Genomic DNA, 72,089 nt, shown 5'->3' on the forward strand with positions numbered 1-72,089 from the left:
TTGTTTGCTTAATATGTTTCAATCAAACTTGTCACTTTTTTGCCCTTACTCACTGAGCTATGGAAGTCCTGTTCAGAAAGCCATTTCCTACATGTTTGTCTTCCAGGGTTTTTGGAATGTTTTCCTGTGCTTCATTCATGTCTCACATTAAAGTGTGTGATCCATTTAGAATTATTTTTGCAAGAAGAATGATGGAGGGGGTAAATTCAAGTATCATGTATTGGAAAAACTTTTGTGAATGTCACCCTGTATCCCCAGTACAACAAAAATATGATTATGAAAAATGAAACAAAAATAGTGATAGAGATCTCTTACAGTCCTCCTTACATAGATATCCAGGTTTCCCAACACCGTTTGCTAAAGAGGTTATCCTTTTTCTGCTGTATGATTTGACATTATTATCAACAATCAGGGAGCTGTAGCTGTATGTACGTATTTTTGGACCATCTATTCTATTCCACTGATCTATGCATCGGTTATTGTTTGAATATCATGCTTTATTTTGTTACAATGCCCCTGTAGTATAATTCAAAGTCAGAATTGTGATACTTCCAGAATTACCTTTTCTGCAAGATATTTTAACTAGTTCAGATGGTTTGTACCTCCATATGAGTTTTATGATTGAATTTTCTCTTTCTGTGAAGCATGTCATTGGAATTTTGGTGGGGATCACTTTGAAATTGTACACCACTTTCAGTAATACAGTCATAGTTATATGATTAATTCTGTCTTTCCATGAATTTGGAAGATCTTTCCATCTTCTGTTGTTTTCAATTTCTTTCTTCAATGTTTCATAGATTTCCTTGTACATGTCTTCCATGTACAATATATTACTAAATATATTTAGCTATTGTGAATGGATTATTTTCCTGTATATTTATGATTGGTACATAAAAATGCTAGTGAAATTTTTGCATGATGACTCATTGATACATTGCTGAAGCTTTTATCAGAACTAAGACATTTATGCTGGAGTTTTTAGAGTCTTTAATATTTTGGAGATTTGAATTAGTGTTTTTCAACCTTCCCTCTAGCAAAATATTTGAAAATAATTTTCCTGAATTATACAACCACAAATTTAACCCAGTATTACTCAGAATGGATAAAATAAACCACTCTGACTGCACTACTGATCAGGCTGGTCGTATATGTGGACTGAGTGCTGGAAAGATCCAGGGTCAGTTGTTAGCTTTAGAGCTGCATTCTGTTTAGAAACTTTTCTTCATTACATACCTGGAGCCACTTCTTGCCCCAATAAACTTTTCCATCCTATGGACTGTATACCCTCCCACTGACTTCAGGGTCTTCAGAGTCTACTGAGACTGCCAAAAATTTTCAGTTGGTCCATGCAATCCTCTTCTTCCCTATGATTACCTCTTGTGACTGTCTTCCATCCAGATGCTAGGTGGGTGTCCTCGGTCTCCCTCTCTTGTGATTTTTTTTTTGTTTTCAGTTGATAGTGTAGCTCAATCTCAAACAGTATATCTTCTATCAAGATGGTACCAGCTATAGCTTTTTGAAATATGAGGAACAAAATGGACTTATTTTATATGCTGGACTGCTGTACAGGAGTCAGTCTAGACCAAATTCCCACATTTTATTTGAGGTTTATGAGAACTGTGTGCTTAGACTGAAGCTATACTTTTCAGTCTATTTTTATCAAGGTTATTTGACTTACCATGTAATTGTGTATTTCAGCCCCCTACCCAGTGAGATGGGGTTGGAGTCACAGACTGTTTCTTACACTTTGCTGTGTAGCTTTGTGTTTCTTCATGACTTCCCCGCTGTTCTGTCACTTTTATGATTTCTGATTCTTTTCTCTCTTTGGAATATAATCAGTTTTTTGTTACTCAAACTCTTCACATTCACCAAGTTCTCATGAGGAAACTTCAAGTCTGCCATCTTTCCTTATCCTTCATTATCGTTTTACAGTTTTTATCTTTAAACATTATTTCACCTAATGTATGTACAGCATCCCTGCTGTGTTCTGTTTTTCATTTGCATGGAAAATATTTTTTCATATTTTCACTTAGGTTACAAATGTCCTTACAGAGATATGAGTCTGTTATAGGAAGTATATAATTTGATTTTTTTTCAATTTTGACTATCTGCCATTTTATTTACAAATATAATGCTTGTATTCAAGAATTTTTTAATTGGTAGTATGTGCTCCTTCCCTTTCTTCATATTCCATTTTAGCCAACTGATTTTTCCACTAGAAGTTTGTTTTATTTCCTTACTTCTAACTTTTGTGTATTTTCTATAGTGTTTAACTTTATAGTTACCGGAGACTTACAATTACTCATCTAATAAGAAGTCATTTTAACTTGTTTAACGAGTTAACATTGATTACAAAATATCATTACATTGTTGAGTTTCTAGTGTACATTAGGAATTTTGATATCAATATTTACATCTTTTATATTCTCTATTCTTTTACAAATTATTGTAATGACTATGATTTTAAGTTTGTTTCTTGGAACCTTGATATTTTAGATGTTAGCATATATCATTACCAGTTGTTCTGAATTTGAGGACTTGTTACCTGATTTTTATATCCTTTCAGATATCTTATTGTAACTCATTATCAATGTTTTTGGTAACTTAAAAGTCTGTTAAGCGTTTTCTGAAGCACAGTTCTAGGAGTGTTGAACTCCTAATTCTTGATTGTCTGTGAAAGTTTTTAAAACGCCTTCATTTATGAAAAATAGTGATTCTTGGTAAAACATTTGTTATTAGTAGTATTTTTGCCTCAATGCATTGATTATAACATCTTATTTTCTGTAGATATGCATAGTGCTGGATATTAACTATGCTTAAATATTACTTACTTATTTGTTGATTTCTGGATCCTTTCTTTGTCTGATCTTTTACAGTATTTTTGGTAATATGCTTTGGGTTAGTCTTATGTAGACACCTTCAGTACACCTTTACATGGATAGTTCTTTCTCCAGGTTTGGATAGGTCTCTGAATTTTTTTCTTTAAATAGAGTTTGTATCTTATTTTCATTCTCTTCTCAATCTTAAGCACCAGTGGCTTGAATGTTACTCATACTGATACTATCTCACAAATATTTAACCTTTCTTAAATCCTTTTTGTTTTTTCCTCTTCTGACTATATATTTTCTGAGAATCTATCTTCAATATCACAGAATTCATCATTGTCTTTGGCAACTCTGCTATTCATGCCTCTAATTCATGTTTTCCTTTGATCATTATAGCTTTTATTGCCAGACATATATCTTTCTGGAATATTTGCATGTATATATATGTGTGTGCATATAAGTATTTGTATGCATATATTAATTGAATCTGTTACATTTTTTCAGTTCTTTTGTTGTTTTTCTCATTTCATTTAATAGATTCTTTGTATTTCCTTTTGTTTAACTGAATTTCCTTAAAATATTTATTTTGTCTTTTTCTCAGTCACTTCATACACTTTCAATATTTCTAGGGTCAGACAAGACACAATACTCTATCTCTTTAATGTTGTTACATTTCCCTGATTGTTATTGGTTCTCACTGTCATTCTTAAATGTCTCCACATTTGAATAAATTGGTGCTTATTGCAGTTCTCATAGACAGGATTTGACTGTTAATGTCTTTAAATTAAGACTGTCCATGGATTCTGAGGAAATTTTCTCGTGTCTCCCTGATGCCTGATACAATTGTGACCAGAGCAGGTTTAGGGGACACACTCAGGCTGAGAACACTTCTGTTAGCAAGGTGACACACTGGAATGGCCTCAAAATGTCACTTATACAGACAGAACTCCCAAAACACATTTCTCTGCCATGTAGATGTTAGGAATGGTGCAACTCACAGAGACATTTACTGAACTTTCGAAGAATACACTCTATACAAAGGAAATACCTTGGGCACTGAACAGATAACACATAAAGATTGATAGTTTAAATTTAAAAACTAAAATCATAGAACTTTTAGAAGAAAGCTGAAGAATATTTCTTTGTTACTGGCTTCTTTAAATGGCACAAAACACATGAGAAAAGAAGAAAAACAGACATTTTGCTCTACATAAAATTAAAAACCTTTATGTATCAAAAGATATTACTAATGAATGGAACAGAATGTATGATTAAACTAATTTAGAAAACAATGGAAAAGATATAGAGTCCATGAATATATTTACAAATTTATTAAGCAATTCATGGTCAATTGATTTTTGTAAAGATTTTAAGATCAAGTGGAGAGGAAAAGAGAGTACATTCAGTAAAAGGTGTTATGCAAGGATATGCAGAGTGTATACCCACTTGCAGAAATAAACTGTATCTTCATCTCTCATCATACAGAAAAAAATCACTAAAATAAATTTAAAAATTAAATTTTACACCAAATACTATATGATTACATAAAAGAAACATGACAAAAACTCTGAGACATTAGTCCAAAAAGTATAGACATATATTCCAAAAAATATAATACATTCCAAAAAGTTTAAACACAAATTCAAAAAGTGTAATATATTCCAAAAAGTATAGACATATATTCAAAAAAGCATAACATATTCCAAAAAGTATAATATATTTCAAAAAGTATAATATATTCCAAGAAGTATAGATGGTGCAGGCAAAAATCAAAAAATAAAATTAATTAAAACTAAACAGCAAAGAAAGGTTCAAAGAGTGAAGAAAGAACTGGCATAATAGAAGGCTGTATTTGTAAATCATACAGTGGAGAAGAGTTCAACATTCAAATATACTGGACAACCATAAAACCAACAATTACATTACTGCAAATCTATTCGAAGGATAAAAAAATAAGTATGGAAAGGTACATCACATGTACATTCCATTTTTATGGTAATATTATTAATAATTGTCAAGTTTCCAATAATTACAAGTGTTTATCATCAGATTGCTAGGTAAACAAATGTGGTATAAAGGCTGGGAAGACACCTGAACATTCATACACGATATGTACATAAAAATTGCCAGGTTAAAGGAAAAAAAACTTTGGTACTACCTTAAAAGGATAAACATTCAATTGCCATAAGAACTATCTGCTCCACCCCCATATTTTTACCTAAATAATTGATAATGACCTAGAGAGTTATTGTTTATAAATGAGGATAGATTCTGATAAATACATTGTTAGAAAATTTTGTCACTGTGTGGCCCTATGGGGTGTATTACATATATTAACATTACCACCACATCACTAGAAAATGTAATGCTATAGAATGACCATCAACATTTACCAAAACATCTAAAATGTAGTGCACAAATATATACCAACAAATGTACTGTTTATTATAGCTAAAAGATGGAAATTACCAAAGTGTCCATCAACAGATGAGTAGATAAACCATTTCTAATAGGCACTTAAAGGGAAATGTTATGGAGACATGGAAAAGAAAACTTAATGTTATCAATAAAAAGCAAATAAGGAGAAGGAAAAGAAGAATAGAGGGGATAAAGGTAGGAAGAAAAGAAGTAAAGAGAAAATGAAAAAGGAAAAATCAGGTATCACAAAGAATGAAGCAACATTTCAAATGATCCTAGGCACTATATTCTGTATTTCACAAAATCATACAAAGAAAAATACTTTCAAATTCAGCTTTCATGTTCAATATCTAACCATTGTCAGAAAATATAGGATAAGAAAGTGAGAAATACCTGTTTGCTGCTGTGTTCCAATTACAATTTATCCTAATCTAATTATATTCCTTGCAGAAGTTATGTTAATATAACAAAATATATCAGAGCGGTCTTTCAGAACAAGGAAAGACAAACATATAAACCAGCAAGTACAGTTGTGATGTGGAAACCATGTTGTTGTGGTAATTTTATTCCTAGTTATTCCAGAGAAAATAAGAATATAACCAAATTAAGCCAAATAATATTATCATTAATCAATATTTGATGAGGAAACCATTTCAGCTAATTATATAATGTTTTTTATCAAGTTATAAATCCAAGAAATGTCTTAAAATTTACCACACTTTGAATTGTACAGACATTGTACAAGGAAAGAAAATTTCAAAGGAACTATTATTAAGTTATTATAAAGAAATAAATACAAAATGTACAAAAGTGAAACAATAGTAAATAAATTAATCAGATCTTAGAAAAGGAAAAATACCTAGTTACTGAAATTCACATTACCCTTATTCTCAGATCACTGATTCATCAAGGACAAGAAGCAACTCTTCCCAGGAGTCTCTCCAGGGCTCCCTTCACATCCTTGTTCCTTAGGCTATAGATGAAGGGGTTCAGCATGGGGGTGACCACAGTGTACATTATGGATGTGATTGTGTTTCTCTGGGAAGAATGGGTCACAGCAGAGCTGAGGTGAACCACAAATCCGGTTCCATAGAACAAGGAGACAACACAGAAGTGAGACCCACAGGTGGAAAATGCTTTATACTTGCTCACAGTGGAAGACATCCTCAATAAAGATATTATGTGAAAGTAAGAGAAGATTATCCCAGTGACAGGAAATAAACCCAGCATGGCAGTAATAACATACACAAAAATATTATTGATGAGTGTTTCAGAGCCTGCCACTCTGAAAAGCTCAGTCAGTTCAGAGAAGAAATGTGGGATTTCAGAGCCTATAAAAAAGGTCAGTTGTTTCATCAGTAGAAGATGAATCAGGGAGACTGAGAGCATGATTATCCAAGAAATTAGGACCAGGAGGCCACAGAACCGGGGATTCATAATGACAGTCTAGTTCAGGGGGTGGCAGATAGCTACAAAGAGATCTTATGCCATCACTTTTAGAAGAAAATTATCCATTCCAAGAGAAATATAAAAAAATACACCTGAATAAGGCACTGTATGTAAGAGATGACTTTGCTCCAGGCAAGAATATTTATCAACATTTTGGGGACTGTAGTAGAGGTTAAGTAAATGTCAACAAAGGACAAGTTGCAGAGAAAGAAGTACAAAGGTGTGTGGAGATGGGATTCTGTGCTGGTAGCCAGAATGATGAGCAGGTTCCCAAGCACAGTAATGAGGTTCATGGACAGGAATATTCCAAAGAGCAGGAGCTGCTGTTTAAGATCATCTGAGAGGCCAAGGAGTAGGAATTGTGGTACACCTGTATGATTCTCTGCATCCATGTATCTGATGTGTCTTCTGGAGAGGAAACACAATGTGCAATGAACAGACAGTTGAAAGCTCCATTAGTTTTCTCCTTGAGTACATTTTTTTTGCCTGGTACTGAAGTTTGAACTCCAGATTTCAGACTTTCTATGCAGGTGCTTCACCACTTTAGCCAGGATGCCAGTGAAATGGAAGTTTTTCATTCTGTATACATGAATACCAATGACTTTTCTCAGTGAAATTGCAGCCTATTTATTCTCAACTGTGTAATCATTCACATTTGTTGAATAACCAGAATTCTCTCTTTTTTAATCAACTCAAGACTTATAATATTTTGTAGGTAGAAGAATGGAAGCTAAGTTTTTCTTTGATGACTCATACAAAAGATTTGAAAGCATTCATCCCTTTTCCTTGGTGTTCTTCATATTTCTTTATCCTAGAGCTCTCTGATAACTATTATATACTTTATAGAAGCAAAATATATTCTGTGATGTGACATTTTACTCTGATGTGATAGTTGTCCTGCAGTACATTGTTCTTTCTTCCAAACAATATTGTAATTGCTAACCCTATTTGTGAGGTTTAAAATGCCTTTGTAATGTGTAGGTGTCTTAGTAGGTAATAGCTGTCTTTATTTTTTTTGGCTGTACTGGTGTTTGAACTCAGTGTCTCACACCTGCTGGCCTGGTACTCTACAACTTTAGCCATGCCTCCTCCCTTTTGCTTTAGCTACTTTTTAAACAGATTCTCACTTCCATACAAGCTTTCCTGAATTGTGATCTGCATAGTTGTGCTTCCCACATAGTTGCCATGATAGGTGCATTACATCATGCCCAGTTTTGTCACTACCTGAGATGTAGTCTCACAATCTTCACACCTAAGCTGGCCTTGCACTGGTATCCTACCAGTCTCTACCTCTTGAGTTACCTAGGATTGCAGCCTTGAGCCACTAAACCCAGCCATTATTATTCTTAATATTATTCAGAAACTTCTTCTTTTTGATATTTGGAAGTATAACTCTGTTTACAGATATTATAGAGCTGTGATTTTAAACTGAGGTTCTTGAGTCAAACTTCCTGGCGTAGAGGTTGACACTAGCATAATATGATGCTTGTGATCTTGAAAAAGTTATTTAAATCTCATGTGCTGCAGGGGGTTTACCTCACATCTATAGTAGGGATAGTATTTCTGAATACTTAATGAAGAGCAAAACAAGGTCACACAGTGCAATATTTCTACTGTAGTTTCTGTGACATATAATGGGCTTTTCAAAATCATGTATTTCTGTTCTTAACATCTCAATAAATGTGTCTTACATGGATGTCATTTAGCAATATTAATTTTAAACTAGAATGTCTATCATGGTTGTAATTCTAATCATTATAAATATAATAGTTTGGTTACAGCTTTTGACTGCTACACAGCAGTTTTCCTTAATGAATATCCTTATTGTCCTTTTTTTTTTTTACAGAATATCTTCTTCCTAGAAGAAGAAAAAGCATGTGGACTATATGAATAAAAGGAAGGAAAAACACACAACCAATAAACTCACCTAGGCAAGTGTTCCTATATGTGCTCATGTGTCTGTGCCCCATACTGAAGTTGTATTGTATTAAAATAAGCAAATTAAATGGATAGATCCTATTAAAAAGAGGAGAGGTAAGTTCAATACTGGTCAGTACAATGATTGCTTATGGAATAGACAATAATTAAGGATACAAAACAGGAATTACTATGAAATACTTTGTCTATGAACATGAGTAGAAGGGTCTACTCTGAAACATAAATGTTTGTGTTCAAAAGAAAAGGATGGATTATTGTTAATCAGTAAAGAAAGAAGAAATATTCTGATGAAGAAAATGGAATGGGTGGTAACCCTATCAGATGCTAAGCTCGTAGAAGTGGAAAGTTGAGATGCTAGTGTGATAGATAGCAGAGGAAGAGGAGTAGTAGGGATGAAGTGTGTAAATAAATAATAAATAGAAATTCTCATAATCTGCATTTTTGTCACTTAAACACTGATAAATTTGTATTTGCTCACTGTTCTGAAGTTGTGACACTTTTGTATCATAATTTGTCTTTTCAGAAAATTAGGTGGAACCAGTTACATTGTCAGTACTGAAAAAAACTACAAATGGTGGAAATACAATAAATACCAAGACTAAAATGTCTACAAGAGAAATATTTCAACTTATCATATGACTGAGGATAGACACAGAAATGAACAGTCAAAACACCAAAATACATTGTGTCTATGTATGAAGGTGGCACAAGGCATCTTACTGAAAGCTGTTAAAAAATTGGTGGGACACAGGAGGAAAAAAGAGAGAATAACAGAAGGGATCCATCTGAGCAATGTACAATATATGCATGTGTGAAAAGCCATGGTATAACACTTTATACAATTAATACACACTAATAAAATGCATATTTTCTAAAAGAACTGAACACTTTAATTAAATAAAATGTATTCACATCTCATTTTAAAGAACAATATTTAGTGAGTAACTAATGCCAATTATAGGAATAGAAGAACTTTTAAGAGTGCAAGGCCCAAACAGAACACCTGCCTAGCAAGCAGGAAAACCTGCATTCAAACACCAGTACCACAAAAAAGAGAAGAGAGTTTAAGATAAAAGTTTTTTTAACAGAATTCACCATAAACCTAACTCAATGAAGTAAAATCATGATAAAAAACCAATATGTGAAATGTGTTTGAGAAAAATTTGACAGCCATTTCTGTGGTTAGTTCCCAAGGCTGACACTGTCAGTAAATGAAGAAACTGAGGAAAATTTTTAATCCAATAAAGAATGGTTGTTTTAGGACCACATCCAATAGGATGTATTACATTAAAACCCTGCATTTATTGCCTAAAATTCATAAACATGCCGATACAGCCTTTTCTGATTCCAATCATTTAATGTTTGCCTAAATATTTAAAGGTATTGGCAACAATAGAATTAATAATTGTATTAATAGCACAAACATTTTGGATTTTAAGACATTATGGTGTCTACAAAAATGTGCCAATGACTGAGAGCTATCAACAAATTGAAATGCCAGTAAAATAACATATATAAAATAACCCAATATAATCTGGAAAAGTATACTGTACCTCATGAATAATAGATCTTTGATGAGTGGTCTCAAGTAGATAATCATATGCAGGGATTCAGAAACTAGTCTACATTTTATCAGAGAGAGAGAGAGAAGACAAAGTGGAACTTCTTCAGAAAATAATTCCTGAATATATTCCAGATTCTGAGGAGTGAAAGAAAACAAAATAGCTGGAAGAGACAAGTGCCAATGGGGCAAAAAATGCCCTTGAAATTACAGAACTCCACTTTTGTAGACTAAAGATATATAGGATTTTCTTATCATCATCACTGTTGAGGTGAATCCCACACCCACATTTTCTCCTCTTTTCCTTCTTATTCTACCTGCCCTCACTGGGACAGAACAAATTTTTTCAATGGTTGTCAGGAAATGTTGACTTCTCTATGATCTGTTCCTGAAGAATCCTATATGGGTTTCACAAAGTCTGAGATAAGAGTGTATAGGAAAAGTGCATTATTAAGGATTCTACAGAATCTCTGAATTCTCAGAGCTCCTCATTAAACAAATTGGTCTATTTTCTTCCTACTTTCCAAATAATTTAGGTCCCATGGGGCACAAAGAAGACACTGTTGTGAAATTATTAAGTCAATTTTATACCTATGTTATAAGTGACAAGGGGAGATATGTTTACTTCCATTAAAAACATTATATTCCCTCATTTTACTTGGTTTCACTTAAAAGTCATAAGTTTCCACAAAGGAAAAGAGTAACATCTACAAGGATCCAATTCTAGCTACTCTTATAAACAGTCTTTGGATATTTTTAGGAATAATTTTGAATCAAAATTTTATAGAAGAAAAGAAGCCCATTATTTTTAATTTTCTTTAGCAATTTTATTTTTAAAATTCAGTTATTTATGTGTTTATTTGTCCAAATTGAGAAACAAAGTTGTACTTAAGTATTGAATGCAATGTGATGTTCAGAAGTATTTCACACATTGTAATGTTTAAATCTTTAAAAAAATTAATTAATTCAATGTATCACTGGTTATCACTTTATGGCAAAAATATCTTACATTTTCAGATCAAAATTTTTTGGAACACAGGCAGGCAGGCATATCTAAGGCCTGGTAGAACTGGGTGCTGATGGAGGCCCTAGGGCGGAAGGGGAAGCAGCCATGGCTGTGGCAGGAACATGAAGGTGTAAATGCAGTTCTCTGCAGAGTTTTTGGCTTGGCCAAGGTGGTTTAGGTGGCAACATGTGCGGCATGGAGGAGGAGGAAAAGAGGCTGGAGCAGGAGCACTTTTCGAAGATCATTAATGCCTTCCACTAGTATGGCACCAGTATGCAAGCGTGAGTGAACTGAACAGAAAGACAGTTGTAATAACTTCCAGATAATCAACAGAAACTACTTCCTCAGTTTCCTCTTCACTTGTACAAGATCTGGAAATGCATTGATCATAAAAAAGAAATACTACAGACTGTTGTAAATGATTGCATACATATGTTTGAAAATAATGAATATGGAAAAAATGGGAATGCAAAATTATGCCAGCTTGTACATTTGACATGGATAAGTTAAAATCCATATGGAAACAATTTGTGAGAGACTGGAGTGAAACTAGGAAAGCAGAGAGGGATGCCTTCTACCAGAAAATTATTAAAGAATTTTTTTTAATTCAAAAGAGAGATGGGATCCTTCTAAAGTAAATATTCTGGTACCTGGTCCTAGACTAGTAAGGTTGGCCTGGGGAATAGCTATGCTAAGTTATGCTTGTCAAGGAAGTGAATGGATATTTTATGTTCTTCTCTTCCAACTTTGTACTCAACAGATGTTCTGAAATTGATTAATGTAAACTTTATCCTTGGATCCATCAGTTTACCAACAACCAGAGATCAGCTGATCAGATTTCACACATCTTTCTACCTGATGTTCATCCCCACAGACTCCCTCGTGGCTCCAACTTTTCTATATTATATCCTAAAGAACCCAGAACTCCTAAACACCCTGAACAGCTACAGCAAGGTGGCAGGATACAAAATTAACTTACAAAAATCATTAGCTCTTATATACACTAACAACAAACACATTGAGAAAGATTATATAAAAACAATTCCATTTACAATAGCCTCAAAAAAAGCAAATAACTAAGAGTAAACTTAACAAAGAATGTGAATGAGCTCCACAGGGAGAACTAAAAACCTCTGAAGAAAGAGACTGGGGAAGACTACAGAAGGTGGAAAGATCTTCTGTACTCAGGACTGGTAGAATCAACATAGTAAAAATGGCTATATTACCAAAAGCAATCTACATGTTCAGTGCAATTCCCATCAAAATCCCAATGACATTCACCACAGAGATTGAAAACTCTACCTTAAGTTCATTTGGAAACACAAGAGACTGCAAATAGCCAAGGCAATACTCAGCAAAAAAAATACAGCAATGCTGGAGGTTTCACATGGCGCTGGCACAAAAACATGTATGAAAACCAATGGAACAGAATAGAACACCCAGGTATTAATCCAAACAGCTATGCCCGCCTAATTTTTCACAAAGTCACCAAAGACATGAGATGGAGAAAAGACAGCCTCTTCAACAAATATTGCTGGGAAAAGTGGTTATCTGACTGCATATAACTGAAACTAGATCCATGTTTATCAACCTGTGCCAGTATCAACTCAAAATGGATCAAGCACCTTAATATGTGACCCAAAATCCTGAAGCTAGTACAGAAAAGAGCAGGGAACACTCTGGAAGCAATAGGTATAGGCCAGGACTTCCTCAATAGATCCCCAACAGCTCAGTAACTAAGAGAAAGAATGTACAAATGAGACTACATAAAATTAAAAATCTTCTGCACAACAAAAGAAATGGTCTATAAACTAAAGCGATCACCCACAGAGTGGTAGAAAGTATTTGCTGTTATACATCAAAGCACTGATAACCAGACTATACAGGGAGCTCAAAAAACTAAACTTCTCCCAAATCAATGAACCAATAAAGAAATGGACAACTGAACTAAACAGAACTTTTTCCAAAGAACAAATTCAAATGGCCAAAAAAACACATGAAAAAATGCTCACAATCTCTGACCATAAAGGAAATGAAAATCAAAACCACACTAAGATACCACTTTACCCCTGGTAGAATAGCTATCATCAAAAACACTATGAACAAAAATGTTGATGAGGATGTGGGGAAAAGGGAGACCTCATACAATGCTGGTAGGAATGCAAGCTAGTACAACCACTCTAGAAAACAATATGGAGGCTTCTTCAAAAACTAAACATAGATCTGCCATATGATCCAGTAATCCCACTCCTAGGGGTATACCCAAATGAATATAACTCAGGATACTCCAGAGGCACTTACACAACCATATTTATTGCAGCACTATTCACAATAGCCAAGTTATGGAAACAGCCAAGGTGCCCCACCACTGATGAATGAATTAAATAAATGTGGTATCTGTACATAATGGAATTTTACTCAGCCATGAAGAAGTATGAAATCTTATCATTTGCAGGTAAATAGATTGAACTGAAGAACATAATCTTTAGTAATGCTAGTGAGGCTCAGAAAGTCAAAAATCATATGTTTTCCCTCATATGTGGACTTTAGACCTAAAAGAAATGCAATAATATTATTATATGTGGGTCACACACTAAGGAAAGGACACATACAGGAGGAATAGGGAAAGGTAAGAAACCAAAAACTTGAAAGTGTTTTTTGTGCCCACAGCAAAAGAGCTAAGATAAGTACAGTAAAATGACAGAGGTCCCTATGAGAAGTTGACCAGGAAGTAGTGAAGAGGTCAGGTAGAAATGAATCAATTTGGATTGTAATACACATATGCATGGAAGCAATGCTAGGACATTGTTTGTATAGCTGTCCTTATCTCAAACTTGCAAAAACACTATGTCTTTCTTATTATTGCTTATGTCTTCACTTCAACAAAATTGGAGAAGAGGGCAGAACAGGTTCTGCCTGGAAGCAAGGCGGGGGAAGAAAGGGGGTAGGAGGTATGGGGAGAAATGGCCCAAACAATGTTTACACATATGAATAAAGAAATAAAAGAACAATGTGCTTTCTCTTAAATGTTTTAGACTAGAAATATCAGATTATGTCTACTCTTACTTTATTGCACTGATGAAAAGATTTTACTGCATGTAATTTTAAAAGTAAAAGGAAATACAATAAAATATCCAATAATAAAGGATAACCAGAAATGCAGTCAATATCCAGTAAAATTCACAACAGAGACATCCACATCAAAATCCATATTAAAGGCTGTTGAATCTATTTGGTAAGAATATGGCTCAAAGTCTAAGTTCTGAGTTTGAATCCTACTTTTTCTATTTGGTCCCAGTGTAACTTTCGAAACATGTTCTGTTTTGTGAAGTGTGTGTGTGTGTATGTGTGTGTGTCTGTATGTGTGCACATATGATTCACGTTAGAGTCTCGATTTCCTCACCTCTGATGATAATAATTGTCACTAGGAAGATACATAATAACATAACACAATATAACATAATATAATGTAATAAATTATATAACATGGCATATTAGCATCTGATAAATACATAACACACACTAAAATGTGAATGCTGTTTTAATATGCATTTAAAACATATTTTATCCATTCTTACAAAGATAATAATGGTATACAAACACATATATAAAGAATACAAATCCACATGCTGCCATAAGGGTAGTCTCTGGGAAATGCTATTAAGAGAATTCTCAGGTTCTTACATTACACATAGAAAGAATCCAAGCATGACATGGAAATGTAGTAGTTTATTAAAAGTGAATTCACGTTATCACAGAGAAAGCAGTGATGGCCCTGACCAGGTGGGTTAGAAATGTGTGTCTTTATTTATAAGGCTTTTTATAAATTAAAAGGAGAAATGGCTGGAAGAAACTGGGCTGTCCATGTGGTACATGATAGGGTAATTGACAGGTTTGATTCACTCTGTGCATGCACTTGAGGTAGCTATTAGGTATTTAATTACATGCCTGAGATGCAATCAATATTCATGACTTAAGTAGAAGGCTTTTAGGTTACTGTGGGCAGGTAGGTATTGACACAAGGCTTTTTGTCTTACAATCATTATCATTTATAATTGCAAAAGATAATAATTGACTGAGGAAAGTGGTTTAGAATGAAATTTGTTTGGAAAAGCCAGGTCAAATGGTGCTGGGCAGGTCAAAGTCCCAAACGACTATTGTTAGCCTGCCTTACTTTAAGGGCACTCCATATACAACACAAATTCCTCCAACAAGGCACCATGTTCTAAAATCTCCACCTCTTGCTAACAGTGTCACAAGACATAGACCAAGTTTTCAACACATGAATTTTTTGGAGATATGCATAATGCAAACTATACAATGAAAATTACTGACAAAGTGGGACAGAGGGGCCAAGAAAGAGGAATAGGTGGTAATTTAATCACATATCTTATATGTGTATTGAAATACCACACTGATACCCCTTTGCACAATTAATATATACTTATAATGAATGAATGACTGAATGAATGATTCTCACAATGTACAAATATATCATTTTTGAATTCACCTCCTCCACTGCTCTTTCATCCTCCCTCTCCTGATTACTAGAACAGTTTCAACAGGTATCCTTTTTGCATTTACATACATTTCTATAAATTATTTGCATGATAGTTATCCTCCTACCTAAGATCAGTGCCAATACCCCATCTCCAGGCAGAACATATTCAACCCTCCTGTTCTCCAATTTTGTAGAAGACAAAAACATAAAATAATAAGAGAAATATGGCAGCTTTGGTAGTTTGAGAAAAAGATAGGTACACAGCGATATTACTTGTGTTGTTTCTATGCATGTATGTATTACAGCCCCATTTTGTTCATCTCTACCATTCCTCTTCATTCCTCCCTAGTCTCCTTCCCATTGTGGCCCTGGTCAGTTTAAGATTTCTAAATTTATCCCTGTACAGTGAGCACATCAACCACATCCAAGTGTTTTGTTTCCATATCTTGCCCTATTCTTCACATCATGGCTCCCATCAGTGTGACCCATATCCCATAATATTGCTGCATTTGTTTTAAGTCTATAATCTGCATATGAGGGAGACCATGAGACTTTTGGCCATCTGAGACTGACTAACTTCACTTAAGATGATGGTCTCTAGTTCCATCTATTTACCTGTGAATGACTAAATTTCATTCTTTGTGACTGACAACAATCCCAATGTGTAAAAATACCACATTTTCTTAATCTGTTTATCAGCAATAGGGCACCTTGGCCATATCCATAGCTTAGCTCTTGTGAATAGTGCTGCAATAAACATGTATGTGCAGGTACGTTTGTTGTTACCTGATTCATATTCCTTTGGATATATCCCTAGGAGTGGTAGTGCTGGATTGTATGACAGATCTAGTTTTAGTTTTTTAAAGATCATCCATATTAGTTTCTTTAGTAGTCATACTAGCTTACATTCCCATCAGCAGTGTATCAGGATTCCTTTCTCCCAACATCCTCACCAACATTTATGGCTGGTGGTGCACTTCAGGTAGCTATTCAAATTGGAGTGAGGTAGAATCTTAATGTGGTTTTGATTTGCATTTCCTTTATGGCCATGGATGGTGAGCATTATTTCATGTGTTTTATAGTCCATTTTTATTGGGTCATTGAATTTTGGAGAGTTTAATGTTTTGTTCTCCTTGTATATTCTGGTTACCTTTCCCTTGTCTGAAGAATAAGTAGCAAAGATTTTGTCCCATTCTGTGGGTGGTCTCTTCAATTTAGAAACCATTTCTTTTGTTGTACAGAAGCCTTTTAATTTCATGTAGTGCCTTTTGTCAATCCTGTCTATGGACTGCTTGAGTTCTACTGAAGAGATCCTTTCCTATGCCTATTGCTTCCAGTGTATTCCATGATCTTTATTGTACTAGCATCAAATCTTCATGTCTTACATTAAGGTCCTTAATATATTTGAGTTGATACATGTAACAGAGCAACAGGCATGGATCTAGTTTCAGTTTGCTGGAGGCAGATATCCAGTTTTCCAAGCAACATTTGTTGAAGAGGCTGTCTTTTTCCATCATACATTTTTGGAAATTTTGTCAAAATTAGGACACTCTATCTGGATACTATTCTGTTCCACTGGTCTTCATATCAGTAGTTTGCAAATATCATGCTGTTTTTATTGCTATGGTTCTGGGGTATAGTTTGAAGTCTGAAACCCCCAGCATTACTCTTTTTTGCTCAGTCCTGCCTTGGCTATTCCTGGTCTTTTGTGTTTCCAAATGAACTTTAGGGTTGATTTTTCAATCTTTGCAATGAATGTAATTGGGCTCTGAGGGAAATTGCATTGAACATGTAGATTGTTTTGGTAGAATAGCCATTTTTACTATGTTGTTTCTTCCCATCCATGAATATGGGAGATCTTTCCATCTTTTGTTATATTCTTTGATTTCTTTCTTCAGTGCTTTGTAGTTTTCCTCATTGAAGTCATTTACCACCTTTGTTAAGTTTATTCCTACAAATTCGATTTTTCTTTTAGGTTTTGTAAATGGAATTGTTGTCCTAAATCCTTTTTAATATGTGACTGATTTCTGTATGTTTATTTTGAATCCTGCTGTTGTGCTGACATTTTTTATATTGTGTAGACATTTTGGGGTGGAGCGTTTCAGGTCTGTTAGGTATGAGATGATGTCATCTATGAATAGGGATAGTTTAACTACTTCTTTACATATTTGTATTCCTTTATTAGTTCTTGCCTTACTGCACTGGCTAGAAATAGGAGTGGGGAGAGTGGGCACCATTGTCTCATTCCTGACATGAGGGAAAATGGTTTCAGTTTTTTCATGTTTAAGTACGATGTTAGCTATAGGTTAGCCTTTATTATGTTGAAGTATATTCCTTCTATTCTAGTTTCATCAGAGCTTTTATCATGAAATGATGTTGAATATTATTGAAGGCTTTTTCTGCTTCTGTTGAAATGATCAAGTGGTTTTCCTCTTTGCTTCTGTTAATGTGCTGTATTATATTTAATGATTTGTGTGTTTTGAACCATCCCTGCATCCCTGTGATAAAGCCAACTTGGGGATGGTGTATGATTTTTCCAATATGTTGTTAGATTTGATTTGCCATTATTTTATTGATTTTTGAATCAATGTTCATAAAGGAGATTGGCCTGTAGTTTTCCTTTTGTATGTGACCTTCACCAGTTTTGTGGTGAGTATATTCCTCACTTTATAAAATGAATTAGGCAGTGTTCCTTTTCTTTCTGTCTTTATTTCATATGTCTAAACTATAGCAGTGCCAAATACAAAAATGCTTAGACATGATACATCAAAAGGAATAAAATCTATTGGAACTAAAAAATTAATGGGATGAAAGAGGCATGATTTACAATTCTACATCATTGATTTCACAGTATATTCTATTAAAGAGACCAAAACATGTGGCCCAGCTCCTGATGTTGGCCTGTATTGGAGAGGACCTTCCAAAGTACATTCTTTTTCTCCCCATTCCTCAAACTGTAGACAAAGGGGTTCAGCATGGGTGGACCCATGTTGTACATCACTGAGGCTACCGTAACATTCCTATTAGCATGTGAGACAAGTGAACTGAAGTATGCTCCAAAGGCTGTTCCATAAATCACACATACAACTGACAAGTGAGAACCACAGATAGAGAAAGCTTTGTATTTCCCACATGATAATGGGACTCTCAGAATAAAGGAAATTATTATTATATAAGAATAAAGAATCCTGAGACTGGAACACCACCAAAGATTTCACCTATAAAATAGATCAATATGTTATTAATAGAGATATAGTCACAGGCAATTTTAAGGAGTTGAGGTGGGTCACAATTGAAATTAGAGATTTCAGTAACTGGGCAGAAGGTAACTTGTGATACTATTAAGCAGTGCAGCTGGGAGTCCAAAGGACTGATGGAAAACAAAACCAGGACCAACAAGCCACACAGGCAGGGGTTCATGGTGACTGGGTATTGTAAAGAGTAACAAATAGCCACCAAGCAATCATAGGACATTACAGAGAGCAGTAGACTGTCCAAACATTGAAAACGGAAAAAAAACCCAGAACACCTGAGTTAGGCAGCCTGCATAAGTGATGGATTTGTTATGTTTCTGGATGTTCACCAGCACATTGGGGATTGTACAACTGCTGAATCCAATGTCAGTCAAGGACAGGTTGTAGCAAAAGAAGTAGCTGGGGTCGTGCAGGTGTGAGTCAGAGCTGATAACCAAGATGTTGAGCAGATTGCTGAGCACTGAGACCAAATACATAATCAGAAATAGCACAAAGAAGAGGTGCTGCTGTTCTGGATCATCAGAGAATCTCAAGTATTGCAATTCCAAGATACCTGTTAAATTTTTTGGTTCCATGTACCAAAACACCTTTAGAAAAAAGAAGAGAAAGTTAAAATAAATGAAGCAGCCTAGAGGCAACCATCTCTGTGTCTTTATTTTGGATTCAAGCACCTCAAATAAGTTATCATAATTGAGCATTTCAATGGTTTGAACAGGGTTTAAATATGTCCTGAAAAGGTTTTTGTGTTGGGGGCTTTATCTTCTTTCTGATGGTGTAAATTGTTTACAAAATGAAGTCTATGTCTGAGGTATAGCTCAGTGGAAGGTAACTTATCTAACATGCCTGAGGCCCTGGGTTCTGTCCACAGGACTTTCAGCAGGAAGGAAGGGAGGGAGAAAGAGAGGAAGGAAGACTATGGCTCTCTCTCTAGATGGATCCCTCTGTGCTTCTGATAGCATCTTGTAGAACTTCAATGAAGGCAAACTCCTTTATACACGAGATGGTGGGGATATTATCAGCAGTCTGTGTGTGAGCCCCAACCACTACTAGCTCCATGCTGCCACAGGCCCCAGCATCATGATCTGGTGATCTGGGACTTGGAGGGAGAGTTCATTGTAGATGAACTGAAGCAAGAAGTCAGCACTACCAGCAAGGCAGGGCCACACAAATGCACCTCTGTGGCTTGATCTGCTGATGACCAAACTCATAGCTATGCAGGCAACCTGGTGAGAATGTGGCAGATTACAGTTGGCACTATTGATCCACTTGGTTCATTCTCCTGAGTTGCTGATGTGAGAGGCATGGGTTACTTCACTTGGCATGAATCACTATTGATGTTACAAGTTTATTGATGAACTTCAATCACAAGAATGGCTTAATGTACTTTTTTTTACTATGACTCTTTTGCTTTCCCTCCTAGCTCAAGTTCCAAAGAAAAGTTTCACTTTTACAAAAACGTTCAATATATTAATGTATATATGATTCTATTTGTTTTTGTATACATTTATCTTTGGGAGAAATCTCTTGCAATTGATTTAAGTGGGGCAGGGATGGGTTAAGTTGGTAAGGTAATAGGGGTAATGTAAGGAATATATGTTCTAAGCCCATTTAGAATTGTCACAACGAACATCCTTGTACAATGAATGAAAATGAAAAAAAGGAATGTTTAATGATCATTCATTCTTTTACACCACAGGAAAAAAAAAGAAAAACAATCATACGACAGGGATCTTCTTCGTGGAGTGACTGAAAATCATATACTATGTGTGTGACCATGTACCCCCACCCAGAACAAAACTGAAAAGTAAATAAATAAATAAAATATGGTGAGATCCTGCAGCAAGATTTATTTCACTTTCTCATTTTGTCACTCTTTTAAACTTTTATGGCTATCAGCATGATTTTTATTTTTGAATGTTATAAATTCTATTAAGTGGAAAATGACATATCCCATGGAACATCTGTGTTGTATATAGGAAGTAGTTCTAGGAACACAGCTGAAAGGAATAAAAACACAGCTATATCAATATCAATAATAATATCATATTGCATACACTCTGTTTCTTCAATCCAAGGAAAATCCTACTCAATATTTTGCTTAATTTTTCTGTTTCTTTCTTTTTTTTTTGTTAAAGTCATAATTAGTAACCAGGTTCTGGCCTGAAACTCATTATATAGCTCAAGCTGCTCTCAGCTTGCCATCTACCTGCCTCAATACAATTAATACCAATTAATTAATTAATTAATTAATTATGCCAATTAATACAATAACAGGCATAACCCACCACACTCAGTTAGCTCATACATGGTGTGTCTTATAGCTTCCAGTGATCCAAGCAAGGTACAAGATCTGGGAATCAAAAATTAAATAAACAGATTATTTACCTGCAGGCACTGAGAAAATACATCTAAGCTGAGTGTGGAAAATACATCTAAGCTGAGTGTGGAAGTGCAGACCACAATTCCAGCACTTGGAAAGGTGTTTCAGGATGATCAGGTGTTCAAAGACAGCCTAGGTTACATAACAGAACTGAAAATTAAAAACAAAGAGTACTTTTAATCACGTGTTGTGGTACATGGCTAGAATTCCAGTACTTAAGAAGATGAGGAAAGATGATTGTGAGTTCAAGGCCAATCTGGGCTACATAATGAGACGGTCTCAAAACACAAATAAAATGAAGAAACAATTAGCAACAAAAGAATATAATTCAGTAAGGACAATAATAATGTTGTCTGAGATGGGAATGCAGCTAGAGGTAGAGGTCTTGCCTAGAAATTATGCAGATGTAAGTTTGTTCTCCAACACTTCAAATAATAACAATCTTGATAATCATCACAATAAAATTAAATGGACTTTCAGTAACCTGGGGAAACTTAAAGCTTCAGATGATAGGATATTTTAGTTGAAGGATGTGGTACTTAGTCTTTTTAATATTATAAGGACAATAATGCCTAAAACTTACCTTCTCCCCTTGTAGAAATCTATCACCTGTTCAGTCATAAATTCCATGCCATGATTTTCAGTTTATCTGTGATAGAGTTTTATCAACTGGAGACAATTCAGGTGGCAACACAAGGCTCCCTCATACTAAGAACTTTCCCAGTGCCACACAGGTAAATAAGAGCACATGAGAATCAGAATTAAAATTTCAGTCTCTAAGGTCCAGGCAGGAACATGTTTATTGCGTTCCCTCATTTCATAAGATTGAAGTGGAATAGTAAATATTTATTTCAAATATGCTAAGGCATGTCTTTGACAATTTTTCTGTTCACAGGATAGCAATTGAACTCAACACCATGCATTTATGTCCTCCTTAGATGTAGAGAAGGGATAAATTACAAGGATAGAGGTGTCAGTAGGCAGCAGAGGCAAAATCCCATAACATGGCCAGAGTCAGATGTGCCTGGAATTATCATGTGTCAACACCTTCTATTACAACTCCCATAATTTCAACTTTTTTTTGCTGTAGCTGATGCAGTAAGACCACCTACTGCTCTGTACTGTGGTCTGTCAGAAACATAAAGAGAAGAGCACACTGGTCAGGAGCCACTATCTGGGGTAAAATGAAAGAGAAATGTGAAGTTCGGTTGGCAGGAGAGAAAACAGGTGCCCTGTGTATAGAGTCTCACTGTCGAGATTCAAACCTCTGTTTATCCCATTATATGTCAGGATATAGGAAAAATTACATTGAAATTCTCACATCATTACCATCATCACCATAATATTCATGAATACTTAGGAGACAGGATAAAAGCAACAATTTCTTGCTAGTGTGGAAGAGATGCCTACAAAACCTTGAGGCAGTCTAGGAAGAAAACTAATAGTACATCATCAACATAACAAAAACCATCAGTGTCATACACCTCTGAGCTAAAACTTTGCATTCTTGTTTCCTCCTATATGACTTCCCAACTGTCCTGTTCTTCATCATGATGAAGTTGCGTCCTCAAGTCCCTCCTGCATCCTGTGTCCCTCTTAGCCTTACTGGATGAAGTGTATCATTGCTGGGACATGACCAATGGTGAGTGAGCTGATTTCCTTCTCCTGCTTCATAGACGACGATGGCCCCACATTCTGTACCCAGAACTGGCAGGAACAAAGAATCAGAAATGAGCCTCCTCATGCAATTAATTCATTTCGGAAACAGAGATACAGATAAACTCCACCTGGCTGGATCTGGCAAACTGTTGCAGGAATGGTACAGAAAGCATGACTGACTAGCAAGAATAAGACTCAAACCTAGGTGGTTGGAGGAAAGGAAGGTTTATTATGCTAGTGGGCCAGCATCTGGTTTAGGTTTTTATACTGAAAAAAGCAGCAGCAAGCAAACAGGGAGTGCAAAAGCAGACTTAGCAGTTAGCTGTTCAAGGTTACAATATATCATGTCAGCACAGCTGTGGATGAAGGCCATCAGCAGTTTCTAATGAGATAGCTGGATGCAGGGGCCCCATCTAAGGGGAAGGGCTTTACTCATCTTTGACATTTTTTTCCCAGCTTTGATCTTTCTCTGGGTTTCCTTATCATTCCCTCCTCTTCTCCATCATAATCCCTTATGACCCTTTTGTGGAAGTTATTTAGGGGAAGTCTTTAGTACTGTCTCACTAGCTGTAATTATTATTATTATTATTAATTTATTCACATGTGCATACATTGTTTGAGTCACTTCTCCCCCTGCCCCCATCTCCAATCCTCCTCCCCTCAATTCCAGGTGGAACCTGTTCTACCCTTATCTCTAATTTTGTTGAAGAGAAGACATAAGCATAATAAGGAAGACAAAGTGTTTTTGCTAGCTGAGTTAAGGATAGTTATACAGAGAGATTCTTAGTATTTTGTTCACTAATTTTAATTTAACAACATTTATTCAGTTATGAATGAACCTGGCAAGGAGGTTTATCATATAAGGCCCTAGAAGCAGTGGTAAAAGTTACACAGTGAGTGGGCTTGTTAAGGGGGTTAGCAATGGGGCCCAGTTTTATCCTGTGAAAGACTGTCTAGAATCTCCTCAAAGGAGTGGAGAGGTTCCCCCTCCTCTTCTAACAAATACGTATCACCAGGTTACTTTGGGAAAGTTGGCATGAGGCATTGCCATTTGAAAAGGGAACTCAGGATAGAAACAACCAAAAACAATATCACATCCTGTTAGTAGGAGAGAAAGATTGTCAGAAAAAGCCTCTTGATTTAGGCTCTGTCCTGTAGGGGCAGTTACTGTTATTGTTATTGACAAAAACAAGGTTATAATACCAAAAGAGAAATAGGTAATGGATGGCAGAAGTTAAACATTGCCATAGAAAATTGTCCATGAGAAACAACCATCTATTAACTGTATGTCCAGTTGACTCCTCAAGCTTTTGTTGTGTGTAGACTAGTCAGTTTCTGGCTTGTGACTATGGCAAGGTTGAAGGTCTCCTCAAGTTCAGTTTGAGTAGATGCTGGGGTCCTGTTTTGGGGCAGAGTCCCTATTTGAGGTTGTGTTGGGTGCAGCACTGGCAAGCCTTGTTAGCCAACTGAGTTAGAGTCATCAATTGAGGAATAATCATATATGTTTGTAACAGTTCTTGTAGATTGGTTTTGTGTAAATGGGTGATGTCCTGTCATCACTCCTGTTTTCTATGGTGTTGAGGTCATTGGACTCAGTTTTAAGGGGCTCTCTCTCCAGCCCCTCCTTTTTGGATTTTTCTGTCATGGTGACCAGGGCCAAGAACTCTCAGGGACTATTTCCTTTACCCAGGTTCTCCTGGGTGGCCTAATTCCTAATGAGCTCCATGGTAGCAGCCTGAAGTGCGGCTACCAAGACAGAGGCCTCTGGTCTTTGTCCATGGTCAGGTCCTCTGCATGGATCTCTTCAATCATGGTACTGAAGCCATTATCTGAAGAGTCCTCAGACTCGCACATCATAGGCTGTACTCCCTGGCTCCTCTTTTTGTATTTTTGGGTCACCCTATGGCCTCTGGCTCTGTGGTTGTCTCCCTTCCTGGCTTTTTGTCCTGGCCCCTGGACCTGGCTTTTTGTGTTTTCAGAGGCCTGGCTGAACCTTTTATTTAGCAGCAGTTTCCTCAGCTGCTTTAGGAACTTTGTGTCCTGTGTTCCGTCTCACACAGAACCCTCCATATTCCATCCTTGCCCAGGATCTCCTTGGGGATGTCTGCCAGATCCACGTCCTACACAAAGTCTACAGGGTGGGCTTGGCCTTTTTTTGCTCATGGCACTCACCACCAGAAGCCTGAATTAACCCAGTGGCAGCAAGGTTGGCTCTAGGATGGCTTCAATATCCACTGGTTTTAGGTCCTCCAGGATTCCATTGACCAGCTCACTGAGCAGGGGCAATGAACCAGGTTGGAAGAGCTCCACGGAGAAAGCATCCAGGCAATTGCCGGTGAGGCTGAGGCCCTGTAGGCTCAGACCCGGTCCTAACGCGTTGCACCGCAGCATGAGGCTATGCAGCTGCAGCAGGCCCTATGCCAAGCCAGGCTACCGTTGTGGGCAAGCTGCCAGAGAAAGTCTCAAGTGGCAGACTTGGAGCCTGATGGAGGGGGCATGGCGGTGCTGTTGGGGCCTCTACTTTTTACTTGTCAGCCTCTCAGAAATTGGTGACCATCTTAATGGTTTATCTCTTTTTTTTTTGGGATTGTTGGAGGCAAAGAGGGGTATGATGAGGGAACTGTTGGATGACATGGCTAAGGGGTCTATGTCCAATATTTTATTTTTCCTATTGGAGTCCCCTGTATTGGACTCAGATCTCTGGGAGGACAGAGTGGCCTGGTGTGGGTGATAATAGCCAAGTCTAGAGTGCCCTCTGCTGGCCATCCTGCATTAAAAGTGGGCCATTTCAATTTACAGAATCTCAGAACCTTGGCTAGTTTTATTTTAAGCTCATGGTCACCAGAAAAGCCTTTCCTAAAGTTAGCAAGAGCAGTCTGTAGCACCTTCAGGTGCTTTGACCATGAGGAGCCCATTTGTTAATACACCCCTGTATTATGAGAGAATTTAATTCCAGATTTTATTTATGACAGAATGAAATATGCAAAGGCCTTTTTTAATTACCTAAATTTTAACATATCTGTTGCAGGCTGTGGCTCCCCCCCTTTTATTCCTCTTTTTTTCTCTGGTCTGAGCTGGAGTGTTAATCCTTGAATGTCTGTATCCTAGTGAGACCTGATTGAAATATATTTGAAAACCTGTTTTCTTAAAAAGAGGCGGCAGAACTAAGCAATAATTATTACATTGACTCTATAATAAGAACTGTTCTCAATATGTTCACATAATCAGGTGTAAGAAGCCCAAACACTTTATAATGGAGATCTTTAAAATAAATACCCTGTTTTTTTTTTACCTTGAGTATCATATTAACCTTACAGCAGCATTTTAAGAACCATTTTGAAGATGTTTACATATACACATACATTGTGAGCACACCATTAGATGGATACGTAATCTGACCAGCCATTAGCAAGAGAAACATAAGCATCTCATGACTCTCTCAATAACAGACCAAGCTTACTATATCAACCTTTTGGAACAGTTTTTTTAACCAGCAACAGTCAAAGTTGCTTTTTTCTTTTTACCTCTTTTTTATATTTGTAACAGTTCTGTAATATTCTTTTTTTAAGTCAGACCAGATCTTATGTATCAGTGTAAGTCCATCCTTTATGTATTAATTTTTGTAAGAGCTCAGTTAGTGCTGAGCCTCAGTCCTCTTTTAGGATGTTTACTTTATATGTGCCTGATAATTGTCAATGTTGCAAGACAGACAAAGGAGGGGGTGCTTCTCAGTGAGGCCATACAGATGCTTGCCTGCTCATAACCCCAGACCATGAGGTCAAGTGTGACTAAGCCAGAGTGGGCTCAACCCAACAGGGTGACTTATGATTGGATGCTAGTCCAATCCCACCATAGACCATATGTCAATCACCATGACTCAGATCAATCCCACTCAGACTCCATATCCTTCAGGGAACCTTAAGGGTGCCCAGCTGTGGAGCCACAGATTCAAGCTTGAAACGCAAGCGTGTCAAACTGCACATTCACACACCATTCACTCAGAGTTTAAAACAATATGTTCCTATTTATTTCCCCTAAAATCCTGGCTAGACTTTAACCTAGTTGGCCAGAAGTCAGAATCACATCAGCCCCTAAACCAGTTGGCTAGAATCACATTGGCCCCAGATGACCGGAATCACATTGGTCCCAGAGGAAGGGGACACTACACCCTGGAATTACATCAGGGCTCAGCTGGTCCCCTGCAGGGATCAGTTCATGCCGGCTCCTATACTGACTCCCCGGGGAGTCCTAACTGGTCCAGACATTTGTTGCAGGTCTCCATTTCACTCCACCAGTTTGAGGGCCCGCTCTTTGGCTCCACAGCCTCCTTCAGTTGTCTGGAAGGAGACCCTGGAATCACATCGTAGGTGCACATTTTCCTGTTCCAGAAACCTCTCAGGCTACAGGGCCAGGGAGCAGGGACCTGCTGCCCAATGGGGTGTGCTAGTCTAATCTCCCTGGGGCCTCCAAAATGCTGCAGGAACTATACAGAAAGTATGACTGACCAGTGAGAGTAAGACTGAAACCCAGGTGGCTGGAAGAAAGGAAGGTTTATTATGCTAGCGGGCCAGCACCTGGATATTTCCAAAATGGCACAGGCCCTGAGCTCAGGGTGGTTGAGTTTTTTATACTGAGAAAAGTAGCAGCAAGCAAGCAGGGAGTGCAGAATAAAGCTGTTCAAGGTTGCAATATATCATGTCAGCACAGCTGTGGATGAAGGCCATCTGCAGTTTCTAAGGAGATAGCTGGATGCAGGGGACCCAGCTAAGGGGAAGGGCTTTACTTGTCTTTGATTTTTTTCACAACTTTGATCTTTCTCTGGGTTTCCTTATCAAAACCATATGTCAGGGAGACAAAATGAGTGTTGCAAAGAGATAATAATTATTCAAATTGGTTCATGATATCTTAATCTCTAAGAACTTGCAAATTGTAACAAAAAAAGAAAAGGAGAAAAGTAAATTACTAGAAGGGTCTGGCACTCCTTATGTCAGGAGAATATTCTAATGTAGTTTTTTGACTTCTAAGTTGGAGTATCTTATGAAATTAAACTCTTCTTTTTTTTTCAATTAAGAAAGCAATATGTCTCTGGAGTCATGACTCAAGAGGTAGAGTGATTGCCTAGAAAGAGAAAAGCCTTGAGTTCAAGCCCCAGTACCCTGAAAAACGAAAGCAATAGCTGAATTGGATATCAATAACTCCAATGAATTTTTCATGTAATTTGTAGAGAACTGGTTCTTCTATTCAAAGAATCTGATAGAATTTCCTCTTTCTCAGTTATGATGTATGTCTCTGAGTTTAGAAAACATGGCATAGCAAAACCTAAGATACATATACTTGTGAGTGAGTTGTATTGTACTTTCTCCAGTTTCTCCACCCTTTGTGATCATCCTCTTTTTGTTGGAATTGGGGGGTCATAGCACTGGGGTTTGAATCTAAGGACAAACATTTGCAAGGCAGGTTCTCTACCTCTTGAGCCATGTCTCCATCCTTTTCACTGTGGATATTTTAGACACAGGGTCTTGATTTTTGCCCAGTTCAGCCTGGACCATAACAGATGCAGAACACCATGCTCAGCTTTTGCTGTTCATACAGGTTCTCAACAATCATTTTATCCAAATTCACTTCAAACTGCTATTCTCCAGATCTTGATCTCTCAAATAGCTAGCATTATAGGTGTAAGCTACAGGTGCCTAGCTCTGTAGTGAGTATACTTGAAGAAATCAGAAAGATCAACATCATCTCCTATTTGCTTACTTGATAGTCAAATGTGAAATTTCTTATGATTTTACACCCTTGATATTTGTAAATTGTTTAAGCACACCCATTTCCTGCAACCTGTAATCTTGCACAAAATGTTAAGCAGACATGAGTCTATACAATTTAACATTCATGTTAATGGAAATAAACAATTTTTCTCTTAGGAGTTTTTAGGACATTCTATGGAAGGGCTAGTGGACAAAAAATATAGGTATATAGATTATTTTTTATATTTCTAGTATAGCTGTAAATAATTTATTAAATATCATGCCAAAGTGAAGAAGATTCAGGGGTCTGCCATTCAGATTGCTTATAAGGGTTAATGTTTCAATATATAATTATTCATCTTGATGACATTGCAGTGGCAATCTGTGTTCATCACACATTTTCAATTTTGAATTTTGTTATTTTTCCCAAACTAACAATATGTTCTACAAGATTCTCTTTAGTAGCTGAGCAGTGACAGTGAAGAGCAGCTTCCAGTTATCCATTTGAACACAAAGTAAAATATCAATATTCTTTAGTTTACTAGTGAACTGTGTTGCCAAGCTGTGATGTTCAGTAGATTAGACACATTAAATACATTTCTGAGTAACAATATTCCCTCAGGTTGAGTTCACCATGATATAAGGCTATTGTAAGTCAAAGATAATCTGTTAGACAAAGATGTTAAGTTCGTGCTCTGAACTTGTTCAAGATCTGATTTACTAAGGTTAATTTTCAATGTCTTCTCTCAGACATGCAGTTTAATGCCAATGCTGAGTATTAAAATTCATTGTCAAAGAAATTGGTTGGTGATTTAGCTGAAGTCATGCAAGACTGAGTAAATCAAAGTAGTTATTGGCCATCTTTTCAAAGAGCCCAGAATACTACCTCAGAACCGATATGCACAGGATTTGTGCTTGGTTGCAAGATAGAGATCAAAGAAAGACTGATTTTGAAAGCACAAAGGAAGTGTGGTTACACAGTGAAATCCTAACAAGACTGTTATGACAAAAAAGGAAGAAGTACCCTTACTGGATGTTGTGGCCCTTAGCAGTTCTTGCAAAATTAAAAAGAAGATAATGCAAAAATTGTAAATAATAAATTGGGAAACTTTATCTGTAGGGAAATTATAGCCACATAGTAACTAGAAATAGAATACACTAACATAAACCTCATGGTACTTCAACCAATAAGTATCAGTACAACCCTCTTTCTTATATGAGAATACTTAGAAATCTTCCTGTTGCAGAATCTAATGAAAAAAAAACCTGTATTTCTCATGTGACCATTTAGCACACTATGAATCATGAGAAAAAACCATACAGGTACACATAAAATGATATTTTAATATAAGTAATTGGATGAATAGCTTTCAAAAGATGACAGACATAACCAAAAAAATACAGTAGTGTAAAATCATAACTGCAAGAAGTAGCAACACCACCATTGATTTAGTGGCATATGTAAAATGGTACTTATTAGAGGATAGTTAGCTTCACTGTTCACGACTGGAAGAATTGAAAAAAAAGTCTAATAGAAAAGATTCCTCTCCACTGCCTCAAAAGCACCAATCACTTTATGTAAGGATATTTGGAGAAGAGCAAGAATTAATTAAGCATCATAAATGACCAGGTATAAAATGAGAAGGGAGAAGATGAATGGAGAACTACAGCTAGGAATACAAAGAAAAGTCACATTGCCATATGCTGGAACCTATTGCTAGCTCTTTCACAAAATCTGCTGCTTTATGAGCTCTGATCATGCTAAGATCTTCAGCACCTGATTATGAACCAAAATAACTCAAGATGTAGTAGACTTCTTTGAATGAAAAATGTAACAAGAATCAACATTTTTCTTGTGATGCTCTGAGTTCAATCCTGAGATTGATTTTTAAAAATAAATGAAACTTCACAATGACTGCATGGCAGACCCACCTAGGGTACTTTTAATACATTCATGCCCTGAAAATCCCTGATGAACTAAACTAACCCTGAATCTCTGGTATTGGGGTCTGGCATGGGGATTCTTAAAACTCCCTGGATGCTTCCAACATGAGGCCACTTTTGGAAAACAGTGACATTCAGTGTCTCATATTACCTGCATTGATACATTTGATCATTGCACAAATTTTATGGATAGAACATATGGACTGTGAGAATTCAATGCATATTTCAAGGAGATGTGTGAATGTTTCCAGGATGACTTGGTCATCAATGACAGACACAGAAGAGATGGTAGGCAGCTCTTGATAGATGTAGAATCCCAGAATTTCTCCATATTTCATTAAAGGTTTTCCTCATTAGAATTCCACAAATGTGAAAAAATGCCTGAGATAATTAAATTAAAAGGTGAAAATTTTTATTTCCATCACTAGTGTTAGAAGTTTAAATCCATAGACACTTTGCCTAGTTATTTGGGTCCTGTCATGGCAGTGTACATCAATTACAGGGAATATGTGGCAGAGAAAGCCTGTGCACCTCATGACGGCTAAAAATCAAAGAGGGAGATACTTAGTTCTAGCAATTCGCTTTCAGGGAACTCTGACAATAACCCAAATCCTCCAACAGGGCCCCAATTTCTAAGGGATAAACTACTTCCTAATAGTGCCACAGAACATAGACCAAGCCTTAAACATATGGGTATTGTGGATATTGACTGTCCAAATTATATAAAGACACATGTCAAAATTGTTTTAAAACATAGGAGATGGATAAGAAACAGTAACAGAGGAAGTGAACTTGATCAAAATACATTGGGTTCTTGATAGAAATACCACAATATCACATTTGTGTACAACTAAAAATGTTCTAAACTATACCATATCTAAATAGAGCAGTATTCATGTATACAATATAAAATGGAATAAAATATATGAGAGCTAATTAATTACATGGGCAAGTGGGAAAATTTTCAAATTCTAGATCTTTGGTTTTCCAATTTTACTGCAAACACCAAAAAAAAATATAGCCAAGTTAATGATGTTAGGCTGCTCTGCTGAAAGCCCTCCAAAGGGCCCTCTTGATGTCCCTGTTCCTCGAACTGTAGACAAAGGGGTTCAGCATGGGTGTGACCATGGTGTACATCACTGAGGCCACCATAACCTTCCCAGGGGCATGTGAGACAACTGAGCTGAAGTACGCTCCAAAGGCTGTGCCATAAAATACACACACAAGTGACAGGTGAGAACCACAGGTAGAGAAGGCTTTGCATTTCCCACTGATCGATGGTAGGCTCAGAACAGAGGATATAATTCTTATATAAGAGTAAAGAATCCCTGACACTGGAACACCTCCAAAGATAGCACCAATAAGATAGATCACTATGTTATTTGTTGTGATATAATCACAGGAAATCTTAAGGAGTTGAGGAGGGTCACAGAAGGAATGGGGGATTTCTACATCTGTACAGAAAGTAAGTTGTGATATCATTAAGCAGTGTACCAGGGAGTCCAAAACACTAATTGAAAATGATACCAGTATTAACAAGCCACACTTGCAGGGGCTCATGATGATGGGGCAGTGTCAAGGCTAACAAATGGCCACCAGTCAGTCATAGGACATTAAAGACAAGAGTAGACAGTCCAAACATCCAAAAAGGAAAAAAAAGGACACCTGAATTAAGCAGCCTGTATAGGTGATGGATTTTCTGTGTGTCTGGAGGTTCATCAGCATTTGGGGAATTGTAGTACTACTGAAGCCAATATCAGCCAAAGACAGGTTAGAGATAAAGAAGTACATGGGAGTATGGAGGTGTGAATGTGAGCTGACTGCTGGAATGATGAGCAGATTCCCAAGCACTGTGATCACATACACTGTCAAGAATAGCCCAAAAAAGGGGCTGCAGTTCTCAATCATCAGAGAATCCCAGAAGTTGAAATTCCAAGATGCCTGTTAAATTCTGTGGTTTCATGTAGCTAGGACACCTTTTGTTGGAATAAATGCAACAGCATAGAAGCAAACAGCTAAGTGTTTCAATTTTGGACTCAAGCACCTCAAATATAGTATCAGACTTGAGTATTACAATGGTTTGGATGACGTTTAAATATGTCCTCCAAAGAGACATTTGGGTGCTGCACAGTCAGTTCAAAAGAATGGATAGTTTTAGTAATCGAATACTGGCTGAGGTGTAGCTCAGTGGAAAATCAGTAGATACCCAATGCCCTCTGTTCCGTCCTCAGTACTTCAAGCAAGAAAATAAAGGCACAGACAGGGGTTGGAAGGAAGGGAAAAAGAAAGTAAGGAAGGGAGGAAGAAAGATGTCATTTCTTTCCTACTGCCATCTATCATGTGTCCCTCATTGGAGCCAGTGATATACTGTTTCAAGTTGAAGACCTCAAAGTGGAGAACTAAGTAAACTTTTTTTAAATAGAACTTGTCTGAATCAGGTATTTCATTATAGTAACAATGAACATAATTTTGTGAGGATCATGTGCTTTTCAACATATCTCAGTGGTGTCAAACTCTTCTCATTCTTTCTTCATGGGATTCTATGCCATTTACTTGTTTCTGCATCCATCCATTCTAAAATGTCTATGTCAAGGAATAGTAGAGGATCAAAGATGGTTTGATATAGTAAATTCATAAACACAGTAAATTCATAAACACAGTAAAATATATATTCTCTACTCTTAAAGGAAACATGAAATTATATTTGCTTTTCATCTCTTCTGAAGAAAAAAAATCATTCTTATTTAAGAACAAGAATCAAGAAGTTTCCTGGACTTGCATTGTGAATTCCTACCTTAAAAGAGCTGCAGTAGTTGGATTCTGAATTTATGGCAAATATTGATAATCAAATACTATTCTTATATTCTAAATATTTCACAAATTTTCTCCATGTATTGTATGGCAGACCATCTTTATGAAGCATAGTGAAAAATCCAGTAAATGTCTTTTCATAAGTAACAGAAACATATATTTGATGATCATGGGTTCCAAACTTGGATAAATATGTACATTTTAGTTAAATGCCAAAGAAATCATAGAATACCACTCATCTGAAGTTAGTACTAACTTACAAGGCACCAGTGTTTAAGCAACAATTATCTTTTAATGGTTCACTCCACTTATTTTTCTTTTTTACACTTTTTTCTTTTCTTTTTTTTTTTTTTGCTTTTTGGTCATGCTGGAGATGTAACCCTGGGACTTGGCAGTGCTAGGCAAGCACTCAATCATTCAGCTCTGTCCCCAACCCTGCAGTGATATTTTTGATAGATGCTACAGAATCTCAAGGAAACATTGGAGGGTGAGTTCATGTCTTGTTTTTCTACTGTTGTTGTTTGCAGTGAATGATAAAAACTACCTAAATGCATCATTTATCCCAAACATTTGTGGAGGGTTGGTTTTACATCAAGTGCAACTTTCTTGTGTACACTTGAATAATGCAGATTTAGTGTCTCCAAAGCCAGTGCCAGTTCTGCAATCTTCATTTGACCTTTCTATGAGAGCTTCAGATCTTTTAAAACAATCCTTTCTTATTGGAGAATTACATTACCAGGAAGTCAGTTACTGAGGCATTTCAAATCACCATTTTTCTTATAAAGGAAAATATAATGTCATATTTTTATTTTCATAATACATATTTTTCATTAATATGTAATATTAATAATTATAATTTTAAAAGTTCACTTGAGTTAGAGAAGAATGCAAAAGAAAGAAACAGAATAATGCTGCAAACACATGAGTAGTTTGCTCATTTTTAAAATGGGTATGTTGATTGAAGTTACTGAAGAGTAACAGAATATGTCAGCCTAAAATATGTCCATTGACATAAAGAATAATTATACTAAATGCAGTTAAGAAGAAACAGATATAAAAAAATTTCTACAATCCCGCTATTTGTCTTAATGCAGACACAAACTTGTAAAGGTTTGGTTCTCATATTTCTATCTGGAATACTGGAAGACTAAATGCCTGTAGATAAATCTGGACATTTTTCTTTCAAACAATTCATCAGGGAGATCTATACTGTGAGCCATGTTTTGATCAGTCGTTAAGGACTCAGTCCTCAGTCTCCACATAGATTATTCTTCCCTGAATTTGCCAACACTGCTAAAAGCCTAAAGATATTTGCTATAGTCACTTTTAATTTTTTCATTTTTTATTAAAATGTTTTGTTTTTCTCCTGGTATTTTTGAGAGAGGGTCTCACAGTGGAGCTGGCCTAAAACTTATAATCTTCCTACCAAGTGATGGCATTACAAGTGTGAACCACCAAGCTGGTTGCAATCCTAAATTTCAATTTGACTTAATTGTTACTGAGTGTTTGTGTGAATATGTGTGAAGAAAAAACCCTATTTTTACAGTATTAGTGTATGAATTCAGAGTCTCACGTTTGTCAAGTCCCCCAGAACCAAAATTAAATAATCTTCTATTACTTTTGTATATGGATTTTATTTTTGTCAATCTAATTTTCATAGCCCCATCTGAAAAACCTGTATGGTTAAAGGGAAAATTTTTCCATTGGTACCTAATCATATAGGGATGCTATAACAGATTAAATGAAATAATAACAACAAAGTGCTTACACAGTGGTGGTCAACAGTAGTTTATCATTATAGCCACCTGTTAATCTTTTTAAACTTGCTGATGTATTGCACACATCCTACAACCAATTAAGTTAGAACTGTTACACATAAGTTGTAAAGACATACTAACATAGAGTCAGGGTAGAGAAACAGAGTCAAGAATTTTGAATTGAATGCTCTATGATTGTATTAACATTAATATCCACTAATATATGAAATGTATGATTATGTAATAATACGTCCTCCACAACTTTTTTGAGGCAGAGTCTTAAAATGTATCCCAAGCTGGCCTCAAACTTGTGATACTCCTGACTTAGCCACCTGAGTGCTGAAATTACAGATGTGTGCTGCCATGCCAATGTCAGAATTCCTACTTAATGTGTATAAATATTTTGCATCTTTTTGCTATCTCTGCATGATCCCTTTCCTCTGAAATTTAGCTTCTCAAAGACAAACACTCTTAAGAATTTAGTGGGAGAGGGATTTTTGGTAATCTTTTCAACCATTAGAATTAATTAATAACCATGAAGAATTTTTATACAAAAATTACCAAATATTTCATCTGCAAATATTATTGCCTGAGAAGCCTTATTTGCACATATTGTATTCTACACCTTTCTGTGAGTTGTATATGACTATGGTAAACACTTTGAATGATGCATAGTATTACCTAAAGAATAACTTTTATTCTATTTTTTCAATTTATGACAATGCTCCTAAGAAAATTTTTCTTCCACTCTAGTATTCACAAGTAAGAATCTCTATAAGGTATACTCATGAGACACGGTTTTCAGATTTAAAAGTTGGTACACTGCATTCTATTATTAATTATATACATCTATTTCCCAAAAGAAAACACTTACATAATCAAAATTTGAAGGTATTTTCAAAGTATACAATCAATAATATCCCTGAGTTCTGTCAAACAATGGGCTTTCCATAAGGTCTTTGTAAAATTTCCCATGTATAGAGAATGGGAAATTCCCAGCATAGAGAATACAGCAATATTCTCAGAGAGAACCATAGGATTGACAATACTCATGTTCAATGAGTATGTATGGGATATAGTTGAGGTTTCACACTTACCACATATTTTCACAGATGTTTTCAGATTGTGTTTTTTTATGTATCACAGGTGAGCCATGAATTTGGAATCCTGTCACATCAGTTTTCCAAGTACAGTGATCACAGGCATGGACTACTACCACAACTAGCATTTGCAATGTTTTGAAAAGCTGAATCATTATTTTTTTTGAGATGAGGTCTTGCTATGTTGCCAAGTCTGGTTTTACTTCTCGGGCTCAATTGGTCATCCATCTTCAGTGTCTCCTGAGTCACTGACAACAGAGAAATGTGTCAACTCACCCCCCCATCACAGTAGAATTTACAGGTGTGTTGATGAAATACAATAAAATATATGAAAATCTTTCATTCCATTACATCACAGAGAAATAGAAAATCATCATGTTGCAGACCTACTTTATATCAAGAGTAAAAATCCTAAAATGTGTGAAAGACCATGCAATATGATGTATTCCTTTTTGCCTTCTGTCTCTCTCTTTTGAAAAATTTTGATTATTACCACAATTTTTATACATGAAAATTGTAGGTTGGACTTGTATCACAAGAAAAAGGGAGAGCACATACAGGAGATACAGGAATAGGTAGAAAACCCAAAACATGAAAGTGTTTGATGTCCCCACTCCAGAAGAGCTAATACAGAAACCTTAAAGTGACAGATTATCATGAGCAGGGGATCAGGAACCAATGTAAAGATCAGTTAGAGTTGAATCAACATAGGTCATAATACATGGGTACATGAAAGTAATAGTATGAATCCTTCTGTATAGCTATCCTTAACTCAACTATCAAAAATGCTTTGTCTTCCTTATTATGAATATGTCTTTTCTTCAACAAAATCAGTGATAAAGGAAGAACGGGACCTGCCTGAATCTGAGGTGGGGGGAAATGGGGGAGGAAGCAGGGTGGAGAAATGACCCAAACAATGTATGCACATGTGAATAAATGAACAAAAAATAAATAAACAAAAAAAGGACAATGGTGATTCCCATGAGAAATCTGTGCTATAGGTACTAGTTGGTTTGAGCTACAGAGCTAGAAGGAGTGAAAGCACAGTTGAGAAAAATCTCAGTATATGAATGCCATATTTCATACAATCTGTTTCTTTGAATCAAGAAAGTATCTAGTCAATATTTTGGTTGGTGTTTGTTCTTTTTTCCTTTTTTTCTGAGATAATCCCAATCTGTAACCACAATCTGTAGGCTGGCCTTAACTCATTATGTACCCATCCTGGTCTCAAACTTGCCATCTTTCTACCTTAGCTACTGAGTGCTGGGGTAATGATATATGCCACCACATTGGGCTCCTCCTAAATATCTCATAGATGTTAATGCTCTTATAGCCTCCATTAAACCAAGCAAAGTATAGGTTCTGGGACATCAGGAATAAGTGAAAGCCAATTATTGACCTCCAGGTATTAAGAAAACACATCTATGCCTGGTGCTGATGGCTCACAGCTGTAATCCTAGCTACTCAGGAAGCAGAGATCAGGAGGATTGAAGTTCTTAGCCAGCCTGGGTGAAAGACCCATCACAAAAAGTGTTAGCAGAGTAGCTCAAGGTGAAGGACCTGAATTCATGCTCCAGTACCATGAAAAAAGAAAATAAATCTAGACTTGGTGTAGTGTGTTATGCCTACAATCCCAGTTTTTCATATGCCAAATAAGGAGGTTTACATTTTCAAGACCAGCCTGCACTACATAGTAAGACATAGTCTCAAAAAAAATAGGAAAAGGAAAAAACCTCTACTTCTGCCTGGGTGCGGTGGTGCATGAGTATTATCCTAGCATTTGGAGGCTCAGGAAATGGGTTGGGAGTTCCAGGTAGCCTACATTGCACAATTAGGCCCTGTCACAAAAAAAGCAACAACAAAATAATCTGTTTCTATAAAAACAAAAATAATACAATCTGGGCTAGGGGTGTAGCTCAGTGGTAGACCTCTTGCCTAGCATGGAAGCAAATGAAGGCTTGATGACCAACACTTCAAATACTAATAAAAGTCCTAATAATCAAAATAATAAAATTAAATGGTCTTTGTGCAATCTGGGTAAACTTAATGCTTCTGATGCAGAATATTTTAGTTGAAGGATATGGTACACAGTCTTGTTAACATACTAATGATAGTAATTCCTAAAATTTACTTTCTCATTCAAAATAAATCTACCACATGTTAAATCATATGTTCAATAAAACAATATTTAATTCTTCCTCAAGGCAACTGTGTCAACCAGAGACAATCCACATTCAGACTCTAACAGGTTAAAAGTGCTTGTAGGATCACACAAGTATCATAGAACACATACATTCAAAGTTAAACTATTGGTCTCAGGTTCAAGCAAAGAAACACACTGTTTTCCTATACTTAGGAGGGTTTAATCAAAACACTATGGATGGATTAGAAATTTCTAAAGCTGCTTCCTTGACTGTTTTCTTCCCAGACAAGAACAGAATCCAACACCATAACTCTTTGTCCATCTAAGTTACAGATAGGGTATAAAGTAAATGAGTGAAAGAGTCAGTGGTCAGCAGAGGCAAATTCAAGGATTTTGATTCCCCATTATAATTTCAACTATTTTTCCTATAGCTGACACAATAGGAGCATGTATTGCTCTCTGCTGTGATCTACCAGAAATGTAAAGAGAACAGAACAGTAATCAGGAGACACTGTGTACAGGAAAAAATTGCAATTGGGTTAATAGGAAAGAACACAGTTAGGTTCAGTAAGGACGGGGTCTCATTGTATAGATTCAAACCTGAATTCATTCCACTGCAAGCCAACACATAGGAAAAATTACATTAAATGCTCTGCTTTTATCCACATATGTAATATAATGGTAATGCATGCCATTACTTTTTTCTTTTTGACAGAGGAGAGAGTTTAGTTATACAGACAATAGCTAACACATTGCATTATAAAAACTAAGGTTAGAGACTGGCATTTGGAAGCCCAAATCAAAAGCTCTAATTCCTGGTTCTATATTATTACTGTCATCACAACCTTCATGATCCTTTTAATGCTTAGGGGAAACGTTAGAGACACCTATTTCCTACTCTGGTAGGAGAGATGTCTACATAACTCAAAAGTCTTATGTGAAGAAAATTAGCTAATTTTCTCCTGCTAATTCCAGGAGAATTCTCATACCTTCACCATAGTTAAGATCATAAACATTCATAGGCTTCTGAGCAAAAACATTGCATTCCACCACTCTCATTTCTAGCTTCCTCAAATATCCTGCTACTCCAGTGGATGAAGAAGTAATGTTCCCGAGTCTTTCCTGCATCCAGCCTCTTCATTTGTACTTACTGGGCTGCACTGCTTCTTTGCTGGGACATAATCAAAGGGAACTTAGCTGTTTTTCTTCCCCCACTTCATGTGTGGTGGTGGTACAGGTTCTACACCAGTACTGGCAGGAAGACAAAGACAGACACGAGCCGCTTCATGCAGTTGATGAACCTTGGAAGAAGGGATACAGATAGAGGGTCCACTATGCTGGAGCTGGCAAAGTATATAGTAGGGAGACAGAGTATTTATTATTCTGACCTTGTATCTCAACACACAGAATTAATAATTAGTCAAATTTGTTAGTGTTTTCCAAATCTCTATGGGATTCTTAGTCATAATTGAGAAAGAAAATGAGCAAAGTCAGTATTACAGGTAAGGCCTGATCCTTCCTCTCCCAGGAGGAGGTTCAATTGTACTCTTCTGACTTCCAAGATGTAGTGATCTTATGAAATCAGACAATTTTTTCAATTAAAGAGAACAACATACGATGTGCTTACATGTGAGTCCTCTGAATAGTTCATGAAGTTTATAGAGAATTGGGTCTTCTATATGAAGACTCTGATTCAATTTCCAAGAGCACCTGCCTTGCAATTATGAGGCCTTGAGTTCAAACCTAAGAACTGCCAAAAACCAATTTTGACTGGCAAAATATAGGCCATGTCTGCAGTGGTCTTCAGGCCTGAGTAGTAGGTGATCCAATTACAAGCTAACTCATAGGAGTATTGGTAGGAACCAGTTCCCTAGGAGCATAAGATTCTGTCACTATGCTTGATAAAAGCTTCTCCATCAGGTGACTGACAACATGACAGATGGCTTCCATCATAGCAATAAGGTAGGGAACAGGAGAGGGCTGAAAATAAGCAATCTGAGTAATCTACCATATCAATGTTGGAAAAGACATTCCAATAGTATGTCTAGAATTTTTCTAAATTCTATTCATTTGAAGGAAGTCACCAGATTCAACACACACAGCAAGATTGTGATATACCAGACATGAACACAGGAGGTAAGAATCACAGGATGATCTTTTAAGCTGTTCAAAATTCTGCTCAGATCTCAATCTCCATCAGAACATTTTCATCTAAGATAAACAAGATTTAAGAGTTGTCCCTCTTCTTAGAATAGCAAAGTAAGAGAAAGAAAGAAAAGGGATAAAAAAAAGAAAGGAATTCAAACTATTGCTGCTTGCAAATGGTACCATAATATAATTGAAAAATCCTAAAGAACCAACTAAAGGATTCTCAGATCTGATATACACTTTCAACAAAAAGGAAAAATCCAAAATCAACATATGAAATTCAATACATTTTCTATATACCAATGAATTAACTGAAAAAGAAGTCAGGAACAGGCACCAGTGACTCATGCCTGTAATTCTGGTTACTTGGGAGACTGAGGTCAGGAGGATCAGGAAAATGGTTCATGAGACTTCCATCTCCAAAATAATCATAGCAAAGCATGGTTCCATCGGTAGAGTGTATGTTTTGCAAGTGCTAAGACATGAGTTCAAACCCCATCCAACCAAAAACAAAGTTCAGGAAAGCAATCCTGTTCATAATACCCTCAAAAATAGCTTGGTATAAATCTAGTCAAAGATGTTAAAGTTCTTTACAATGAAAACTATAAAACACTGGAGAAAAAAATTGTACAAGACATTAGAAGATGGAAAGACCTCCCATTTTCATTGACTGATGGAATAACTTTATTTAAATGGCCATATTATCAAAATTCATTTAAAAATTCAATGTAATAACCTTCAAAATTTCAGTGACCATCTTCACAGATACAGAAATATCAATCCTAAAATACATATAGAATCAAAATGGCTCCTGAATAGCCTATGGAATCTTGAGCAAAAAGAGTGAAAGATTCACAAAATATTAACTCAAGCCATACTACAGAGCTATAGTTTAAAAAAATGGTATTGCTACAAAAAATGTAGACCAATGGAATAGGAAACCCATAAACAAACCCAGAAAACTACAATAACAAGCATGCCAAATCCATGCAGTGGAGAAAAGACAGCATCTAAAAAATGATTCTGAGAAAACTGGACAGACACATGTAAATGACTGAAGCTAGATGACTGTCTCTCACTTTGTACAAACATCAATTGGAAATTGATTGAAGACTTTATGTAAGTTATGTAAACTTTGAAAATGCTGGTTGAAGAATAGGGGAAATGATTTAAAATGCAAATTTGATAATGTATCCTGAATAGGACTCAATTTGCTTACAGAATAAGTTAATGAATTCACGAATGGGACTGTATCAAATTTTAAAATTTCCAAACACCAAAAGAAAAAATCAGTGTAGAAATAGCCTACAGAATGTGACAGAATCATTGTAAGATATTCACCTGGCACAGGTGAATTTTTATTTTTTATTAAAAAATTCAAAAAAGTAAACAAAAAGCAAGTAATTTAATCCATAAATGGGCAATAGAACTGAAAATTTTTCAAATGAAAAGTACAAATCATCAATAAATATATTAAAATTGTTCAATATGCTCAGCCAGCAATGAAATGAAAGTCAAAATTATAATAATATTCCACCTTATCACAGTAAAAATGGCTGTTACAAAGAAAACAAACAAAGGGAGATTCCATGATGGCATATTGAAGAATGAAAACAGAAATCCTGAGCTCCACAATTTCAGAAACATTCTAGAAATTGTAACTATATTTGTGTAATTCTGATTCTTTTAGCTAACTAAATTATTGCCAACACATAGGGTTCAACCACTGAACCTTAAATATACTTTTAATTGCACATTAACAGCTAGGGAAGATCCAGCTCAGCACCAGCACCGTTGCTGGACAGACTGCCTCTGAAAAAGTCACTGGCTGTTTTTACCTCCTTTAAAAAAATTTTCAGAAAAATAAGAGGAATGTGGATCAAACTGAATTGGACTCTGTGACATACCAGACCTATTTCACACAAACACAACCCAGTTATACCCTGCTGGCAAGGAACCAACTCCAGTGGAATAAATCTGCAACCCCAAGCACCACACACCACTTGCCCTCCAGGGAACATAATCCAGCACAGCTGGTGGGCTGATTGCACAATCCCCCTGAACAAAACTGAACACCATAGAAATAGAACATAATTCACTACTGCCTGAAGGGAGAAGGGCAGAACAAGGAACTGACCACTCAGAGTGGGGTATGAGGTATGAGTGAGGAGCCAAACACCCAAAGTGGGAACAGGGCAAGATGCCAACATCCAAGAGTGAGGGTGTGTTGGATCTATTAGCTTATAACCTGTAACTGTGGGTGGGGCACAACACTGAGTTGCCCTATCTTCTTTGAGGAGGAGCTGGCTAGCCAGAACCAAAGCTGCTGTGGAGCAACTCAACTGCTGCCTGATGTAAACAGAAACATATCTGACCACCTTGGTGAAGCTGGTAGTGAGCAACTACAGAGCTCAATAGCAGCCTGCCCTGTGGGCAGAAGGCACCAATGACTGCCCACAACCCAATATTCTGCTGAGACAACTTCAGAGATGCTTCCTGTACCAGACAGTTCATGAGACCAAGGAAACAGAGAGCTCAAAACCCTGAGTCAACTCCCCCTTAAACTGTTCGACACAGTGGAGCAGCAGCCATTGACACATACCAACTTTGAGAAGGAACAGAGACATTGAGAAAACACCAAGAAAAAGTGCCAATAACTGGACTTGATGCCAAAGGAATAAGTCCAGAGCTTTCAACAAACTGATTATTTTCTCTTTTCTTTTTTCCCCTTTTTTAATTTAGTATTTTCAATTTCATTACTGCTACTTTCCTATCTTTATTCTTATTCTCTTCACTTTCTTTCCTTTCTTTAGCTACAATCTACTGTTATTTAGCTCCCACTTCTTTTCTGTCCAAATATCAACCTGCTTAGCCCTCTCATGCCCCACTTTCTCTTCTCTGCCAAAACGATTATTTCTGCCCTTTCTTTCCTCTCTCTCCTGTCTTCACCCTCCCCTCCTCTCATCCCCCTACCTGTCACCCACTGGACCTACCTCCTCCACATTCACCACTTGCTGACTAGTCAACAGTACCAACCCAACATATTACTCCTATATGTCCATCACTCTGCAATACCTGACATAAGCTGTCTACACCCTAACAACTATATGACACCCTAAAACACACAAGGTCCCTAATATCCTGTAGCCACCACATCTCACACCACTGTTCCCCTTACCTCATTTCCCTATTTGTGATGTCCCCAGCATTATTTACCTAAGTATCTAACTCTACCCAAACAAACGTTACTCCCTAGTTCGACTCCTTATAGGTGATATCAACAAGGGGTTCTCCATATATTATGTAAATAACTTGTCTGGTATTAAATCTGTGAATTTGATATTGTAAATTAAACCTCCAGATCAGGGAACAGAAATAGCACATCAACCTAGCTAGCAACTATGCCAGTCACAGCACAGTAACTAATTCAAGGGAAAGATAACAGGTGATTATAAGTTTCAACTGTCAAATCAATAACATAGGAACACAGCACAGGATAGAATAGTGTGAAGAAGGCAGAAAAATACAACTCCTCACAGGACTAACAGTTCAACAGAGGATTTAGTAGAAAAAGAAGGAAGTGAATACCTTGTAGCTGACCCTAGTAGAATGATGATAAGTATATCTACTTATCTCAGTGAAACCCATAATGTGATGCTCAAAAAGAAGCTCATAAAGGAGCTCACAGAGATTCTCATTATGGAGTTCTGAGAGAAGCTGGCAGAGAATATACAAAACCAACTCAAAGAATATTAAGACAACAAAAATTTAAAAACTAACAAGACACAGAAACAAATAAATTAACTCAAGAGAGGACTTCAACAAATTCCCAAAGGAGACTACAAAAAAATGATATTTGGAATACAGAAGACAGCACAAGGAAGAAAAAGAGGAGTTCAACAAAGATATGTAAACCTATGAAAAAAGAGCCACACAGAAAACCTGCAAATTAAAAGTTCCTTAATTCAAAAAGTAGTAAAAAGCCACTCTGGCAGACTAGAACAAATGGAAGACAGAATTTCAAAATTAAAAGATGAAATACCTATCAAAGAATAAACAGAAGAATTCATAGACAAAAGACTGAAGAGCTGTGAGAGAAACATGTAAGAACTCAGTTAATCCATTAAAAGACTAAACCTGGAAATCATGGGCATTGAAGAAGGAGAAAGGTGCCATCCAAAGGCATATATAATATACTCAGCAAAATAATAGGAGAAAATTTCCCAAATATCTAGAAAGAAATGACAATTCAGGTACAAGAAGCCTTCAGGACACCAAAAAGATTGACCAAAATAGAAATTCTCCAGGACATCTTATTAAAACAACTAGCAAAAAGTGAAAGGAAAGAATAAAGAAGGTTGTAAGACAGAAAAATGAAATAACATATAAAGGTAAACCCACAAAAATGATAGCCGCTATCTCAACAGAAAGCTTAAAAGTAAGAAAGGCATGGAGTGAGGTATTTCAAGCACTGAAGGAAAATAATTTCAGACCTAGGATAGTCTACCCAGCAAAGCTATCATTCAAAATTGATGGTTAAATAGAAATCTTCCATGATAACCAGAAACTAAAACAGTGTATGAACACCATACCAGCACTACAGAACATTCTGAAAAAAATCCTAGACCCAGAAGATGAAGAAAATATAATCCTGAAAGGACAGGAAGTATTAAACTTCCTAGAAGAACAGACAAGAACTCATAGAGAAGCACTGAATCTGCTGCACACACTCACATCCTTAAACATCAAACACAACTAAATGGCAGGAATTACCACATGCCTCTTAATAGTAACACTGAATGTTAGTGGACTCAACTCCACCATCAAAAGGTGGATTAAAAAAGAACACCTGACAATCTGTTGTTTACAAGAAACCAACTTTATTAACAGAAACAAACACTGTCTTAGAGTGAAAGAGCAGAGGGTAATTGCCTGTGAAAACAGTCAGAAGTAGCAGTGCTTATATCAGGTAAAGTGCACTTCAGACTTATATTAATCAGAAGAGACAAAGAATGTCACTTCATATTAATAAAAAAAGCAATGCATCAAGATAAAATAACAATTACCATTGTATATTTGCCCAATGCCTATGCACATAACATCAATGAACATACAGTAATGGAATTAAAATCACAGACTGACTCCAACACAGAGGTAGTGGTGATTTTAACACTCTTCCATCAACAACATCCAGATAAAAAAACAACAAAGAAATTTTATAATTGAGTGATACCATAGATCTAATGGACCTGATAGATGTCTACAGAGTATTTTATCATGCAACAGCACAATATACATTCTTTTCAGCAGCCCATGGAAATTTCTCCAAAATAGACCCTATCTTAGGACATAAAGAAACTCTCAACAAATATAAGAAATTTTAAATAACCCCTGTATACTGTCTGACCACAACACAATGAAACTAGAACTCAACAACAAAAGAAGCAGCAAAAACAAGGAAGGAAATAAAAAAAACTTCCTGGAATTTAATGAAAATGAAAACACAACCTATCAGAACCTATGGGACACAGAAAATACAGTTCTAAGGTGAAAGTTTATAGTCAAGAGTGTGTATTTTAAAAACACAGGAAGGTCACAAACAAATAATATAATGCTGCATCTCAAACTCCTAGAGAAACAAGAACAACCTAAGCCAAAAGAAGCAGATGCAGAGAAATAATAAAAATATGGGTTGAAATCAATGATATACAATAGAATCAATAAAACAAAAAGCTTGTTCTTTGAAAAAATAAACAAGATTGACAAATCCCCAGTAAATCTGACTATAAGCAGCAAGGAAAATAACAAAACTAATAAAACCAGATACAAAAAGGAGGAGATAATAACAAAAGCCAAGGAAATCCAGGGAATTATCAGAGACTAATTTGAGAATCTATGTTCCATTAAATTGGAAAATCTTGAAAAAATGGACAAATTTGTACATACTTTGACTACCCAAAAGTAAACCAAGAGGATATTACCCACCTAAAAACATCTATTACATGTAATGAAATTGAAGAAATAGTACAGTCTCCCAAAAACAGGAAGTTCAGACCTGACAAATACTCTACTGACTTCTACCAGACCTTTAAAGAACTAGTACCAATACTCCTTAAACATTTCTGCTAAACACAAAGGGAAGGAAAGCTGACAAACTCATTTGATGAAGCCAGTATTACACTCATACCAAAACCAGACAATGACAAACCAACAAAAACAGAGAACTGCTGACCAGTGTTTTTAAAAACATAGATGCAAAAAATCTCCATAAGCCGGGCACTAGCCACACAATTCTGCAATCTTAGCTACTCAGAAGGCAGAGATCAGGAAGATTGTGGTTCAAAGCCAGGCCAGGAAAGTAGTTCCTGTGACCCTATCTTGAAAATACTCATCACAAAATGGGCTGTCAGAGTAGCTCAAGGTGAAGACCCTGAGTTCATGCCCCAGTACCACCAAATAAACCTCAATATAATAATGTAAAACTGAATTCAACAACGTGTAAGAAAAGATGATACACCCTAACCAACTCAGCTTCTTCCCATGGATGCACAGATGATTCCACACATGCAAGTCATTAACTGTAATACATCATAGTAACAGAAGCAAAGAAGAAAACCACTTGATCATCTCAATAGATGCAGAAAATGCCTTTGATAAAATTCAACACCCTTTCATGACAAAAACTCTGATCAAACTAAGAACAGAAAGAATGTACCTCAACATAATAAAGGTTATATATGGCAAACATTTAACTAACATCATACTTAATAGGTAAAAACTGAAAACATTTCCCCTGAAGTCAGGAATGAGAAAAGGGTGCCCACTCTCTTCGCTTCTATCCAAAATAATCTTGCAATTATTAGCCAAAGCTGTAAGACAGGAATAAAAAATAAAAGGAATACAAATAGGTAAGGAAGAAGTCAATGTATCCCTTTGTACAAGTGACAAGTTCCTATACTCGAAAGACTCAAAAAACTCCACCCAAAAAAGCTTTTAGACATCATAAACAGCTTCATGAAAGTAGCAGGATACAAAACCAATTTACAAAAATCAACAGCCCTTCTATACATCAACAATGAACAGATTGAGAAAGAATACAGGAAAATATTTCCACTTATAATAACCTCAAAAATAGTAATACAATCTCTAGGGATAAACTTAATGAAGGACATAAATGACTTTTACAAGGAAAACAGCAAACAATTGAAGACTGGCTACATTACAAAAAGCAATCTACATGTTCAACACAATTCCCACCAAAATCCTAATATTATTCATCACAGAGATTGAGAAATCACCCTAAGGTTCATTTGGAAGCACAAAAGGCTAGGAACAGTCAAGGCAATACTGAGCAAAAAGAGCAATACTGGAGGTATCACAATACCCAACTTCAAACCATGCTACAGAGCCATGGTAATAAAAACATCATGGTACTGACACAAAAAGAGATATAAAGACCAGTGGAACAGAAGTCCCAGATATGAATCCATGTTGCTATGCCCACCTAATTTTTGACAAAAGTACCAAAAACATATGATGGAGAAAAGACAGCCTCTACAATAAATGTTGTTCAGAAAGCTGGATATCTGCTTGCAGAAAACTGAAACTAGGTCCATGTCTTTCACTTCATACAAGTATCCACTTGAACTGGATTAAGGGCTTTGATATTAGAGCTGAAACCTTGAAGCTAGTACAGAAAAGAGCAGGGAATACCCGAGAACCAAAAGGTATAGCCAATGAATTACTCAGCAGAAATCAATTGGCTCAGCAACTAAGAGAACGTATCAACAAATGGGACTATATGACATTATAAAAGCTTCTACACAATAAAAAATGGTTTCTAAATGGAACAGGCCCACAGAATGGTAGAAAATCTTTACCAGCTACATATCAGATGAGGGACTGATAACAAAATATACAGGGAGCTCAAAAAACTAAACTCAGAAAAAGCAATGACCCAGTGAAGAAATGGGCAAATGAAATGAACAGAGCCTTTTCAAAGGAAGTATCTCATGGAGAAAATCACCTTAAGTGAAGTTAGCCAAGCTCAGAAAGCCACAACCACGTTCTCCCACATATGTGCATTGTAAACCAAAAACAAATGCAGCAATATTAAGGGACATGGGTCAAAATAAAGAAAGTCTTCACATGGGAGGGATATGACAAAGGAAGGAAACCAAAAACTTTAATGTGTTTGATGTGCTCATGGTATAGGAGTAATATAGAAATCTTAAACTGAGAGGGGCCACCATAGAAAGTGCACCAGGGAGGAGTGTAAAGGACTAGTAAAGATCAACAAATTGGGGTCGTAATACATATATGCATGGAAACAATGCAAGGACACTACCTGTGTAGCCATGTTTCTCTTTTTATCTTTAATTACTTTCTTCTACAAAATCAGAGAACAGGAGGGCAGAACACTTTCTGCCCAGGGTGTGGGGGATGGAACTGTGGGAGGCAGGAGGTGGTGGGAGGATAACTATGGTGTAAATAATATATATACATATAAGTAAATGAAAAAATGATATCTGTTGAAACTGTTCCAGGAATGGGGGGTAGTTGAAAGAGAGCAGTAGAGTTGGTGAATTCAAGTATGACATATTTGATACATTGTAAGAACCATGGTAAATTCTTTAATGTACCCATACTCAGCACAACAATAACAATATATTAATAGAAAGACAAAGGAAGAAGTTCAAATGGCTAAAAAAAAAAGAAAAGAAAAATGCTCACCATCCCATGTTATAAAGGAAATGCAAATCAAATCCACATTAAGATTGCACCTGACCCTTTTTAGAATGGTTGCCATCAAGAACACAAACAACAACAAATTTTTGCAATAACTGTGGGAAAAAGGAACTCTCATACACTGCAAATGGGAATATAATCTAGTACAAACACTATGGAAAAGAGTATGGGAGCTCCTTATAAAACTAAAAACAGATCTGTCATGCTACCCAACAACATCACTCCTAGGGATATATCCAAATGAGTTTGAGTCAGGGTAAAAGAAAAGCAGATGCATATCCATGTTTACTGCAACACTATTTATTTATTTATTATTCATATGTGCATACAAGGCTTGGTTCATTTCTCCCCCCTGCCCCCACCCCCTCCCTTACCACCCACTCCGCCCCCTCCTTCTCTCCCCACCCCCTCAATACCCAGCAGAAACTATTTTGCCCTTATTTCTAATTTTGTTGTAGAGAGAGTATAAGCAAAAATAGGAAGGAACTAGGGTTTTAAGGTTGAGATAAGGATAGCTACACAGGGCATTGATGCCCATTGATTTCCTGTGTATGTGTGTTACCTTCTAGGTTAATTCTTTTTGATCTAACCTTTTCTCTAGTTCCTGGCCCCCTTTTCCTATTGGTCTCAGTTGCTTTTAAGGTATCTGCTTTAGTTTCTCTGCGTTAAGGGCAACAAATACTAGCTAGTTTATTAGGTTTCTTACCTATCCTCACCCCTCCCTTGTGTGCTAAAGCTTTTATCATGTGCTCAAAGTCCAACCCCATTGTTGTGTTTGTCCTTGATCTAATGTCCACATATGAGGGAGAACATATGATTTTTGGTCTTTTGGGCCAGGCTAACCTCACTCAGAATGATGTTCTCCAATTCCATCCATTTACCAGTGAATGATAACATTTCATTCTTCTTCATGGCTGCATAAATTGCATTGTGTATAGATACCACATTTTCTTAATCCATTCGTCTGTGGTGGAGCATCTTGGCTGTTTCCATAACTTGGCTATTGTGAATAGTGCCGCAATAAACATGGGTGTGCAGGTGCCTCTGGAGTAACCTGTGTCACAGTCTTTTGGGTATATCCCTAAGAGTGGTATTGCTGGATCAAATGGTAGATCAATGTCTAGCTTTTTAAGAAGCCTCCAAATTTTTTTCCAGAGTGGTGTAATAGTATACATTCCCACCAACAGTGTAAGAGGTAAGAGGGTTCCTTTTTCCCTGCATCCTCACGAACACCTGTTGTTGGTGGTGTGCAACACTATTTATGATAGTAAGCTATTGAAACAGCCAGATGGCCCACTAGTTATGAATGGATTAAGAAAATGTGGTAATTATACACAATGGTATTTTACTCAACCACAAAGAAGCATAAAATTTTGTCATTTGCAGGTAAATGGTTGAAACTATCAACTTAAATGAAGTTATCCAGACACAGAAGACCAAAAACCACAAGTTCTCTCTCACATGTGGAATATAGTTCTAACCAAATAATTCAATGTCATGACAAACTAGACACACTAACGGCAAATCATGCTTGCTTGGGGAAGTTTGGTTAAAAGAAGGAAACTAAGAACTTGAATATGTGTGATATACTCTCTATATAAGAATTGATATAGAAATCTTAAATTAGCTGAAAGCACCATAAAAAAGGGACTAAAATAGGATGTAGATAATTAGTGGATAAAAAACAGTCGGGGAAATAACACATATATTAATAGAAATATCAGAAGCAAACTCTCTGTGTAGCTGTCCTTATTTCAAACAAGCAAAAAGATGTCATTAAAAAATATTTTCTCTTTCTTTTCTGCAAAATCAGAGAACAGGAGGGTGGAACAGGTTTTGCCCAGGGGGGTGGGTTCCACTAGTGGGGAAAGGGTGTAGAGGAGTGAATATATTGTAAAAATGTATACACATGTATGTAAATGTAAAAATGATACCTGTTGAATCTGTTCCATGAATCAGGAGAGGGGGATAAAACGTAGAGTAGGAAGGACTGAGTTCAACTATGACACAGTTGATATATTTTAAGAGCCTTTCTAAATGCCACTCTGTACCCCACCCAGCACAATAATAAAGGAAAAAAGAAACCAAATGATAATAAATGCTGGTAAGCATGAATACAGACAGAAACACTTACACATTGCTAGTCAGAATATGAACTAGTCTAACAACTATAGAAATCAGAATGGAGATACCTCAAAATTTAGAAATAAAATTATCACATTTTTCAGCCATGTGATATTAGGGAATATACCCCAAACAACTGACCGAAGTCTGCTAATTACAGAGATGCCTGTACACCTATACTTAAGAAGGAGAGGTGTATGTGGGCATGTCTCAAGTGGTAAAGCACCTGCCTAGCAAGGGTGAGGAGGCACTGAGTTTAAACACAACTACTAAAGTAAAAGAAAAAAGAGAAAGAGAGAGATCATGAAAAATATAAGGGACTAAAAATGAAATAGAGATCAAAGAAACTATTCAAAGAATCAACCAACCAAAAATTTGTTTCTTTGGAAAAATAAAAAAATATTGATAAATCCTCAGTGGATCTGATAAAGGAGAAAGGAAAAGTCCAAATTAATAAAACTAAATTTAAAGAAAAAATGATACCAACACTTCTCAAACTTTTCCATGAAATAGAAAAGGAAAGAACACACAACTATGAAGCACTTTACACTCATCCCCAGACCAGACAAGGACACAATCAAAAAAGAGAATAATACGTAAATTTCTTCAATGAACACAAATGAAAACATCCAATAAAATGCTGGCAAACAGAATTCAACAGTCCAAAAAATCATATGTCATGATCCAGTTGATTTTATTACAGAGGTATTGGGATAATTCAAAATATGAAAAGGAATAAATATAATCCAGCCCATAAACAGAAAGGGCAAAAATCACATGATCATCTCAATAGATGCAGAAAAATTCTTTGCAAAATTCAACATTGAGAAGGTTCAAAATTTTGTTTGCAGGTAAATGCATGGAACTGGAGAACATCGTGTTAAGTGAAATTAGCCAGGTTCAGAAAGACAAAGATCATATTTTTGCTCATATGTGGAAGATAGATCCAAATGTGAATACAAAAGTTACCATATATACATATACATACACATACACATATACTTATATATACACAAAAAACACGTCTCCAAAAGTGAGACTCTTAGAACAGACTAAGGGAGAAGGAAAAGAAGAAATGAATGATAGAAAGTGAATAATACTGAACTATATCACAACTATGTAGGGATAAAACACATTGAAATTCAGTGAAAACTAGTGAACAATTATGCAAGGGTAGAGGAAAAGGATAAGGAAGAATAATAGAGGGTTTGACTTACTAAAGTTCAATATATTTACAGACAAAATATTAAGGCAAAATCCCAGTGAACAATGAACAGACCCTAAAATAATGAAGGATAGGAATTTAAAAGCAGGTAATGTTATGGCGAGGGTAATAGTGGCAAGAGGAGGATGAATGAAGAGAGTAAAGGAGGGTGAATGTGGTTGGTACTGTCTATGCATGCATGAGTATGGAGCATTGAAACCTTTTCAAGTCAATTCAAGAAGGGGATTGGTGAAGAAGGAGATTAATGTAGGGGATGAATAAAACTGTGATACCATATATATAACTGTGACCCCTGTATAATGATCATATATACAAAAAATTTATTTTGGAACCAATGAATGTGCCATCAATGATGAATGAATATAGATAATGTGGTCTGTATACACAGTGAAGTTTTACTCAACCATAAAAAGAATGAAATAATATCATTTTCTAGAAATAGTTGAAGTGATGACCATCATGGTATATTAAATAAGTCAGTCTCATAAAGATCCATATCGCTTGGTGTCTTTCATTTCTGAAAGTTAAGGGAAATAAAAAACAATGTCATGAAATAAAAGGTTGACTAATGGGTAGGTGGAAGAAATAACACAAAGGGGGAAGGTGAAAGGAAATAAGAATGAGTAGTAGATGGTGGGATCTTGATCAAAATACATTTTATGCATGTGGGGAAATATCATAAGGAAATCCCTTACTTTGTTTAATAAATATTCAATATGTCAATAAAAAATTGAAAGAGATGGCCTTCTGTTTTCCGGCAATCTCTCACCCTACACAGCACCATCTGCAAACAATCTTCACTGGAGGGGAAATGGCATATGGTATAATCTGTTCAGTTCTGGGTATGTCTCCTGGACATGCTATCAGAAGTTTCCCTGGTGTCTCTTCCATGAGCAGATTTCCTTCATTATTGTCAGGACAAGCCAAGATCACTGAATGCTGGAATTCAACAAATGTGCCTGGAGGCTTCTGAATCCTGTTCATCCATAAGAGTTCATTTCTCATCAAAAATACTGTAAATATAATCTTTACACTTTCAACATTTCATGTCTTTAATAAAATATGCCTTTTACAATGGTATAAAAAAGAGTTGGGGGTGTAATGTGTTTTATTGAATCTGTACATATTTTTGCAGGACTTTTGACTTGGAGTTCTCTGTATGAAGAACTCACAGATTGATTTCTTATTCACAAATGGAGAAAACTAGGATACCAATGGATTGAAAATGGAAGAAAGAAAGCTGAAAATATATCTGTGCATAAATAGCAGAGAGAAATTTAGGCATATGAAACAACCAAATGACAATAATACAGAAAAAGATTAGAAAGGGAGAGGTGAGATTTGTCACATTTTAAAATGATAGGACAGTATGACATTTTAGAATGCTTGAGAAATGTAACAAAACCATTCATGATGAGAAGAGGGGATCCTATAGTATGCTACTGCCAGGCTGAGATTAGACAAAATGGCATAGGAAACCCCAAGATAGATATGTTTGTGAGTGATACATTTTTACTTTCTCCAGTACCTCCTCCCATGGTGAGTATTCTTGAAGATATCAGAAAGATAAATATCTTTTGCTACTTCCTTTTAGATGTTCTATTTTGAAATTTCTAATGTTTTTATCTCTTTGACATTTGTAGAACTTATAACACCGCTCATTATTCTGTGACTTTTAGTTTTGCATATTCTATTAAGGGGACACAAATCCAATCTATTGAACATTTACATTAATAGAAGCAAACTGAATATTAGTAGTTTTTAGGACATTCTTTACATCATTTAGTGGTCCAAGAAGAAAGACAAATAAAGCTTGGGTGCCAATGGTTCTTGTCTGTAATCCTAGTTTTTTGGGAGGCTGAGATCAGGAAGATTGCTGTTTGAGGCCAACCTGTGAAAATAGTTTGTGAGACCCCCATCCCCAAAACCACCAGAGCAAAATGGACTGGTGATGTGGCTCATGTAGTAAAGTGACTGGTTTGCAAGCACTAAGCCCTGAATTCAAACCCCATTCCCACCAAGAAAAGAAAAAAAGGAGAACTAAAGAGAGACAATGGGAATATTGATTAAACGTTTTCACATTTCTAGTAAGATGGTGAATAATGTATTCAACATTGCACAAAAATAAATGTGTGCCTTGGCTCTGCCTTGTGTTGTGCTATATATTAAGTATACAGATGGTTCCTAACTCTTGACGTTTCAACCTAAGAAATGTTGACCTAACTAATTTACAGATGTAATATGCATTCAGCAGAAACTACACTTTGAATTATATTCTTTTTCTGAGCTAGCAATATTCATACAACCCTCTCATTAGATGCTGATCAAGGGCTGTGAGAAGCAGCTCCCAGTCAGTCATCTGATCACAGGTTAAACAATCAATACCTACAGTGTTTTGTGTTGTTAAGCCTTGATGCTCAGTAGGTTAGGTATATTAATTGCTGCATTAGTATCAACTTATGTGGATATTTTTATTAAGATATATTTGTTTTACATGGGGAATTCATTGTGACAATTCTGAATAGACTTTTATTGTACTTTGGTTAGATAGTCTCCATAATCTCTCCCTTCCACTCCTCTCCCACTGCACTTAAGGCAATTGAAAGAGATTTCATTATTTTAACTTGTATAAGTATATGAAGACCATAAACCACATTCCTTCACCTTAATCTCCTTTGTTCATCCACCAGCCTCGAACAAGTACCCCCCCACACTCAACCTATTTTATATTCATGCCTTTTGTTGATTTTGTCAAGATATATCCTTACTGCAAATCAAGAAACTTTTGAATAAATGAAATTTTTGAATAAATGAATGTTTCATTTATTAAGATCAACAGTATTTTGCAGCAGTTTCTAATTATTGTCAGTAACATTTTATGGTCAAGGTCATCTTGCCATAATTAGCCAATCATTTCCTGACACCAATTAGTCAGTGGTGTTCTGGCTGCAGTTATGAATGTATGTTACCATATCTTTTTGATTAAAACATTCAACTTTCAACAATTACTTATCCAATTAGCTATATGATAATATATCTGCACTTAGGTATACAGGTTAAAGCAGAATTAAGTACCAAATTTCATTGAAGGTGAAATTGTAGATCATTTATCTTAGTTGGTTACTAAGTAAATTGCACTAGTTATAGGAAATATTTTCAGAGCCAAAACTGATACCTCAGCACCTATGTGGAGCACCTCCAAAGGACAGGTAGACATGTGCTTAGGTATATGTGTTTCTGTTATAAAACACAGGAGCCCCAAAAAAGATTGATCATGACAAAAGACAAGAAACTGTGGGTCAATGATGAGATCCTAATGGGGTTGTTGTATGGATCTGGGTGCAGTGGTTCATGCTTGCAATCCCCCCCAATTTGGGAGGCAGAGATAGCAGAATTGCAGTTTGAGGCTAGTGCAGGAAGAAAAAGTTTTCAATGAACAATCCATGTGTGGTGGCACCTGACTGTATTTCCAGGTATGTGGGACACAGAAGTATGAGTAACTTGAGTTAAGGCCAGTCCCAAGCAAAAGTGAGACCCTATTTGAAAAATCACTAAAGAAAAACTAGGACAGGAGCACATTTCAAGTGGTAGAGAGTTTGCTCAAAAAGGGCAAAGGTCAGAGTTCAAACCATAAACAAACTAGTAAATAAATAAATAAATGGAAAAAGAAGGAAAGGAGGAGAAACAAAGAAAAAGAAATTTAGAGAAAGAGCTCCCATTATGGAGGACATGACTGTTGTTCTTGGGAAATGAAAGGGTGATGCTAAATTTGTCTGTAATAAATTGGGTCGGTGACTTAACAACCTACAGGTTCAACTATAGACACACAGTAACTGAAAATGGGATACAACCAACTTAAACTTAAATCATACCTTCTCTACTAAGGAGTACACTACAACCTCCTTATCTGGCTGAGAACATTTTGCCATCTTCCACTTGCAGACTTATCACAAATATCTTCATAACTCATGTTTATAAATTTATGAGAGTATTGATCTAGAAAAGAGAAAACAATACACTATGTATGCTAAAAAAGGTATTTTTAAGTTACTAGATTTTCAAAAAATGAACATTACACACAACCAAAAATATTTGGTAACATAGATTCAAAACAACAGCCACCACACCACTGATGAAGATGTGTAAAGAACTGATTGGCCTTATTAGGCTATGGTAACCATTATTGTCCACATTTTTTTTATGTTTAGGAATCATTAATAGAAAAAGTAGTTGCATTGTGACAATTTCATAGGGGCATACAGTGTGCTTTGAACTACTTCACCATTTCTATTATATTCTCTTATCCTATCTATCTCCTCCCCACACCATTTAAAACAATATTTGCTGGGTTTCATCATGTAATCTTCACACACATACATTCAATATATTTCTTATCTCCCTTCCCTCCCAGTGACTGCAACTTCTCATACTCCCCAGTTTACATTCATGTCCATTTTCATTATATTATTATCATTTTAGACTTTAATTCCACATGTAGGAAAAACTGTGGGATTTTTGGCTTTTTGATCTTTGCTTATTTTTGCTCAAAAGATGATCTCCACTTCCATTCACTTTGCCTGAAGTGACATTTTATGCCTCTTTATGGTTGAACATACTCTATTGATATATTTTTTTCTTTATCCATTCATCTGTTGATTAGCCTAGATTCCTTACCTTGGATATTATAGATAGTGCTGCAATAAGCATGGATTTTCAGGAATGTCTCTTGAATATTAACAATTCTTTGTGGGTTCCAAAATTGTGAGCCAGGTAAATCTGTTTTTAAATAAAGATTGCCTGCCTCAAGTATATTTCCATATAGTAATGCAAACAGACCCTGTACCTTCAAAGATTTTTTCAGTTGTGACCAACTCTTAGAGCTCTTTCTTATTGGATTCTGTGCCATTTACATGTTTCTACATACATCCACATTAGAAAGTCTAGGCCAAGAAATATTAGAGGAACAAAGACAGTTTGATATAGAAAATCAATAAACACAGTAAATTATCAGCCTTCTATGTTTGATACAACATATGGAATAAGAAATTTTCATCTGTCCTGGAGAAAAAAATAATCATGTTTTTTTCTTTTTCTTTTATTATTCATAAGTGCATACAAGGCTTGGTTCATTTCTTCCCCCTGCCCCCACCCCCTCCCTTACCACCCACTCTGCCCTCTCCCTCTCCCCCCCATCCCCTCAATACCCAGCAGAAACTATTTTGCCCTTATTTCTAATTTTGTTGTAGAGAGAGTATAAACAATAACAGGAAGGAACAAGGGTTTTTGCTGGTTGAGATAAGGATAGCTATACAGGGCATTGACTCACATTGATTTCCTGTGCGTGGGTGTTACCTTCTAGGTTAATTCTTTTTGATCTAACCTTTTCTCTAGCTCCTGGTCCCCTTTTCCTATTGGCCTCAGTTGCCTTTAAGGTATCTGCTTTAGTTTCTCTGCATTAAGGGCAACAAATGCTACCTAATTTTTAGGTGTCTTACCTATCCTCACCCCTCCCTTGTGTGCTCTCGCTTTTATCATGTGCTCATAGTCTAATTCCATTGTTGTATTTGCCCTTGATCTAATGTCCACATATGAGGGAGAACATATGATGTTTGGTCTTTTGGGCCAGGCTAACCTCACTTCTAATTTAAGAATGAATATCAGGAAATTCCCTCAATTTATATTGTGAGTACATACCCTAAAAGAACTGAAACCACACTTAACTGGATTTTCAGTTTAATTCTAATATTGATAATTAAATAAAATTGTTATTTTGTGAATGTTTTATGGCTTTTCATAATTTTAGGTAGAGTAGCCCATCTTCTGTGGAGATTAGTGTCCACCAAAATATGCTGGAAATCAGGTGGGTGTCTTTTCAAATACACTTGAAATATACATTTTGTCTTCATGAGTTTCAAACTTGGATGAAAAAGTATGTTTTTTTAAATGCAAAAAGCAGAGTATCACTGATTGTGAAAGTAGTACTAATTTACCAGACACCAATGAGTAAGTGATATTAAGCTTTTAATTGTCACTATATTTTTCACTGTAATTTTTCTTTTTTGCTCACGAAGGGAATTGAACAAAGGTCTTCTTGTATGATAGGAAAACAGCTGGGTATGTGGCCGATAGTAGCTGATAATTATAATGACTTGATATTTTTAAACTTGTCAATGTACACATCCCTAAAACCAATTAAAAATAATCTTTATAAAGAAGTTATCAGAATATACTAATGTACAGACAGCCTAGAGAAAAATCCAGAACTGAGTGGATGCTATATGAATGTGACCTATTATTACTACCATAAATATCCACTAATATATGAAAAGTCTAAATATTTAATAATAAATCCTTACTGCAGAAGTTTGTCGGTTCTTTTGAGCTAGGGTCTTGTGATGTCTCTCGGGCTTGCCTCAAGCTTGCAATCCTACTGCCTTATCTGCTGTAGTGAAGATTACAGGTGTGTACTGCATACCAATATCAGAACTCATGTTTATTTTAGATAAATTTTGAGGATCCTTTTGTTACCTCTGTATGATCCTCATTTCCTTGCACTTTACTTGCCCCAAGGCAAACACTGTAATAAATTTCATGGGAGTGATTCTCTTTCAATTTTTCCATACTATTAGAATTGATTTAGGTTCAAGAGGAATTTTATTTAAAATTTCCAAAATGTTATAATAATTTATATAATATTGCCTGAGAAACTTTACTGATACATACTGTGTTTTACATCTTTCTGTGAAGTACATATGACTCTTCCAAACACTTAAAATGATGCATACTGTTACCTAGAGAAGGACTTTTATTTTATGATTTTACTTTATAATAACACTCAAGAAAATATTTGTGCCACTCCTCTGTTCAGAAGTTAGAATTTCTATAAGGAATATTCATGATGGACAGTGTTTTCAGATATAAAAATTGATACATTACATTGTTTCCCCAAAAGAAAATTCTTACATAATCGAGATATGATGTTATTATCGAGGTATAGAATGAAAAATATTCCTGAAGTCACTCAGGCAGTGGGCTTTCCATGAGAGACTTTCATGGAAATTACCATCTGGCATGAAAATAAAGCAATATCTTAGTCATAGACAGTGCTATGTCCAATAATTTTCATGCAAAAATATGTTTGGCACATAGTAGATGTTTGACATTCATTAAATATTGTCATAGTATTTAAGTGCTGTTCGTTTCAACATAAGTGAAGGTTTGTCTCAAACTTAAGATCCTCCTGCCTCAGCCTCCCATATTCTGGAATTACAGGAATGAACTTCCTTCCACACATGACATTTCTCCTGTTTATTATGACAATTCAAATCAATATTTTTTTAGATGAGGTCTCACCATTTTGCCCATTTTGGCCTTGAACCCTGAGTTCAAATGCTTCTCTTTCTTCAGCCTCCTGATTTGCTGACACTACAGGCATATGTCCCCTTACCTTGACTGAATCACTATTAAAGTTGCAGATTGATTGATGAAATGCAATACAAAGAATGGATTAATGACCTTTAATACTATGGCAGAGAGATAGAAACTCATCATGCCACAGCAAACTTCATCATGGAATAAGTGAAAATTAGAAAGGGGTATAAGACAATACAACAAGATTAATTCTTTTCTCTTTTTAAATCTCTCCTGTATAAATTGTGTCACTACTTCCATAATTTTTGTCCTTGAAAATTGTAGGTTCCATTAAATGGAAAATGATGGATCTTTTAGAAATTCTGCCACAGGTACACACAAGCATTGTTTACATCTGTATAGTTCTAGTTACTATGATGGAATGCATGAAAGCACAGGTGGAAAAGACTCCAATATACAGACAACATATTGCATACACTTCGTTTCTGTGAAAGAGAAAGGGTCTACTCAATATTATGGATGGTTTTTGTTGTTTGTTTCTTTATTATGAGAGGATCTTACTATGTAGCTCAGGTTGGTGTGGAATTCATAATATGCCTGCCTTGGCCTCCTTTATGCGGGGAATACAGACATACTCTACCATGGCCAGCGAGTACTCAAAATCTCACAGAGAGTATTTTTCTAGTTATATTTATTGACTACAGATACATACAGGCTCTTATAAATCCAAAATAAATGAAAACCGATTGTTTCTTTGGAGGCAGTAATAAACTGCTTCTGGCCTACACTTGTCATCCTAATACTTTGGAGGCTGAAAAAGCAGGATTGTGAGTTTAAGCCCAGCCTGAGCTGCTTAGTGACATCCTATTTAAAAATTAAGGAAAGAAACTCACCAAAAGAGGTAGGGAGAAAAGGATATGGGCAGTAATTATAGTAATTAATCTTATAAAAGTAAAATATATTCATGGATGAAATGCCATTTGAACTGTGGCTATATACATAAAATAATGTACAGGAATGTAAAAACGGTCCTGTTTTGGGGTAAGTACCAGAGACAGAAAGAGTGTGAACAGAGAGGATAAGGAACAGTGAATATGGTCAATATACGTTATATTCTTCTATGTAAGTAGAACAACAAAATCTGTTGAAATCATTTAAAAATAAAACAACAAAACATGTTGAAATCATTTCAAATAAAGGAAAGGGGGATGAGGGAGAATTACAATGACAGTGAACCTAAACAAGGTATTTAGTGATGTGATAGTTTTTTCTAGGTGTCCTAACTTCTTTCTTTCTAAAAATGTGATTATTTCATAAATTCTTTAATTTTATTTTTGATTTATCATATGTTAATATTATGAGGTAAAGTCACTTTCATAATTCCATACATGCAAACAGTGTATCTTGAGGCAGGTATTAATTGTGGAAAGAAGGTCTCATTGTGATGTTTTCATATAAGCATATAATGTATTTTGACCATATTCAGCCCCTCTGCAACTCTCTTATCCTTCTTCCCACTATGCCCACTTTAAATCCATTTTAATGGTTCTCCTTATATTTTCAAATATACATATAAAGTACTTCAATCCTCATCCTCTTGCATCATATTTTTTTTCTCTATTCCCACTCACACCAGGTCCCTCCCCCAAATAATTCCACCTTTATGTTCATATCCTCTATTTTTTCTAAAAATGTCATTCCTGTAGAATTAAAGAAAGGGTATAGGTGGGAGAATATGATGGAAATATTGTGTACTCATTTATGTAAATGAAAAAATAAAACCTGTCAAAACTATTCCAGGAAAGGAGAATGATGGAGGAGAGTGAATTCAACTATAAAATAGTAAGAAAGTTTGTAAGTCACAATGTACCCTAGTACAATAATAATTTTACAATGAGATTATGGCTACTTATGTGATTATTGTTAATTTTGAGATAGTAAAATGCCTTGAATTCAGTGGGTATTTCATTATAAAAATTGTCATCTTTAATTTTATGGAAAATATGTTTTATGATATACTGACATATAAATTTCCCAGGGTGTATGATAGAATTCTATTTAAAAATGTGATACCTATTTGGTTTTATGGCTGTCAAAACTAAAAATCTAATTGTTGTATGTTGAATTTTACCCCACTTCCCAAGTTCATATGTGTAAGCCATAACTTGCAATGTGACTGAATTTCAGGTAGGCACTTCAAGGGGTATTTAAGTTTAAGTGAGGTCATATAAGTTAAATGTATATATAAACAATATATGATCATATATATATATATATATATAGAGAGAGAGAGAGAGAGAGAGAGAGAGAGAGAGAAATTGCATTTATAAGTCTGCCTGAGGGAATATGGGAAATGGTAGTGGAGAAGAAAAATGTTAAGAGAATGAAAATTATTGAAATAGCCCATCAATAATAAAATGTACTGTACTATAAGCTTTGACTATTGGGGAAGCATGATGATAGAGACAGAATAAGTAATGAGGGTGTTTAATTTGATTAAAGCATGATATATAAAGGCATGAAGTACCAAGATGAACCCACTTGGATCATCAATATGAGTTTTAAAAAATGAAGGGCAGGAGGATAAAATAGGACTTTTTTGGCGCTGGGTACAAGAGGGAGGGGATGTGGGCATAAGGAAAGGGTGAATATGGTGGATTTATTTTGTATTCATATACGAAAATAAAAGAATTGAACCTGCTGATGTTGTTTTAAGAAGGGGAGGGGAAAGGGAAAATGACATAAGGGTCAAATCTAAGATATACTGTAAGCACACATGTAAATATTACAATGTAACCCCTGTACAACTATTATATGTTAATAAAATTTAAAAAAAAGAAAAATGTGATACTTGTGTCAAATGTTCCAGAGTAGAGTTTTGATCACTGTCTTTTATATGTTGACAAAGTTATTAATACTCTATTTTCTAGTAGTTCCTTATTTTTGTAGCAAGAGCAGTATTTGAAACATGATAGGATTGAAGAAGGAAATCAAATGAGATGATATAATTTTTCTACTCTCATGCTTGAAAAACACCACAGACATTTCATACATGTGAACTCCTGTGTTTCCTTGGTTATTTATTTTTATTTATTTATTGCATCACTGCTATTAAAGTCAAATATAATGCACATAAAAGTGTTTGCTCATGTGTGGGTATGCACTGTATTAAAATCTGTAGTTAATGGCCAAAATATGTAAACAACTGATTTAATTTAAAGTATTCAAAAATTATATAAAGTCATTATCCCTACAGAAAGTGAAAAGAAAATTCAATAATTAAAAATGGAGTTAGTGTAAGAGGAGACAGGATAAATACCATTCAAAATGCAAGGACTTGACTTCACCAGAATAAAGAAAATAAGAATTTCTCATTCTCATTATTTTAGCAGTTAATCACAGTGCCCACTTTCTCTTTTCCTTTTTTTACTCCACAGACCCTCACAGGAACACACCAACTCTTGTTATGGCTAACACTGTAGGCTTCTGTTATCCACAGTCTGTTCCAAGAACCAAACATGTGTTTTCAGAGACAGTGATCAGAGAATTGCAAGACAAAGGCATTGGGCACATTATTAAATATTCTACTACCTCAAGGTTTAAATTCTCCGAGATTCTTATTAAACAAATTGTTCATTTTCTTTCTAGTCCTTAATTCACCCCCCTTGAGGAACAAAGAAGACAGTAGAGTAAATATTTAGCAGTCAATATAATGTCTTTGTAGGCAGATGCTGAAGGAGTTGGATTTATTTCCTTCAAGAAAAGTCTTTCTCCTTTATGTGACCTAAAATTCATAAAGCAATCCCTGAATAATGGTTATTTTCTAGAACAAATATATACTGTAATCATCCCTCTTGAGCATGATTTCTTTACCAGTCTTTGGATACGTTAGAAACTATTTCAGATCCACTATAGTAGGCAGGAAATTTTTTTCTTTATTAATTTGCATTAAATGTTGCATTTTTTCAAATGTGTTTGTTATTTATTTACAGGGACTCTTAATTGATTCATATGTATTGTATACCATATGATGTGTAGAAATATTTTACATTGTACAATATATAAATTTAAAAAACTAACACCATGTGGTGAATTAAGTCAGGTTCAGAAAAATAAAGTTTGCACATTTTCTCTCATATATGGAATACAAAACAAAAAAATAAACATATACTAAAAACCAAAAATGATCATTTGTAAACTTACATGTATAACTTATTTGTAATAGTGGAACTACTCTATGGAACACAGGGCAGGAGGGAAAGGAAAAGATAATGAAATCAACAATATTGAAATACATTCCATCTGTGCAGGTAGATGATTTAACAATATGTATTTTAAGCTGTTGACTAATGGGGGAGGGAAGGAAGGGAGAGTAATGGAAAGGGGTTGTACTGATCAAAGTAAAGTATCATCACAGCAGGGATATGTCAAGAAACCCCTCTGAGCATTGACTTTGGAATTAATGATGAAAAATAGGACTGCATATAGGTACTACATGCAGAGAGGGATACTTGTGGGAAGGGGAAGGGTGAATCAAATAGAAGAAGGTGAAGCAATATACTTGATGGGCTTCATATACATATATAAAATAGATCAATGAAACCTCTTGCAATCGCTTTAACTGGGTAGATGTAGTCCAGTGAAGGGGGGAGATAGAGGGAGTCACATAATCAGTGTACATTTTAAGCCTATTCAGAATTGACAAAATGCATCCCCCTGTCCAATGAATATATTCTAATAAAAAAGAAAAAAATCATATCATCTGCAAAAAGGGATTATTTGACATCTTTTTTTCTCTGTGTTTATAGTTTCTAAATTTTGTTGTTGCCTTATTGCTCCAATTTAGAATCCAAGGTCTCACAATGTGGACCAAAATGGCAGCTTTGGCATCATGTAGCATTTGGCCTCACAGACAAGGATTATTGAGCAACTATTCTCACATCAAACTTTCTGACAAACTGCTGAAGAAGTAAGAATAGGTAACATAGTAGAAGATTTGATACCATCAGTATTCCACAAGCTTCTCAGTAGGTGCCTTTGTGGGCATGGACAAATGGATGCAGACCACACAGACTCTCAAAGTTGTGGAAGATATAAGGTCAATGGATATTGTAGGTAATGGAGATTTTTAGTCCCCAAATCCCCACAACACAAAAAATAAAGTCCTGAGGAGTAACATCCTTACAACTTGTCACAACTTCTTCAAGGAAATATTGGCATCACAGAATTAAACTTCATGAGTTGGGAGAGTGACAGAAAATACAGAACACACTACACTAGGCTCTGTTCCTGGAACTGAAGGATAAAGAAAAACAGGGTCCTGGGAGATGGAGCATATCATACTTTAATGGGAAGTGACTGGAAACTGTGGGGTCAATGGGCCCGGATTCCTGTAATCATAACTTAATTTTGTCTTTCTGTGCTTGGGAAAAATCCCCGGACTCAGAGCATCCACCCTCCTGCTGAGCTCATACTCCCTATGAAGCTATCATAAATAGAATAACTAGTTCAAATGCTAAAAGCAAAAAGATTTCAAGAGTGAAAACAAGAAAATATTGTTTGGGGTTTTATTGTCTTTGTCCTTTTGACTTTCATATTTTTTGGATATTTTTATTTTCACTCACTTGCTTCTTTTTAGTTCTGCTTTTTCTCTCTTCCTTTTTTATAGTCACTATGAGCTATAAGCCTCACCTTTCAATACTTTCTCCCTCTCTCTCTTCCATCACCTTTACCCATTTCTATTTATTTCTCTCAACAATTAGAGTACTTATGTAATTTTTCTTCTCCTTATATTCTTTCCTCCAAAATCTTTTATTGCTTTTCAATAGACAATTATATTTGCACATGGCTTTTTTATTGCTTGCTTCTTTTTTCTATCTCCCCTTGCTCCTTTCTTCTCAGTCTACCTTTATATAGATATTTTCTGATTTTCATTAAAATATCTCATTACTGATCTGCTGAGCTTAGTCACTTTTCCTTCCAGCCTCACAACACCATAAACATTTACTATTTATTAGCATTAGCTCTCTTGACTTCTAGCTCTGAAGATTATAAACTAAGGTAAATCCAAGCTCACAAACTGCTACGCTTGTGCCTTTATTCATGTAAAGACAGTGTAGCAATTGTATTCTTGTTTTTTATTAGGGATGGATGTATGCCTGTATTGAATGTCTATCAAGTGTGTTGCTTCTACAACTAAGATTCCTCTCTGAGTGGAGTATGGGTCTAGGCCAGTATCCTGAGCACCATGGTCAAGTGTTACTGCTGAGAGACATCCCAATGATGAAAAGCACTCTGCAAATCAATCACTATCTCGGCTTACATGAATAGTATGAAAATTCCAACAGAAGGTATACAGACCTTAAATCTCCTACCAAAAACTTGGTCTCATATATCTCAGTCTCAAGATAGAAAAACAAGCAATAGGAGAAAAAACAATAATTCTCCACAAAAAGCCAATGATTCCATAGTAAAGTACTTGAGAGATAGTGAAGCAGTTGAAATTTTAAGAATTTAAAGCAATGATAAGAGTATCTACAAAGGTAAAGAGGACACCTGAATGAACTCAAAGAGAATTCAAATAAACAGATGAGGGATATAAGGACGACAATGTAGGTTATGAAAGACAGCTGGTTCACCATACACAAATCAATAAATGTAACAGAGCAATAAAACAGATTCAAAGACAAAAATCACATTATCATCTGAGCAGATGCAAGAAAAAGTCTTTCACATAATTTATATCCTTCCATGATAAAAGCTAGGAACAAAAGAAACCTACCTTAACATTATAAATGTCCCACATGATAATCTTGTAGACAACACTATACTTAATGGAGGAAAACTGGAATCTTTCCTATGAAGACAGAAACAAAGCACAGACGTCCAATCTCCCCACTCTTATTGTAAATATTAATGGAATTCCTACCAGAGCAATAAGGCAAGAAGATGAAATAAAAGGGATTCAAATGTGGAGGGAAGAAGTCAAGATACTCCAATTTGCAAATGATGCAATCCTTTGCTTAAAAAACCTTAAACTCCTAAATATAATAAACACTTTTGGCAATGTAACATTTTAACAAAATGACCATAGAAAAATCAATAGCTTTTCTATACACCAACAATGAACAGACTCAGAATGTAACTAAGGTGAAAGACCTCCTACAGAAAGAAAAACTATAAAACTGTGTAAAATGAAATCAAAGAATACATAAGAACATAGAACAACCTCTCATGTACACAGATTAGCAGAATTAGTATTGTGAAACTTGCTATACTTTTGAAAACAATTGATGAATTAAATGAAATCCCTATCAAAGTCACAATATCATTCCCAATATTGTTCTTCACAAAAAATGAAAAAAATCAACCCTTAATTCTATATGGAAAAATAAAACATTCTGTATACAAACAAATACTGAGCAAAAAGCAATTATGAGAGTATTACAATACTAGTTTTCAAATTATACTACAGAGCCATAGTAACAAAACATCATTGTATTGGCACAAAAGCAGACCTGTAGATTAAGGAAACATAAGAGAAGTCCCAGAAATAAACCCACATAGTTACAGCCATCTGATTTTTGACAAAGGAGCTAAAAGCATACATTGGAGAAAGGATAGCCTTGGCAACAAATTGTCTAGGGAAAACTGGATATTCACACATAGTAGATTGAAAAATAGAACATAATCTCTTACCCTGTACACAAATTAATTCAAAATCCATCAAAAATCTTAATGTAAGACCTCTACCTTTGAAACTACCATAGGAAAACTTTAAGGGAAAATCACTGAACATATAGGCATGAGCAAATATTTCCTGAATAGCACTGAAATTGCCCAGGAAATGAGAGCAAGGATTTACAAATTGGATTACATCAATTTAAAACATTTCTGCATAGGAAAAGATACAATTACCAGAGTCAAGAGATACAAAGTCTTTGCCAGCTAAATATTGGATAAAAGATTAATATACAGAATATACACAGAGCTCAAAAATTTACTCAAGAAAAGAACAAATAATCCATTTAATAAAAGGGAAAATAAATTGAACAGTTTTCAAAGATGTGTAAATGGCTAATTAATACCTAAGGAAATGTTCAACATTTTTAGCTATAAGCGAAATGCAAATCAAAACCCCATGAGATACTATCTCACCCCAAACAGATAGCTATCACCAAGAAAACAAGCAACACTAAATGCTGATGTAGGGAAAAAAGAAACCTCATATACAATTGTAGACAATGTAAACAAGTGCAACCACTGTGGAAATCAATATGGAGGTTCAACCAAAAAACTGAGAAGAGACCTGTATTATGACCCTGATTTACCATATTTGGGCATGTGTTTGGGGAGTTATAAATCGTGATATATGATAGACACCTGAAGGTAGCTTAGACACCCAAAAACAAATGACTGGAAAGAAAATGCGATATACAAAATGGAGTATTATTAAATCATAAAAAATGTAATAAAGTTGTTTGCAAAAAATGATGGAACTGGACAACATTGTGTTAAATGAGATAAGACAATATCAAAAACCCAAAGATCCTATCATAATTTTGCTCATATGGAGTATCTAGACCTAAAATGCTAAAAACATTAAAAATCAATAATAATTATGAGGAATGAGTCTAAAAGGCTGACTTGTTTAGAAGTAAGGTGAATGAGGAGAGGAAAGTTGAGAGTATTAAGAGGTGAACAGGATCAAAGTACGCTACATATATATGGAGACAGCATAATGATTCTCATTATTAACACTGTTCAAGAGGCTATAACAAAGCTAGTAAAATTGTTCAAAGTATAATGTGAGTGTCCATGAAAGGATTCCTTGTTTGTTTATCAGTGTACTTTACCAAAATATAAAAAATATTTTAAAAATATATCAAAAACTACTATGGAGATTGAAGAGAAAGGGAATAGTGTGAGGGTTAGTAGAAATGAGGGAGCAATAGAGGTCTGAGTATGACCAAAATGCAATTTATTCATATATTCTTACAAAACATCTCACTATATATAATTAATATGTGCCAATTAAAGCAGACATGAAAAGAGAAGGGAGATTATGTGGGAGGATAGGGGACCAGCTAGTGGATGAAGGAGAAAACAGAGAGTAATGTGGGGATTAATACAATAAACTACGTTATGTACATATACAAAAGTATCAGTATGAAGCACATTATTTGCACAATTAATATCGATAAAGATAATAAAATCAGAATAAAAGAATTTAAATGTACAATTTTCTTCCTAAGCAGCTATGCCAGTACTATATATACTTCACAAATAATTGAAAACATCTAGTCACTCATTGTTTGTCAATTTTGATAAATTCAGAGAAACACATTATTTGAAAATATGCACTTACATATACAACTATGGTTATGAGAGCACAAGTCAGTATAAGGGCTGTCAGAGCACCATCAGTCATGTGACTGCCATCACGTATAAAATCTGTAATCTACCAAACTTTTCTTCATAATGCATGACTACACTAAAACAAATGCCCATGCATATCCATTTCTGTACTGTTCAGCATTTCTAGAAGATGGAAATTAAACAAATGTCCACCAATGGATGAATGGATAAACAATTGCTTATACTTAAAGGGAAATATTGTTCATTGATAGTAAGATGAAAAATATTAAATGAGTTAACTAATGAAACAGAAAAGTAAGGAGTTCAAAAATGAAAAAGGTTAAGGAATGATTAGGGTCATGGCTCAAGTGATAGAATGCTGTACTAGCAAGCACAAGGTCCTGAGTTCAAACCCAGTACTACAAATAAAAAAACAAAGAAGAAACAAGATAAAGGTAAAAGGAAGAAGAGATGAAGGAAAAATCACAGAGAACAAAGTGTTTTCCCTTCAGGAATTATGTGAAGAAAGGAAAATATACTAAAGAATATTTTAGGGTAAGGTGTATATGTAAACAACTAGCAGAGTCCTGATTCAAAAAACTTCATTCTGAAGATTTTCATTACATTTCTTCCAAGGAAATAAAAAAAGATTCAATTAATGTGAAGAACATTAACAATCAAATAAATTTTGACAAAACCAAGGCAGCACTTGAAGTAAGTTCTTTGTATCATGTGAAGGCCTTTCAGAAAAAACTTACCCAACTAGAAATATTATACTATATATACAATATATATGCATATTATATATATATATAATATACATATATGAAGAAACATAAAAAAGGAATTACTGATTTTACTGATTTTGTGGAGAAATGAATGCAAATCTATACAAAAGCAAAGTATGAAGAAAGAAAATTAATTATAATCCTCTCCTGAGCAGTTTTCCCAGAGCATCCTTCACATCCTTGTTCCTCAGGCTATACATGAAACAGTTCAACATTGGAGTGACCACAGTGTACATCCCAATGGCAAGTGTGCTCCCTTGGGAAGAATGTGTCATAGCAGAACTGAGATAAACTACAACTGCTGTTCTATAGAACAAGGTAACCACACCAAGGTGATACCCACAGGTAGATAATGCTTTATATTTTCTCACAATGAAGGACATCCTCATTGAAGTAGAGACAATCTGAACATAAGGGAAAAGGATCCCAACTATGGGAAGCACACCCAGAAGGGCAGTCATCAGATACATAAAGATGTTGTTGATGAAGGTATTGGAGCTGGCCACCTTGAAAAGTGGAGCCAGTTGACAGCAGAAATGTGAAATTTCAGTGTTTATGGAGAAGCTCAGGTGTTTCATCAGTAGAATATGAATCAGGGAGACACAGAGCATGATAATCCAAGACAGCAGGACCAGGAAGCCACAGAGCCAGGTGTTCATAATGACAGTGTAGTTCAGAGGGTAGCAGATGGCCACAAAGAGATCATAGGCCATCAAAGTCAGTAAAAACTTATCTGTTCCTGCGAACATATTTGAAAAGTATACCTGAGTAAGGCATTCTCTGTAAGAGATGTCTTGGTTATGTGTTTGGATGTTCACCAGCATCTTTGGGACTGTAGTTGAAATAAAACAGATATCAACAAATGACAGTTTGCAAAGAAAGAAGTACATAGGTGTGTGGAGATGGAAGTGGTCAGGATGATGAGCATATTCCCAAGTGTGGTGACCAGATATATGGAGAAGAACAGCCCAAAGAGAAAGAGCTGTAATTCAGGATCATCTGAGAGGCCAAAGAGGAGGAACTGCGACTCCCCTGTATGGTTCTCTGTTTTCATGGAGATGGTATTTTTCTTGAGGAGTAAGGAAAAAGCAACATTCAATCAACAGTCAATGGAAACTTCAATTATTTATCACTTTATAATATCAATCCTTAGATGAGCATCTTTCATCCTGTATTGATTCTTGCCCATAAGAGTGGTTTATTCATCCAAATAGGAACACATTTTTTCCCTGTACAACCATTCTTTAAGCTAACAGAAATCTCCAATTTATCTTTAGCTAGTTTTAATTCTCCTTTGGAAATCAATGGATAGAAACTTTGTTATGACCCATTTGAAATACTTAAAACTATTTCAAATAGTTGTCATGGCAATTTCACTACTTCTGCGAACTATAGCTCTATAAAAGTGATAAAATAAGGATATTTAATTCAGCAAATCTTCATCTATGACTTGACAATTCCTAATGATGTTTTAATTCTCTTATTTTATTTCTCTTATTTGTAACTTATTTTTTTTTCTTTGTATAATGTGGTTATTAGCATCAGGTTAATGAAATTGAAAAACTTTTTACTCAGTGGGGGACCAGTAATTGATAATTGTAATCATTATCATTAATGGTTATATTTAAAATGTCTTTTATGATATTTTGGATATATAAACATTCCAATGCATATTATAGATCTGTGGTTTGCAAATGAGTCTGTCAAGTTAGACTCTCTTGAAGAGGGTTTTACTCTACAAAAAAACATGTCTGCAACTTGAGAATGCTATTTAATCCCTCTTAACTACAAGTGCCTCACCTTTACAACAGAGTAGTATATTCAATGTGTCATAGAAT

The 72,089-nt window shown here is 35.6% G+C and overlaps 1 protein-coding gene and 4 pseudogenes across 1 annotated transcript; 1 reads left to right on the forward strand and 4 right to left on the reverse strand.

Moving 5' to 3' along the window:
- LOC109680690 (olfactory receptor 7D4-like) overlaps positions 1 to 139 on the reverse strand; it is a 5,511-nt pseudogene extending 5,372 nt beyond the window's left edge.
- A 6,010-nt stretch (positions 140 to 6,149) lies between these two features.
- LOC109680697 (olfactory receptor 7D4-like) lies at positions 6,150 to 7,084 on the reverse strand (annotated as a pseudogene).
- A 4,317-nt stretch (positions 7,085 to 11,401) lies between these two features.
- Positions 11,402 to 25,177, forward strand: LOC109680689 (carnosine N-methyltransferase-like; annotated as a pseudogene).
- A 6,537-nt stretch (positions 25,178 to 31,714) lies between these two features.
- LOC109680687 (olfactory receptor 7E178-like) lies at positions 31,715 to 32,642 on the reverse strand (annotated as a pseudogene).
- Positions 32,643 to 70,385: 37,743 nt separating this feature from the next.
- Positions 70,386 to 71,075, reverse strand: LOC109680684 (olfactory receptor 7D4-like). Its single transcript, XM_020155415.2, has one exon. The coding sequence runs from the start codon at positions 71,073 to 71,075 to the stop codon at positions 70,386 to 70,388; it is 690 nt and encodes a 229-aa protein (XP_020011004.2).
- Between the last annotated feature and the right edge of the window lie 1,014 nt (positions 71,076 to 72,089).

Source organism: Castor canadensis, chromosome 14, assembly GCF_047511655.1.
Source record: "Castor canadensis chromosome 14, mCasCan1.hap1v2, whole genome shotgun sequence".
NCBI classification, from domain to species: domain Eukaryota; kingdom Metazoa; phylum Chordata; class Mammalia; order Rodentia; family Castoridae; genus Castor; species Castor canadensis.

Excerpts from the sequence above, each read along its gene's own strand:
- LOC109680684 (XM_020155415.2), bottom strand. The coding sequence starts at position 71,075 with ATGCTGGTGAACATCCAAACACATAACCAAGACATCTCTTACAGAGAA.